This window comes from Phodopus roborovskii, unplaced genomic scaffold, assembly GCF_943737965.1.
Source record: "Phodopus roborovskii unplaced genomic scaffold, PHOROB, whole genome shotgun sequence".
Classification (NCBI taxonomy): Eukaryota; Metazoa; Chordata; class Mammalia; order Rodentia; family Cricetidae; genus Phodopus; species Phodopus roborovskii.
Window position 1 is genome coordinate 10,390,294 of NW_026125059.1, and position 70,405 is coordinate 10,460,698.

The 70,405-nt window shown below is 44.7% G+C and overlaps 3 protein-coding genes across 9 annotated transcripts; 2 read left to right on the forward strand and 1 right to left on the reverse strand.

The window, feature by feature from the left end:
- Positions 1–6,424: 6,424 nt before the first annotated feature.
- On the reverse strand, positions 6,425–8,588 carry Mocs3 (molybdenum cofactor synthesis 3). Its single transcript, XM_051185735.1, has one exon. It carries the CDS (start codon positions 8,523–8,525, stop codon positions 7,149–7,151), a length of 1,377 nt encoding a protein of 458 aa, XP_051041692.1. The 5' UTR covers positions 8,526–8,588; the 3' UTR covers positions 6,425–7,148.
- Positions 8,589–8,777: 189 nt separating this feature from the next.
- Positions 8,778–30,366, forward strand: Dpm1 (dolichyl-phosphate mannosyltransferase subunit 1, catalytic). 2 transcript variants are annotated; one of them, XM_051185745.1, is made up of 9 exons: positions 8,778–8,968; positions 12,146–12,245; positions 19,430–19,463; positions 22,602–22,678; positions 22,865–22,890; positions 25,042–25,137; positions 28,430–28,498; positions 29,309–29,423; positions 30,203–30,366. In XM_051185745.1, the coding sequence occupies exons 1-9, from the start codon at positions 8,808–8,810 to the stop codon at positions 30,305–30,307; spliced, it is 783 nt and encodes a 260-aa protein (XP_051041702.1). In that variant the 5' UTR covers positions 8,778–8,807; the 3' UTR covers positions 30,308–30,366. The 2 variants fall into 2 exon arrangements, with proteins under 2 accessions (XP_051041702.1, XP_051041707.1); XM_051185750.1 differs by lacking the exon at positions 28,430–28,498.
- A 3,304-nt stretch (positions 30,367–33,670) lies between these two features.
- Adnp (activity dependent neuroprotector homeobox) lies at positions 33,671–58,664 on the forward strand. 6 transcript variants are annotated; one of them, XM_051185757.1, is made up of 7 exons: positions 33,673–33,861; positions 35,699–35,873; positions 40,350–40,564; positions 41,628–41,696; positions 50,160–50,272; positions 51,810–51,902; positions 54,510–58,664. In XM_051185757.1, exons 5-7 carry the CDS (start codon positions 50,165–50,167, stop codon positions 57,615–57,617), a joined length of 3,309 nt encoding a protein of 1,102 aa, XP_051041714.1. In that variant the 5' UTR covers positions 33,673–33,861; positions 35,699–35,873; positions 40,350–40,564; positions 41,628–41,696; positions 50,160–50,164; the 3' UTR covers positions 57,618–58,664. The 6 variants fall into 6 exon arrangements, with proteins under 6 accessions (XP_051041739.1, XP_051041732.1, XP_051041714.1 ...); XM_051185763.1 differs by lacking the exon at positions 40,350–40,564; XM_051185782.1 differs by lacking the exons at positions 40,350–40,564; positions 41,628–41,696 and having other exon boundaries at positions 33,671–33,861.
- Positions 58,665–70,405: the final 11,741 nt, after the last annotated feature.

A 70,405-nucleotide genomic window follows, 5' to 3' on the forward strand; every position in this document is an offset into this window, starting at 1 on the left:
CCCAGGGAATCTGATGTCTCCTGTGGGTGATCCTTCCATACGCTGTGAGGATGTGATGCTCTTGTTGGTTAAATCAAAAAGCTGATTTGGCCTATAGCCAGGCAGAATAAAGTTAGGTTGGGAAGCCAAAGGGGATACAGGGAGAAAAGGGGCGGAATCAAGAGGACACGAGCCAGCCACCCAAAAAGCAAGATTCCAGAAAACCACTAAAGCTATGGCCACATGGCAACACATAGATTAATAGAAATGGGTTACTTTAAATGTAAGAGCTAGTTAGTGATAAGTCTGAGCTATAGGCCAAATATTAAGCCTCTGAGTAATTATTTAAAAACAGCTGCAGAATGGGACAGGCCAAAGGACCCCCAGTTACAGATGCCCTCTTCTGATCTCCACTGGCACCCACTACACATACGCACATGCACACATACATGTAGGCAAAACACTCATGTAAAACAGATCTTTAAAGAAAAAAGGTTAACTGTTTTTCCTTAAGTTGCTTCTTCAGGCATTTGTTCACATACAGGCAGACAGTCAGATGCCACATGGATCCCATGTGGGCAGGAGGAAGCAGCCAGGGGAGGAAGCAGCCAGGGGAGGAAGCAGTGGAGAGCACATCCATCCACTTCATCTGAGTCCTGGTGATGCTAAAGGTCCCTCCACAACGAACTGGCTATACCTGCTGCAGGAGGCACACTCTGACAGCCTATCACCATGGAGTGGAACCACTTAGATCCAGCTACCAGCTAGAGTCTGGAGCTCAGGGATGCCGCAGCATCTCTGCATCCTAAGAAGTAAGGGATACACAGCACGGCTCATGTAACCTGTGTGCCTTGAATAAGGGGACATGAGTTTCTTTGTCCTAGAGGCCACAGCTTCCAGGGGACACTGCTGCCAGGGTTTGCTGTGGGGCCAGTGTCTCCCATTCTCTGCAGGGCAGTTTCTTTAGGGACATTGCAACCAAGTTCCCTCCCTCAAGCTCCAGAAATGGTCGAAACATTTTTAAAGGCCCTAATGTTTTGTTTTGTTTTATTTTTGCTTTTTTGAGACAGAGCCTCTCTACATAGTCCTGACTGTCCTGAAACTCACTATGTGGACCAAGATGGCCTTGATTTCAAGGATCAATCTGCCTCTGGCTTTTGAGTTCTGGGATTAAAGTTGTGCACCCCCATCTCCCCATTCCCACCTCTGCCTGCCCGGGAAGACCTTCATATTTAAAACTTTGCCCCAAATAGAAACTTCTGAACCACTGTTTGCTGAGGAAGGAATACACAACTATCACATCACATCCCATCTTTGATTTATTACATGGTCATCCTTTGTCTGGGGATTTCCCATGATCACTGTCTCACTGCAAGGGCACAGTTAAGTAGCCACAGTGTGGGTCCTACAGCTTGAAAGCCCAAAAGCTTGGTTCTGTTCCAACTGGTCTTACATTTTCAAGGTATCTTGTGTGCATAGATTTTGGACACAGACTGGGTGCTTCCTGGCAAAGCTGGTGTAGTTAATTGAAATGAAATGGTCCCCAAAGGCACTATTAGAAAATGTGGCTTTATTGGAGGAAGTATGTCACCGTGAGGGTAGGCTATGAGGACTCTTATGCTCAAGCTACTCCTGGTGAGACAGTCTACTTCCTGTTGCCTGCATATCAACATGTAGCTACCTCACCAGCATCATGTCTGCCTGCATGCTGTCATGCTCCCCTCCATGATAATAATGGATGGAACCTCTGAACTGTGAGTCACCACAATTAAATATGTTCCTTTATAAGAGTTGCCATGGTCATAGTGTCTCTTCACAGCATTAGAATAGCTAAGGCAGCTGGGGACAGTGTTACTTTCTTTTGTTGTCATTTTGTGTGTTCTCATGTTCATGAGTGTGTGTGCATCAGTGTATATGTATGTGTGTGTGCATGTGCACTCACACACACAAACCAGAAAACAACCACAAGTGTCAATCCTCAAGAGACATCAACATTTTTTTATTTTTTCTTTTTTCTTTTTTTTTTTTGGAGACTGGCCTGGATTTTGCCAAGTAGACTAGGTTGGTTGCTGGGTGACCTCAGGGATCTGCCTCCCTGCACAAACACACACTACGACACCTGATTTTTTTTTTTAACCTGCATTCTGGGAATTGAACTCTGGTCCTTGTGCAAGACAGGCACTTCAGCAATTGAGCCATCTCCCCAGCTCCATGTTTTGGGTTTTTGAGACAATCTGACTATTTTTAGGCACAGGCTGGCCTGGGATTTGCAGCCATACCCTGCCTTGGTGGGTCACAGGTGTGGGCCCCATACCTGACTTTCTGCTGTTTTCTTTAACAATGCTAACTGTGGGTCTGGGTTCTACAAGGAGCAGGTTGTGATAGCGTGGTTTTGCTCAGGCTCCTGCACAGGGCTGGAGGAAGCTCCCTCTGACAGTATGATGGGCAGGGAGCTAGCACTGTTCATGCGTGTGTTTCCATTCTTTTACTCTAGAGATCCCGGGGACTTGGTTGCCCTTTAGATGCCGACACTGTTGTTCAGGAGAGCCAGCCTGGGCTGCTGCTGTGAGATTTCCTCCTCTGCCTGATACCATGACCCCACACAACTGGAGCCAAACAGGATACTCAAATTAGGGAAGATGAATCTGGACTCTGGTTGCTATTACCTTAGAACTCACAGGGACAAGGCCATTTGAACTCAGCCTTTTTTCCTTTGGGAATTCAGTGCTCTTGCACATTCAGTCACAAGGCAGCTTTGGACATGAACTTGACCCAGGGGCTATAATAAAGACTTCCTATTGGAACCTGGATCTACTGTTGGATTTTCCTATCGTGGTTTATTCATCTCATTCCCAAACCTCTAAAGAGCAACTGAACAACAAAGCTCAATGTAAACTGAGGGGGAAAACATAATAGGCAATTAATTTTCAAAACAGAAAACTGAGTAGCCTTTGTCTTAATTTGATGAATACGTGTTTCTCCAGCCCAAGGCTGAGACAGTCACTTCACGAGGTACAAGGGACACCAGCAAAGTCCAACATGGTGGACAAACATGGTGGGCAGTTCATCCAGCTGCTCCTTAGGCAGAGGCAGCGGAAATCTTGCAAGTTTGAGGTGGAGCCTGAATTACATTGTGAGTTCCAGACCAGCCTGAGCTACATAATATGACATTGTTTCAAAAAAGTCAAGAGGTCTAGGGAGGTGGCTCTGTGGGCAGAGTGCCTGTTGCACAAGCTCTAGGACTTGAGTTCAGATCCACAGCAACCTTGTAAAAAGCTGGATGTGTATCTATAACCCCAGAGTTGAGAAGGTGGAGATCTGCAGATTCCCACTGCTCACTAGCCAGTCAATCCAATCGAATCAGGGAGGGGGAGAAGACGGAGAGGGAGAGGGAGAGGGAGAGGGAGAGGGAGAGGGAGAGGGAGAGGGAGAGGGAGAGGGAGAGGGAGAGGGAGAGAGAGAGAGAGGTTTTGCCTGAAGAGGTAAGAATGGAGAGTGGGAGAGGGCTCCTTGAATGGAACTCTGGCCTCCATGGAATTCTGGCCTCCACGCACAGACAACGGATAAACAACACACAAATAAGAAGCCTGGAGTGGTTACACAGGCCCTTAATCCCAACACTTGGAAAGCAAAGGCAGGCCAGTCTGTGAGTTCCAGGCCAGCCTAGTCTATATACTGAAACACTGTCTCAAAATCAATAGCCAAAACAAAATGATTACAAAAAGGAAACATTGCAGATACTGGGGTTCAGGAGGACCAGTCTGAGTCACTATTACCCCCACCCCCCAGAAATTTTATAGCCAAACCCAAGGGTTGAGAACCAAAGGGCAAGAAGGCATCTTCTAGGACCCATATTCCGTACTTATCCCATTCCCCTTATTGATACAGCACAGCCCAGAGTCACCTGAGAAGAAAGCCTCAGCTGGGGAACTGCCATGATCGGATCACCCTGTATGCACTCTCCTGGGAATTGTCTTCATTGTTAATTGATGTAGGAGGGCCAAGGCCACTGTGGGCGGCACCATTTCCTAGGCAGAGTGTCCTGGGCTGTATGAGAAAGCCAGATGAGCACAGCAAGGAGCATCCCTCATGGTTTCTGTTGTCCTTCGCTAGCTGTGGAGTAAGTTCTTGGCCAGAGGTAATTCTGTACGGAATGGCAAGCAGACCTGCCTTTGGGTTCCTGCCTTGACTTCAGCAGAGAAGGTGCCACAGGGTACTTCCCAATGGTCTCCCACCTGGACTGCCTGTCAGACTCACTGGAACTCAGTGGAGACAACTGTCCACGAATCGGGCGAAGGCCTAGAGATTGAAATAAAGAGACAAGACAGCGAGCGGGTCATTCGTTCAATGGCAATATCGGAACGCCGAATGCCGAATGTCATTTATTGAGGGGACTGAACGGGCTTAAATACTGACTTACAGCACAGTGGAAAATTACAGGAATTTTAGGCTTAGCTCCTCCCCACAAGGTGTGTGTTGTCACAAAGTGTGTGTTATCAAAATGGGAAGAGTACCAACAACAGGTTTAGGGCAAGGAGTTCCAGCCAACAGCTTCAGACTTGCTCAAGGTGCCTTGGGGATCCATGCAGGGTCCTACAGACAACCATCATTTTGTTTACATTTATTTTTTTATTTGTTTTAGGATTTATTTATGTATTTTATGTGTATGGGTATTCTGTCTACACACCAGAAGGTGGCATTGGATCCCACAGGACTACAGTTATAGACAGTTGTGAGCTGCCATGTAGGTTCTGGGAATTGAGCCCAGGACCTCTTGAAGAACAGCCATCTCTCCAGCCTCTTTGTTTCTTTACTTGTGTTTGTGTGTGTGAGCGCGTGCACATGAATGCGTTCTCATGCCACTGTGCGTGTGTAGAGGTCTGAGGACAACATGTGAGAGTCAGTTCTTTCCTTCGTTCTGTCTTGTGGGTCCCAGAGATTGAACTCAGGTTGCCAGGCTTGGTGACAGGCACCTGTACTTGCTGAGTCGTCTATCTCACCAGCCCTAAATGTAATCTTTGAGGCACGTTATTTGTGTACATCTGTGTTGTCTATCAGAAATGTAAATGTAACAAGGGATCCTGCAGTGTCTCTAGCAACCCTGACAGGAGGGAATTGTACAGTAAACCCACTCCTGATGCTCTCTGGTCACTGGCTGAATGCTGCCCAGTGGCAGGACTTGAAAAGCCCCAGTCTCTGGCCTCTACAGTCAAGGTGGAGACCGCTACTGGAGAAATACCCTGGTTTCTCAAGACCTCACCCCACCTCCCAAGCCGTCCGGTGAGGTGGGCTGATGTTGCCTTCCTCACCAGTGAGAGGAGAGGGTTCTACCCTCAGAGGCGGCATCCTCCCCCGAAGGCCTACGTGGTGGGAAGGCACAGCGCTGTAGCGAGGCTGGCCAAGCTTAGGTGGGTACCAACTCCAACACACCTTATAAAGGGGAAACTCTCACCAGGGTTGTCTGACATGGGGGCACATGCCTGTCACTGCATTTCAAAGCTAGCCTGGACAGCAATTGAGTCCTTGGCTCCAAAAGTAAATAAAGGGCTAGGAAACAAAGACATACAGGTGCATGGGACCTGGGAGTAGACACGATGGATGTACCTGCTCCAGCCCACCGTGCTGTTCAGTGGACATGGTTGGTGTGGTGCAGCTGGAAGTTAAGTGTGGCCTAGCTGACTCTGGCCTGAAGAGGACTTGGTGTCTCGACAGAAGAAGGTGGTAGGTAGTGAAGCACACCTTCAATTCTAGCACTGAGGCGGCAGTGACAGGTGGATCTCTGAGTTCCAGGCCAGCCTGGTCTAAAGAGTAAGTTCCAGGACAGTCAGGGCTACACATTGAATTTCTATCTAAAAAAACAAAACAAAACAAAACAAAAAGAAAGAAACAGAAGCCTGAGCCCCTGAGAAATGGCTTACCATTGACTGCTCTTTCAGGGGAATCAGGTTCAATTCCCAACACCCCTTTGGCAGTCACATACCAAATGCATCAACTTTGCTATACATACTGGAAGCAGGGTAGGCTCCCTACCAGCTCAAACTGTTTGATGGTGTTGGAGATGAAGCCCAAGCTCTTCTACCTGCTACCACTGACCCACCACACTCTATACTTTTTATGTTGAGATAATTCTCCAATCAGTTGCACAGGATGACCTTGGACTCACTCTGTAGTTCAGACTTGTGATCCCCTTGCCTCAGCCTCTAGAGTAGCTGGGAAGATTAACCTGCACCAACAGGCCTGGTGAACTGTTTACCTTGTAAACAAACATAAAAACACCTACAAAAAAGATTGAATCAAAACAGAAAGACAAAGGGATAGGAGCAAAAGGCTAGGACTTGGACTAGAAGATTTCAAAACAGGACAACCCCAGTGCAGTTAGGAAATGACTCATGTGTATGGCATTAAGGTGGACACAGAAGATAAGTACAAGAAAAATGTCAGCAACTTTGAGGGAAGCTGATGATCCACAGGCAGTGTCCTTTATTTTGCTGTCAAGATTGCACTGACAATCACAACAGGTTCTAGAATGACCACTTTCCAGATAATGAAAACACTCTGCAGTTATGCATTTCTAAGGTTTATATCCTATCATGTTAAGTAGAAATAAGCCTCAAATAATATCTTTTTTAAAAATATTTTAGAACTTCATTAGTGTTTTCCCTGCGTGTATGTCTGTGTCTGGTGCTGGAGGCAGGGAGACATCTGCCCTCGTGGAACTGTCGTCAGACAGTTATGACCCAACACAGGAGTAATGAAAGTCAGATGGGGGAGGGGAGCGGTGCTACCGCATTTCTCCAACCACCCAGACAACACCTTAATTAAGAATGTGCTGAACGCAAGTGCGCCAACTGTGAATAGTTAGACTAAGATGTAGTAAAACTGCATCTTAATTCCGGGTATGAAATGGATGGTCCAGGGGCCATTTTGATTGAAACAGATGAGAAACAATGGTCCTGTCACTTCCAAGTCACATGTTGAAGGTACTATACAAGTGCCCAAAACACAAGGCAGCTCTCAGAAACAATTTTATCCTATTATCTCAAAAAGCTCCTTGCCAAAAAAAAAAAAAAAAAAAAGAGTCCATTTGTCAGAGAGTACGGGCCCAGGCTCTTCCTACATTATTGAAAAGGTGCAAATAAATGGATCCACGCAGATCACATGCTGTCCCCTCAGTACTGTGGAAATGCCCCATCAATTTTGGCGGCCCAGGCCATGAGTCCCCCTACAATATCCTGGACAGTTAAAGAGTCTAGCTCTGGCACTGTCGTTAAGGACTGCAGGACCCTCACGGCTTTTTGGGAGTCATTCCCCAGTTTGCAAATCACATACACAGAGAGCGCAGCCCCTTCCTGTGAATCCCGCTTCCCTTCCCGGAGGGCATCCCCTAAGAGCTTCAGGCTGTCGGCATCCCTGCGTTCCAACTTATTCAAAGGGATGTGGAGGGCATGCGGCAGACGACAGATGTCCACCTCCACTTGAGGCCGGACGTCCAGCAGCACATGGGGCGCTCCGCAGTCCAGAAGCCGCTTGTAATCGGTCACAGAGATCCGCTCCTCGGGGCTCAGGAGCTTCAGGGCACGGCACTTGTCGGTGGCCGACGAGCCGCAGAAGGCCTCATAGTCCTGCAGGCGGGTGACGGTGGGCTGCTGGCCGCACACGACGCAGTCGGGCCGGCGGCGCCGCAGGCGGATCCTGCGGAAGTGGCCCCCCAGGCCGTCGAAGAGCAGCAGGCTGCCGCTGTAGGACGTCCCGAGCCCCGCGGCGATCTTGAGCACCTCGAGGGCCTGCACGCAGCCCACCACGCCGGGCACCACTCCGAGCACGCCGCCGTCGGCGCAGTTGGTCACCGTCTCCGCCGGGGGCGGCCGCGGGAACACGCAGCGGTAGCACGGCCCGCCGTCGTAGTTGTAGACGGTCATCTGGCCCTCGAAGCGCAGCGCACTGGCGGACACCAGCGGCCGGCCTGCCAGCACGCACGCGTCGTTCACCAGGTAGCGCGTGGGCACGTTGTCCGAGCAGTCGGCCACCACGTCGTAGCCGCGGACCAGGTCGAGCGCCCAAGCCTCGCTGAGCGCGCGCGCGTACGGCACGTACTCCACGGCCGAGTTGAGGCGGCGCAGCGCGGCGGCCGCCGACCACGCCTTGGCGCGGCCGGCCAGGGCCTCGTCGTGCAGCACCTGCCGGGCGAGGTTGCTCGTCTCCACCACGTCGTGGTCCACCAGCCCCAGACGGCCCACGCCGGCCGCCGCCAGGTACTGCGCCAGCGGGCAGCCCAGCCCGCCGCAGCCCACCACCAGCACCGAAGCGGCTGCCAGGCGCAGCTGACCGCGCACGCCCAGCTCCGGCAGCAGCAGCTGGCGGCTGTAGCGTAGGATCTCGTCCCGCGACAGCGCGGCCTTGGGGAGCAGCGGCGACAGCGACACGGGACGCTCGGGCTCGGGCTCAGACGCCAGGGCCGCAGTCAGCCTGCGCTTCAGCGAAGCCAGCTCTTCCTCACGCCGGGCGATTTCATCCCGTAAAGCCGCTACGTCCTCCCGGGCAGCCATGACAGCCTCTTGCGGACATATCCGGGGAGTGACTTCCGCTTCCGGTTGCCCGTCTCTTAGCGACAAGGAAGCTAAGACGCCTCCTAGAGCTTGAGGAGATGAAACGAACGGGTGTTTCCCCAGGAGCCCTTCACGGTGGATTTGAAAGAGTCCCAGAATCTGAGTATTCCCAGGGAGCCACACTGAGGCCTAGGGGAGCCGAGACTCCGTCAGGCTCCGGAATTTGGTACGACCCACGCCGGGTGACGTAGTTCCGCTTCCGGCGTCTCGCGCAGAGCTGTCATGGCCTTTACGGGGGCGAGTCGCGGCCGTGCTGCGTCTCATCGGCCGCCGCAGGGCCGCTCCTCGCGACAGGACAAGTACTCGGTACTTTTGCCCACCTACAACGAGCGCGAGAACCTGCCGCTCATCGTGTGGCTGCTGGTGAAGAGCTTCTCCGAGAGGTAGAAGAAGCTCCTGGCGCGGGCGCCGGAGCCGGCCGCGGGCTGCGTGTCGGCGGTTGGCAGCGCGAGCAGACCCACCGAGGCCTGGCCTCCGCTCCCGCCCGAGCCTGCTCGAGGCTTTCCCCGGCGAGGAAAGCCATGGCGGACCGACCGCCCCGCGTCTGCCTCCCTTGCTCTCTCTCTCTCGTGCCTGCTCAGGTCTCTGTCGAGATCTGTGTTTATCTAATGGCAGCTCGCTCCGGCCCACGCCCTCGCCCCCCACGCCTTTCTCCTGTAAGGGCTAACTCCACTCTTAGTTGGGGCGCGAGGCTGAAAGCCTGACCTCATCCCTCTCCAGGCGGTGACGGTCTGCCGCCTGAGCCGGGAGTCCCGAGCCAGCGCTCACGCCACCACGCCAGGGCCGAGCGCTTATGTAAGCTTGGTGTTTGCGCTGTCAGGGAACTGCTGATGTGAGCAGGCAAGGGAGAGAGCACCTTCGCCGAGCATTGTTTGTTCGTGTGTTGTGTTCAGAAACGCGGGGCCTTGCTCAGTGCTAGGCAGAGTTCTACTGAGCCCCATTCCTGGCCCTTAGGGACGGGAATTTTGGCGCTGGAGTGTTACGCATTTTTTTTTTTTAAGTCTTATAGTAAACTAAAATGCCTCGTGAGATCAGTACCGAGTCAGTTATTTCACGACCAGACGAGTGTCATCATGCCGTAGTAATCTTGGGCGATCTTTTCCCATCAGCATACACAAACGTGTTTTTGCAGGTTATGTAGGATGCCATAGCAGAGCGCTGTTTACTTAGGTCAGTCTTGTCAGAGAACACAGATTGTCTCCAGTAGAGCTCTTTGTTTAGCTCGATGGGTTTTGCTTTTCAAATGAAAACAACGCTGTGACCATGTTTTGGTTTTGTTTTGTTTTAAAGATTTATTTATTTATTATGTATACAGTGTTCTGCCTGCATGTCAGAAGAGGGCACTGAATTTTGTTACAGATGGTTGTGAGACACCATGTGGTGCTGGAAATTGAACTCAGGACCTCTGGAATCAGTGCTCTTAACCTCTGAGCCATCTCTCCAGACGCTGTGCCCGTGTTTTTATAGTGGTCAGGAAAAGTACTTAATGCCAAGATCCGTGATGCAAGGGATGCAGAGGCAGAGGGATTGTAGCAAGTTCAATTTCAGCCAGGGCTACATTAACATCTCCTGCCTCAGAAAAACAAAGCAAAATACTTGATACATTGTTTCTCTTTATGTGAAGCTCAAGTTCACAATACTGACTGGTGAGGGCCATATATGAGCCTTGTGTGTTTGAGACAAGGTCTCAGAACTATGTAGCCCTGACTGGCAGGGAACTCAGATCTGCCTACCTGGGCCTCCCAGAATGCTGGGATGAAAGGTATATGCCACCACTCGGCCAGGATTGCTGGGTTTGTTGTCTGTTTGGAGTTGCTATTGTTTGGTTGTGTTTTTGTTGTTGGTTTTGGTTTGGTTTGGTTTGGTTTTTCAAGACAGGGTTTCTCATTGTATCCCTGGCTGTCCTGGAACTCATTCTGTAGACCAGGCTGGCCTCAAACTTGGAGATCCACCGGCCACTGCATCCCCAGTGCTGGGATTAAAGACCTGCCACCACCCACTGGCCAGGTTTGGAATTGCTGTTTTGATTATACTGCAGAATAAAAGTCAGTTTGTATATAGTGGTTCTTCCATGTGTGATGCATATCTTTTTCATTAGATTTTATCTTTTAAATTGATTCTGCTTGCTTTTTTCCAGATTAGAGAATTTACACTGATGTTATGTTTTTGTTTTTTGCTCTGTTTAATTCATGAATCCAACACCCTTACCTCCCCTCTCCATTGCCCTGCTCCCTCTCATTACATTGTAACAAAGGCTGTCCTGGAATACCTCAGCCTCTAAAGTTCTCCCCCCCCCTCTCTGTGTGTGGGTGTGGGTGTGGGTTTGGGGTTGGTTGTGCTAGGGGGGTGGAACTCTGCTAATGAGCTGCATTCTGAAGTCAAAATGAAGTTTAATAGGAATAGCTACAGCTTAAATGTAGTTTGGTTGTTTAGACTACCTGACCCTCTAGTGAGATGGTTTATTTGAAACCAGAAAGGAAGGAATTTTGATTAAGAATTATTTCACTTTGTGACATACCTTTTTCAAAATGAATATCTTTTGTGTTTTTGACAAATTAAATACCTATCCTAGAAGAACACTGGGGAACTAGCTGGTCAGGGTCCCTACCCTTTTGTGTATGTTGTGGAGGCAAGGTATGTGCACCCACAGGCTAGCTGAGAACATCTGCCTGCCTTCCTCTTTCACTCCACTTGGAATTTTTTGAAACAGGGTCTCTCTCAGCCTAGGCCTTCTATTATGTGGGGGGTTTCAACCCCACCCCCACCCCCAGTGTTGGAGTTACAGGAATGACTAGTCATACCCATTCTTTTGGCTGCTGGGGATCCAAATTCAGGTCCTGTTGCTTGCATAACAAGTGCTGTTACCCACTAAGCCATCTCCCCAGTCCCCATTGTACCTATTCTTGACTAGTAGGTTGGGTTTTGTTTCTTTCCTGCAAAGTTTGCCAGGGCTAACTTTCACAACCTTTTGAGTCCTGCTCAAATTCCTAGGCACCTAATTAGGGTCAAGAAGACGGTGTTCCTTACTTTTCCTTCCCCTTCATATCTTATAAAAGGGGGGTAGGGCATGATGATTATGTGTGCACCAGACAACTAATTTATCCACCAGACAACTAATGCTGAATGGTTTTTAGAATAGAAACTATTGTGTGAATACAATGGAAAATAATTTTAAGAGTGAAATAACCAGTCAGTGGTGGCTCATACCCAGTATTCTGGAGACAGAGGCAGGCAGATCTCTTGAGTTCCAGGCCAGTATGGTCCAAGATAGCTAGGGCTACACGGAGAAATCCTATCTTGAAAAAAATCTGAATAAATAAATATAAAAGTGAAATTAAGTCAGATAAATTCCAGATTATTCAGATGTGCTCTTGTCATCTAAGGTATTATTTTACTTTGTTTATTTTTAAATAAGATCTCTGGTATTAGAGGCTATCTGTGAAAGTCACTGTAGCTGAGAATGGCCTTGAAATATCCTGATCCTCCTAGCTTTGAACTTGTTACTAAAAAATTTAAGAGGTTCTCACCCAACATGAATATAAATTTAAATTTTATTTTAGTGCGATCAACTATGAAATTATAATCATAGATGATGGAAGCCCAGATGGGACAAGAGAAGTTGCAGAACAATTGGAAAAGATCTACGGACCAGACAGAATTGTAAGTCACAAACTTTTCTTTCTCTGGGGGAGTGGGGAAGGGTGATAAGGAACAAAGTCTGGAAAGACGAGAGGCAGCAAACCCTTTTGGGGTCAAAATTATGTATCTGATATGTGGGCCTGTGATAATTTTACAGCAAAAGAGCAGGCTTGACCTCTGGCTTTATGATGGATTTTCTTAAAATATTGAAATGTGGTGATGGGTATGTTATAGAGCTGACTGGGAAAGACATCTTGAGTCTCTGTCTTGTTCACTCCCTTCTCTGGGCCAGCATGTACTTGGTACACAGTGCTGCCTGCAACTCTGAGCTTGTGGGTAGGAAAGGTGACTGTTAGCTGACAAACAGGAGTGACTTCAGAGCTTGAGGCAGTTACAGTTCTTCCTGTAGAGTAGGGAAAGTAACCTGTAAATACTTATTAAATCCCAAAATCCCAAACTTGACATTCTAACTGCACCATAAAGACTATCCTGTAGGAGTGACTTGGGCAGGTACACAGGCAATTTTATACTGGCTTCATGAATTTGACATTTTTGAAGCAGAGTCAGAGCTTATTAGAAGATATTCTTAATATAATTATTAGATGTTCTTCGGTTAATTTGTAGGAGATATTCTTAGCATAGATTTTAAGCATGAGGGTGAGAGGGGTGTCTGGGCTGGGGAAACTCTTGCTGTCCTATAAGAACCTCAGTTCAGATCTCAGTACCTACACCAGGCAACTCACAGGTGCCTATAACCCCAGCACACAAACCCACATCAAAGAAAAATGCAACATAGCTGTGGCTTCACTGACAGTTGCTATGGGGTTTTTGTTTGTTTTGTTCTGCTTTTCTTTTTATTGGTTGGGTTTTAAATCTTTCAGGATGTTTGTGAATTCTGCTTTGGATAACTGGAACCAAAAGCACATGGTTGAATACAGATTTAACTCTAGACCATGTTCTGGTGTTAGCTGTGCATTTGTCATTTGTGTTTGCAGTTCATTGCAGTCCAGGTTTCTTGGTTTGCACACATTGCTGGATGATTTGCTGAGGGAACTTGTCCTGTTCATTGTAGATGTTTAGTGGCATCTCTGTTCTCTACCCACAAGATGCCAGTAGCAGCTTCCCTCTCTTCTTGGCAAGTTGAAATGCACTGGATATTGTTACATGTTCCCTTAGGGACAACATTGTCCCTTTTCCAGATAGAGAACCATTGTCAGAGAAGCAGAAGTCTCTGAAGACTCTCTGGATACTTGCCGTTCAAGAAATGGTTGTTCATCACCATAAGAAAACTAGATCTTCTTCCCTTTGGTGCTGGGGAATTGAAGCTAGGGCCTTGCACATGCTAGGCAGATGCTCTGTTCTACCACTGACCTGTGTCCCCACCTGTCTTTTGTAAAGGAAGATGGAAAGAGAGTCCACGAGAGCCCAAAATAAAGGGATATCAAATATTTATTGAGGAGTCACTCACAAATGACAAATAAGATAGAGAACCACCAAGGTCTTTGGCCCAGGGGTGCTAGAAGCTGCAGTCAGTCTCTGCTCACCACTCCAAGGTTGGGGGTGGGAAAGAAGAGAGAATATTTCTTCTCTCTCCTATCAGTCCACACATAGCACCTAAGATCACACTTTAATGGGCCAGTATCCCAAAGACTGTTTTTGTCTAAATAAGAGGGTTCTAAACCTAATACAAAACTACATGCAATAAGAACAAATATCAAATATTGTCCAAGAGAAAGAAAAGGTTAAAAAAATACACAAAATTAGAACTACAACCATCAAGAACAGCAACAAGCTAGAAACATACACTAAATGTCCAGGCTATATATAGGTAATTGGCAAATAATAGAGATTATTCCAGCAGCTGTCCTATCCTGAGGAGTCTTAAGTCTCGTATCCAGAATGTCTTAGCTAAGATATGAGAGGATAGTAGCTGTGACTATCTAGTTTTCAACCCATCAAAGACCTGAGAAAGAAAGTAATATCACCTGAGTAAGCAGGACGTATAAGCAGACAACTTTCAAAAGGTGCAAGAAATGATAGAAACAGCTGGCTACCTGGACAGTCATCCAAAGTCTCATAGTAATGTTGGGGCAACCAACTTTGACTAAGGCCTAGAATTATCTGCCAGACCATTTTCAGAAGCAAGAAGATTCGAAAGACTGTCTTAGCCTGTCTTGGCAAAATTCAGCAGTCGCTTTTACTTGTATCCAGCTTGTCCAATTTGGACAGCATGCCTACTGCCTGCAGTCAAAGCAAAGGCCGTTCTTTGCCCAACAGACCAGTTTTGCCAAGAAGAAGACAAATTCCAGATGGAGTGTCTCTGATACCCAACATTCTCTTGGGAAAATGGCTCAGTGCTGCCAGGAGCAGTGGTGTCTCGTGTCAACAGAATTCTTGTTGTGAGACGTTTTCCCATTAGCCTGGTCCCAAATAACACATAGAGACGCTGTGTTAGTTATAAAGCTGTTGGCCTGTTACTAGCATTTCTTATTGGCTAGCTCTGTCTTAAATATTAACCCATTTCTCTTAATCTAAGTGTTTCCACATGGTCTTATCTTACCGGAGAGAGGGCCCAGACTTCTCTCAAGTACCCACATCTTGACTCTCCTCTACTACATCTCCCAGAATCCTCCTTGTCTCCTAGTCCCATCTATCTTGCTTTCCTATTGGCCAACAGGGCTTTGTTCATTAACCAATAAGAGAGTCATACTTACAGAATGCCATCTCCCATCTCCTCTTTTCTGTTTTAACTTTAACATAGTAAAATATATAACAAAACAGTTATCAAATAAGAACTATTTTTAGCAATATTTAGTCCATTAACATTTAGCAAGATTTAAATAAAATATTCTATCATCTATCCTATCTTTGTGAGTCTAAAGTCTTATATGTAACTTATCTTTAATCCTAACTAAGGAAAACTATAACCATAACTATCTGTCTTCAACTCCCTCAAAGACCACAGAAGGATAGTATATAAACTCTAGAAATGACAGAGACAACTCACTGCCTGGTCAGTCACCTGAAGTTCTTCTGTAATGTTCCATCTTCAGCCTATAGGCCATAGTGTGTCTGGCAGACTCCTCAGCAAAGCAGGAAACTTTAACCTATCCACCTGTATTGGCAGTTTGTCAGTCACTTTTCTCTGTGTCCTGCAGAGTGTCTGGCAGACTCTTCCATGAAGCAGGAACCCTGTATCTTGTATCAGCAGTCACTTTTCTGTGGGTCCTGCAGGTCCAGTTTATACAGCATAAAGTCAAACAGTCCAGACAAGAACAGTATCTTGCCCAAAAGGTCTTGCTATATTGGAAACAAATTCCGTAACAAGTTAGTTTGATGTCCATCTTCCTTTCTGATGCAGGTGGTGTTGCCAGGAGCAGTTATGTCTCACTGTCAAGAGAAACCCTAAACCATTTTAAATGACATATTCTGTAGGTCTTTGAAAGGTTTTAAGAGTGCCTATCCATTTGAAATATATCTAGAAAACCTAACTAACTTAACTATAAGTTTTGACTACTATAGGTAACTATGTATAATCTGTACTAAATTATACATTACATTTTTAAATACACTATATAAACACAATACCTAAACAAGAAGAGAAATATACATATCACAGAATTGACCTTAAATTGTATCAATAAATGAAAATCCATTCCAAAACAAAGTATTCATATCTATATCATAATCCCCTTTTTACCTTTAAAAAAAAGATTGGTTGTAGTCATTAACCATTTGTAACCAACCCCATTTAAATGAAAACACATTTATAAACAATGTTTGGGAATTTGGGCATCATTCTTTCCAAACTGCTTCCTACTGTTAGGGGACGCTGTGATGGGAATCCTAAGAAGACTCAGAAATCCTGGCTGTGGTAGTCTGTAAGGCTGCCTTGTTCCAGCTATTTTGAATGTTGGATCACCTGTGACACTGTTTCAGGGTGTCTTGCTTTATCAAACAATGTTAGTCTGGAAGCAATCCATAGCTTTTCATTTTCCGTGGAAACAAAAATAGAAATTCTTTTCCCCAGTAACCTGTCCTTAGACTTAAATTTGGAAGTCAGAGCATTTTTAAAATATATAAATTGTATTAATCCAGCAGCATTTCTTTTAACAGTTGTTGCTATTTCCTCAGCAGTCAAACCAATACAACGGCAACACAATAGCATGCAGTATCCAGACTCTCTCTCTCTGTGCTTTCCAGCTTCATGTGGCTTTTTTATTACTCTACTTCTACTTCTATTTATTCTTTTTCTTTCTTTTTTTAGATATAAAGCTGTTGGCCTGTTACTAGCGTTTCTTATTGGCTAGCTCAGTCTTAAATATTAACCCATTCCTATTAATCTAAGTGCTTCCATGTGGTCTTATCTTACCGGAGAGAGGATTCAGACATCTTCTCTCAAGTACCTACAAATTCTAAATTATTAAAACATTAAATGCCATATTCTGTAGGTCTTTGAAGTGTTTGAAGATGAATTATCTATGCTGAGTACATATTTGTGCATCTAGAGAACCTGACTTACATAGTAAGTGTGACAAGCATGATGACTATTACCTATATCGCTTACAGACTAAAGCTTCACATAAAAAATAAGCAGTCTTTAAACTATATACAACATGAGGGCAATGATTTTGAAATTGTAAATATGTATCTATAAATAGCTTGATCAGAGATAGAACTGTATCACTATACAAAATGACAAAAATATTCTTAAATTGTATCAATAACAGAATATCTTAAGCATATTTAGAAACATACAGATATATATAGTATGACAAAATTAATTTTACATTATTGTGCAAAAACATTGTAAACAAAAAGGAACACATACAATATGACAAATGTAATTTCAAGTTTGTGTAATATATAAATTATCTTAGACATGAATACAAAAATAATTTTATATATGTATCAATATATAAGAATCTAAATCAATGTAAATTTTCTGTAACTAATAGTTGCTAAAATAGTTTACAAATACACTAATCTACCTATTAACCCATCCATTCCCCCTTTTCTTTTCCAAAGGAGATTCCTGAGTCTAAACTTCATTATTCTACTCCTAACCCTATTACAATTATAACCAACCCTTAATAGGTGACAATTACTCATAATCCTGGGGGGGTGGATGACAAAAGAATCATCCAATACAACTGTTGGGAAAGGGGGTGCTGTTTTCTAGAATTACTTCCCACTGTCTTGTGGATGATGGTTTCCCTATGTGATCTTGTAAAACAATGATTAAGTCTCAAGAAGACTACTGTGACATTTGTAGCTGCTCTCTGAGTAGCCTGTAAGGCTTACCGGAAGTCCTGGCTAGAGTGTTGTAAGATGGTGCACTGTTTCAGCTGGAGTTGTCTAGAGCAGTTTTAGTCCAAAACTGATGCTTGAGCGGTGTTGCAGCTCGATGGCATCATTACGAACCAGGTGGAACCAAGGTTGTGGGTCCCCCGTCTTCTTTCTGGATACTTCAGAGATTGCTTTTAGGAAAAACTATTATTTACTATGGAAAACATAAACATTATTAACATCAAAATGGAAAGTTTAAATTTTAATAGATATACCTCCAAAGAAAGCTACTGATAAAGACGAAAAAGTATGGGGAGAAGTAAAAGTTTTGGTGAGAAAACAAGGTTATGACAATTAAAATCCCTAAATTTTTGGTTTTCTTCTGTCCCACAGATGGCTCTTCTGATGTGGGAAAGAAACTGAATTTTTCTTTTAACAACATACTTGGATTTAGAAAAGGAGAGAGCCACAGTCCAACTCCAAAGCCAGCTTTGATTTTTAAGTGAGTCGAGACTACCACTGTATTGAGAAGTAGAGAGGGCGCTGCAGAGAGACTGAGAAAGCTCAGAGTGCTGGAGGAAAACATGCCTTGTCTTGACAAATACACTAATGAGGGAGAAAGATATGAAAGGGGGCAGGACATTGGAGCTTTTCTGAGGTAGTCAGAAAAGTGGGAAGAGCTGCACTCACGTGGCAGATACATGAGCAAGCAAAACCTTAAAAAAGTAAATGGAATGTGTTAGTGGAGCAGCACAGAGCAAGGTCATTGTCATTCAAGGAAGCATGACTAAGCTGGCAGAGGATAGTGGTGACAGCAGTGTTTAAAGTTTGGGAAGATGAATAAATGATACCAAAGCTTTGGAAAGCGTAGGATTATTTGTTAAAGGCTCAGTTTCTCTAAAAAAAAAAGAATCAACGAGTGCTCATTAGAAATGGTAGATGTGGCTGAGTGAGGTGGTGCGTGCCTTTAATCCTAGCACTTAGGAAGTAGAGGCCAGCCTCATCTATATAGTGAGTTCCCGGACAGCCAAGCAGAGATACACAGTGAGACCTTGTGTCCACAGACACAACCGCAAATAAGTATGGTAGATGTGAAGATGATTCTGCTTCATACAAGAGTGGAATCAGCAGAGGGGGAAATGTAAAATTTTACCTGTAGAAAATGGTTTTTCCTGTTGCAGGGGCCCTGGGTTTGATTCCTAGCACCCACATGGTTGCTCACAACCATTTCTAACTCTTGTTCCAAGGACTCCAACAGCTCCATCTGGTTTCCATGGGCACCTGGCAGGCACATGGTACATAAAATACAATTTAAAAGTCTAGAAAATTTTGGATGTGGTGGCGCATGCACTTGAGAGACAGAGGCAGGCCGATCTCTGTGAGTTCAAGGCCAGCCTGGTCTACTAATGAGTTACACAGAGAAACCCTATCTCAAAAAAAGAAAAAGGAAGGGAGAAAGAAAGAGAGAAAAAAAACAAAGAGTTTTGTTGAACTGTCTAAAGTAATGGCTGATGTCTTTGCTTTGTTGTTGGAGTTAGGTATCCTGAAGTCTGGGCTGGCTTAAACTAGCTGAGCTTGAGCTCCTGATTCTTATCCCTACCTCTCAAACACTGGTGTTGTTGGAGTCACACCACACTTTATATAGTGGTGAGGAGGGGAGCCTGTTCTTCACACATATTAGGCTACACCTCCAACCCCCAAACACCTTTTTGGCTTTGAAGAAAAAGGAAATACTCTGCTTCAAGGTCTAGTAAATTCAACTAATCTTTTTAAATGAGTTTGCATTTATAGTAACAAACTTAAGAAATGATCCCTGAAAGTAATCTTGAGTATGCATTTGTAGGAGTAAAATAAAAGTTAAACTATTTTTGTCTTTTTTTGTGTGTGTGTTGACATGCTTTTTCTTTTTCTTGCAGCTCTTAAGACCACGGGAGAAAAAGCTGGGCCTCGGTAAGTAGGGGCACCAGCCCTTCCCTGTTACCTGCCTTAGTCATATTTTCCATTTTGTTTTCCCAGTTTGGAAAAAGGCCCTAGTACAGTCAGCTGTGATGTGTCCTTTAGTGATCTTTAGTGATCTTCATGACTCCCTGATGGTTTCACTTGAGTTGCCTGTATCAGTAAGGACCCACTCAGCCAAACATAAACCACTGTAATTCTGTCCAAATGGGATATTTAATATAGGGATTCTAGTTAACAAGGAAACAATTGTTCAAATTATAAAGCTGAGCTACTAGGAGAGATGGCTGGTTACTGAGGAGCTGGAGTGGGGTGGGGAGGTAGATTATGGTAGGGCCCAGAAATCTGGCCTGTTTAGAGGGAGTAGAGGGTAGGGGAGGGCAGAGGTGGCCAACAGTGAAGCTTTGGAAGCTGGTCAGTTGATGCTGGTAGATGCCATGCAGAGAGGGTTACTTAGATGTGGTCAGTGTCATGTCTCTCCCCGCCACACTCTTCACGTGCCACCCAAAACTGTCTGGAGCACAAGTGACAAGAGCTTGGTTCCCTATAATGTAGCCTAGATAAAGGAAGAGCCAAGGATTGAGTCTGAGGGTGCACATTTTGGACCAGTATATACTCTGCAAATTGCAGACTTTAAATGGGAAGACTAAAGGGTGATTATTTAGAACATTCTAGAGCAGTGGTTCTCAACCTTCCTAATGCTTTAATACAGTTCATGTGTGGTAACCTCCAAACATAAAATTATTTCGTTGCTACTTCATAACTAATTTTTCTGTTATGAATTGTAATATAAATATCTAATATGCAGGTTACCTGATATTCAACCCCTGTTGAAAGGGTCATTTGATCCCCAAAGGGGTCGAGACCCACACATGGGTTGAGAACTGCTGTTCTAGGTATTTCAAATGAGCCCAGTGATTCTGAGATGAGACTTGAAATGCCTTCATTTCATAGTTCTTAACAGATGGAAGCTGTTATCCTGAAGCTGGGGAGATGGTTCAGCCTTTAAAGTACTTGCACATGCACAAGGGCCAGAGTTCAGATCTCTAGAAATGCTGGGTGTATGTAGTGGCTCACCAGTGATTCAGCCCAGAAGGAGGAGTGAGACTAGCCAGATCAGTGAGCTCTGGGTTTGGTTGAGAGACCCTTGCTTAATAAATGAAGTGAAAGAAGGATTGGGCATGACTTCCAACCCTGAACCTCCACATGCATACCCCAGTCCTGCAAAGAGGAAAAGCATACATGCATACCTCAAACACACATGGGAAAGGGAAAAGAAAAGGTTTCTGTCGTGAACAATGAGCTTGCTAGAAGCATCTAATGCTTGAACTTCAAAGTCCACAGGATTCTTTGAGGTTGAAATGATCTGGAAAATGCCACCCCCCCCCCAAAAAAAAAAAAGCCACAAAGAGTTAAACCCTGAAAATATCAGTCAGTCAGTTGAAGCTGTTAGGAAAGCTCAGCACTCTAAGTGAAATGTTTGTGATGGTTTGTTTTTAAAACTTGTTTCTGCTTTCATTGATCGATAGTAACTATCCACACTGTGACACTAGCTTCTGTGCATTGTACAAGAATCAGATCAAGGGGCTTGGCATTTCTGTTGCCTCAAACACATTGAAAAGCTTCCCTAGCCAGGTCTAGTGGTGCATGCCTTTAATCTCAGCACTCAGGAAGAAGATGCAGGTGGATCTATGAGTTTGAGGCCAACCTGGTGTGCATAACAAATTCCAGGCTAGCCAGAGCTAGCTTCATAGTGAAGCCCTGTCTCAAAAACAAAACAAAGTAACAACAAATTTAAAGCCTCTCATTTTGAAATGTTCAGCCATTGCAACCTGACTGCTCTGGATTGTGATGGTGCTCAGATTAGAGAGTACAGGTCCTCCTGACACAGCTAATCAGCCAAGCCCAGAATGGGAGCTTCTGTGCACAGACCCAGCAAAATAAGATAGCTGGGCCCCTGGCCACATACTCCATGGGGCCTACTGTAACTGGCAAATTGCAGTTGACTTTCAGTAGAAAGCTCCTTTGAAACCTGACTGGAGTGCAGGGAAGCAGGAGGGAAACTGGCTGGGAAATGAAACGAGCCAGAAGGTAATGCCTGGGGCACCGTGGAAGTGGACTGAGTAGGGAGTGAAAGAGGGTTGGGATGCACAGCCAGTACACCTTGTACCGCAGTGGGAGTCCCTGGAGAGGATGGGTAGCATACCTGGTGCCATTTCCTGTGCAGTAGCTTGTTAGAAGGCCAGGAATTGTGTGTGTGTGTGGGGGGGGGGGTGATACTTGGAATGTATTTGAGGTTTCTGAATAGATACAGTGGCAGTGACTAGAATGCTGATGTGTAAAGATGGAGCTCTGAGAAACTGGCTCTGTTTTAAGAAGATACTAAAGAGCTAACATGAACTTTTGGTGGTTTTTTTGGGGGGCGTGGAGGATGGGGAAACATAAACATACAGTGATGTTTATATAATCTGAAACTTTTAAGTTTGGCATGATAGCTCTTAGCAGTTTGAGGCTGAGGCAAAAGGATCTCCTGGATCCAAGGTCAGCCTGAGCTACAGAGTGAAACCTGGACTTAAACCACCCTCCATCCCCCAAAAAGAAAAGAGATTTTTGTATTAGGCATTTTTTATTAATTTTAAATATAAGGATGGTTGGTTTGTTATTGTTTTTAATTAAGTTGTCATCAGAATGGAGGATGGGTAGCCAGCCACCTACCTTCTTGATTGTGTTTGTAATACATGGGAACTGTGCCACTGAATATGGAGAGTTACCAGCTGGGTCACTTAGAGGACAAATGTTTGCTTTTAGAATGCAAAGTGATTTTTTTCTCTGTTTAAATGCAGACCTAAAATTTTGGGTGGGCTTTTCGTTGTTGTTTTTTGCTTTTCAAATTTTACATATATGAGTGTTTTTCCTACATGTGTGTCTATACCATGTACGTGAAGTGTCTGCAGAGGCCAGAAAACGGTCGCACATAACCCGAAGCTGGAGTTACAGTGGTCATGCGCTGCCATATCAGTACTGGGACTAGAACCTGGGTCCCCTGGAAGAGCAATCAGTACTCTTAACCATTGAGCCAGATCTCAGCTTCTTGTTATTTTTGTTAATGAGTCTAACTACTTTCATTTTTAGGAACTGCCTATATTCATGGAATAAAACATGCCACAGGAAACTATGTCATCATTATGGATGCTGATCTCTCACACCATGTAAGTGGGTTCACCACTCTCCATTCTAGTCTGTTGACATGGTCTTTCTCTGTCATCTAGACTGATCTGGATCCCCATGTCATCCTATGAATGCTAAGATTACAAATATGCACCACCAGTTTGCCTTTGTTGATTAGGTGTTTATGGTATGTTGCTGACTTATTGTTTATTCTTTCCATATTTCAGCCCAAATTTATTCCTGAATTTATCAGGTAGGTACTGTTTCTAGTATTTCTTGGGGGTAGGGGGACGGATGCTGCCTTTTTTAAATTATTTATATTTTATGTATGAGTGCTCTACATATATACCTGCATAGCAGAACCAAGTCCTATTACAGATGGTTGTGAGCCACCATGTCATTGTGGGAAATTAACTCAGAAGAGCTCTTAACTGCTGAGTTAGTAGTATTTCTAATATTAGAAATTTAAAATTCAGTTTGTTCATTTAAGATATACATGCTACTTTAATTTTTCTGTCAAAATTTAACTGACATAGAGACTTGATACTCATAAATATGGGTCTATGACTACATGACTTACTATAGGAGCCATCAGTAGATAGTTGTGTTTTCTTTCAGAACATGGAAAAGATAAAGTCCTTGTTGTCTAGAATAAGGCTTGATGTGTTATAGTCATAGACCATAGATAATAGGATTTGGTCCAGGGGTTCCAGGACTCTACATATCATGACTCTATCCCAAGTCCATCCGGTTGTGACTGTGAAGGTGTCTGTCGCCATTACATCTGTCAGAGACGGGAGTGTGTGTGTGTGGGGGGGTGAACCTGTGAAATGGCAAGCTAGGCATGTGTGACAATACTGAAGGAAGCAAGCCACAGACAGAGCCTCTCTGGGAAGTGATTTTGGAAATACATCAAGCATCAAGATTCATGAGCTTTTTTGTAGCCACTGTAGTATATCCCATTATGAAGTCTGAGTGAACATGCTGATTATCTTCAGACAGTCTTATGCTGACATTACTGGTGTGAGTGTTGAGCTGAGGAGATCCTGCAGTGAAAACGGTCACTAGTCAGTCCTCGGCAGGGCTCTTATGTTGTGACAAACACCATGACCAAAAGCAATTTGGGGAAGAGAGAATTTGTTTTGGGATAGGGTTCCTTTTTCTCTGGACTCTAGCTTGTGTCCAGTTGAAAAAACCAACCAGTATAGTTGCAGACATCTGAGTTGAAACATTTTTGCCAGTGTTAGAAATGAATGGGCTTGCAGCACAAGCTTTTAATCCCAGCATTAAGAGAGGCAGAGGCAAACTGATCTTTGTGTGTTCAATGCCAGCCTAGTCATTGTAATGTTCCAGGACAGCCAGGGCTACATAGACCGTGTCTCAAAAAAAAGCAGGGGACAACTACTGGGTACAGTGGCAACATTGTTATCTCAGCATGACTGAAGCAGAGGCAGGGAGAGTGCTAGAAATTCAAGGCCAGCCTGAGCTATATAGTGAAATTACATTTTTATTGTTATTGATGCTATTATTGTTTGTCCAAGTCTAAGAATGGGGAAGGTTTCTATTGACTTATGTGCAGATATACTTAGATTATAAGGTAATAATTGCAATAAGGTAAAGCTGGAGAGGTAAGAGCACTGACTGCTCTTCCAGAGGACCTGCTTTCAATTCCCAGCAAGCACATGGTGGTTCACAACCATCTGTAATGACATGTGGTTCTCTCTTCTGGCCTGCAGGGATACATGTAGATAGAACACTGTAGGGGGGGTAGGAGAGGAGGGATGAAGGAGAGAAGAGAAGAGCGAGCAGTCTGGCCTTTCTTGAAGAAGGGGGCCTGGGCAGTGGAGAAGAGTTTGGGGTCAACACGTGGTATAGTCAGCAGGTAGAATCCCTGCACTCAGCTGGGCGGTGGCGCTACACGCCTTTAATTCCAGCACTAGGGAGGCAGAGGCAGCCGGATAGGCCAGGTCTACAGAGTGAGTTGCAGGACAGCCAAAGCTACACAGAGAGACCCTGTCCTGAAAAAGAAAAGGGAAAAAAGAAAGAATTTCTGGGCTCATGCTCCACTATGTAAGAAAAGTAAATACAGGGCCTTTGAGGGTACTGCAAACACGTGGTATACTGACATGCGGGCAGAAGACCCATACACATACAACTTTTTAAAATCTTAATAAAACTCGACAGGCAGGTGCTTTATACAGAGAAACTCTCAAAAAGCGTCCAAAAAAATGTAATAAAATGCAAGGTGAACTCAGGTTTTTAAGACTGATTTTGCAGTCAGATCATCTGTTTGGCTTCATGCTTTGCCTCTGCTTCCCTTAAAACTTAATTGTGTGGTTTACGAAGATGCCTGTTGAAAACCTAAGAGCTTTTTCTAATTAATTGAGTTATCTTTTTCCCACAGGAAACAAAAGGAGGGTGATTTTGATATTGTCTCTGGAACTCGCTACAAAGGGAACGGGGGTGTTTATGGCTGGGATTTGAAAAGGAAGATAATCAGGTACATGTGTGTATGTGTTCATGTTATGTGATTTCTTTACAGGGGAACTACTGGAAATAATGGAATTCTAGGATTAGATTACCACAGTCAGGGCCTTTGGGTTTATAGGATCAGGTTATAACTGCCAATAAAACTTCCCAGGTAGCGTCTTACCTACAGTTTTCCTTTGCCAAGAGTTCTACTTTGGCCATATGGAGGAAAATCAGCACAAATATTGGAACCCTTGACAGCATTGGTCTACATCAGCAGAGTCACTGTTTGGATTGTGGTTTTATTATATACAGTTTTGGAATAGTTTCTCAATATTGTGTTACCTTGTATATATATCTACCTTTTTAGAACTTTACTTCCCTCATCTTAGAGCTAGTATTGTAGCTTTCTGATACTGTCTGACAGCTCATCTCCACGTCGGGTAGGGTGCCATGGGCTGTGGCCGGTAGCCACCCCACTGCCTTCACCTGACCTTGCTCCAGCATCCAGCTTTCTCACACAAGGAAGGCTGAGCTCGCAGGTCACACACCAGGCAGTTAGTGCTGGGACATCTTAGTTCTGATGGCTGTGTGCGTGCGACAGACAGACAGACAGACAGACAGGAGCATGCACATCAAAGGCATTATTTAGGTGTTCTTCGGGCACCTTCCACCTTGTGCTTTGAGATAGGGTTTCTGCCTGGTTTTCAGTGAGGGTTCTCGGGGTCCCACTTGTGCCTTCGTGCATTTGAGGCTGGCACTCTGGTGCCTGAGCCATCTCCCTACCCCCCCCCCCCCGTGCTGCTAGGGCTCCTACGAGATCAGTGCTTTCCATGAACAAATAGTAGGGGAATAGTCCGGCTATTGGTGTGAAGACCCATAAGGAACTGAGATACAAAGTGTACCCCACTCGGTGTCAGGGCGATAGGAAGGAGAGAGTTGTCCCTATTGGTAATGTCACTGCCTTATCCCATTGTAGATTAAATTCACCTCAGTTAAGGAATCTGGGAATAGTCCTTTAAAACACATAAGAGATTTAATCTTCTGTGACATAAAGGCATTGGCTAAGTCATAGCTTTCAATCCTGCTAAACACTGGAATCTGAAGAGAAGTACACATAGTGACCCCTTGCCCTTCTCATGCCCATTGCAAACTACATGACTAAGATTGTCCAGAGGTCGGGGGGCGGGGGGGAGCCTCAGCTGAGGCTGAGAATGAGTTCTTAATCCCCAAAGGCATTTTGAACTTGGTCATTCATTCACCTTTTCATTCTAATTCAAGGTCAGCTTGAACCATACAAGGATTCCACACCATCCAGTTAAAAATCCATCATCACTGGGCAGTGTTATGCATGCCTGTTGTCTGCCATAAAGTAGGAGGATGACTTAAACACAGGCTTTTTGGACCATCTTGGGCAGCGTAACAAGATTCCATCCTAAATAAATATAAGATAAAAATAAAACTATTGTTTTGGGGCTGGGGATGATCACCTAATATGTAGGAAGCCCTGGAAGTCCCTAGTACATCCACATCAACTAGATGTAGCAACATTTTTTATAATCCAGTACGGTGGAAATAGGGTCTTTGAGACCTTGTAACAAAAAAAAAAAACAAATAAATAAACAAAGCCCAAACCAAAAATGATTTTACACAGTAGTACAGATACTTCTGTCCATCAGTACTCTACTGCTGTGAAGAGACACCGTGATTATAAAGGAAAGCATTTCACTAGGGGCGTAATCCCTGATCTCCATAGCAGGAAAGCACAGTGCTGCCACCTAGCTAAGAGCTTCCATCTGATCAGCAAGTTGGAGGCCGGGAGAACAAGACTGGGCCTGGCATGAGCTTTTGCAACCTCAAAGCCCCATGCCTAGTGACACCCTTCTCCAACAAGGCCACGCCTAATCTTCCTGAACAGTTCCATCAGCTAGGAACCTAGAATTCAAATATGTGTCTATGAGATCACTAGCTTTTAAAGCACCACAAAATCTGACTCTCTAAAACTCATGTTTTTGAGTGGGGTCCACTTACATCTTAGAATAGTATCATCACATTTAGATGTAACTGAAGTTTGGAAACAGCCAGTGTAACCCTGGCTGTTGTGGAACTCCGTAGAACAGGCTGGCCTCTAACTCACAGAGATCCTCCTGCTTCTGCATCCCTGGTGCTGGAATGAAAGGCACATGTCACCAATGCTCAGCAAGTTTGGGGACTTTGAAGAGTGATTCTCTACCTTCAGGTCATCCCAGAAAACCTTTCTGAACCTGTGTTGCTAAAATGGCTGCCATACAAAAGTCACTTTCTTCATGCCCTTGACACCCTTTGAAATACTAATATAGCAGTCTCAAACAACTTGTGACTGGTAATTGTGTGGGTTCTGTTAATCTAGAGCCATTGTTATGGACTGAGTGTGTTTCACAAATTCCGAGTTAAATGAGAAACCCCTACCCCGGTGTTTTGGAGTCTTTGGGAGGTGATTAGTTTGCAAGATAATGGGGTGAGCCCTTTGATGGGATTAGCATCCTTTGAGCGCCAACCCCCACCCTCATTCCTGCTTGTTTAGCTCCTTGCTTTTTAACTTCTTATGCTCTAAAACCAGGAGAATACATCTCCAGTTTAAGCCAGTGTACAGTATCATAGTACAGTGTGTGGTATCCAGACACCACATTCACCCCTACCCTGCTTTCATGCTGTGTTTCTTCAGACAGTCTGCTCTCCTTGCTGGCCAGGAGTTTGTGATCTTCCTCCTTTAGGCTCCTGAAAGCTACCATTGTAGATCTGTACCACCATGCTAGGTGTAAAGTCAGTCTCTGCTGGAATCTGAAAAAGAAACTTCTTATCAAACCTTATCTTTTTCTTCATGGCAAACTCATCAAATCCTTGCCCTTTTTCTTGCAAAGCATTTATGGTTTAAATGACTGATTTTTCTCCTTAGCTAAAGTTTGGGGGGGGGGGGAGGTGAGTGTGTGTGTATGTGTCTCATGTTGCCCAAGTAATCATTGCCACACCCTGTCCATTCAGTGCTTGTGTGTGTATGTGTCTGTTGGTGAGTACTCTTCCAATTCCCCAGCCCTTCTCTCTCTCAGCAAAGTTTAGCAGGGTAGTTACTTTCATAGCTGTTCCCTTCCACTTGGAAAGGGTCAAGATCCCTATTCTTTTGTGAAATTTGTCAGATCTCATTGCACTGCCTCTTTGTTCTGAAGAATTAACTTTTGTGTGTAAAATTGGTATCACATTTATTAATGGCTAGCAATTGTTGCATGGTTTGTTCTTCAGTGTGTTTCTAAAATTTATTAATAAGGAAAATCTAATTAATTTGGCAGCCGTGGGGCCAATTTTATAACTCAGATTTTGCTGAGACCGGGAGCATCGGACTTAACAGGAAGCTTCAGGTAGTGTTTCTTTTATATCTGGAACTTTTCCTTGATTCCTTCTGTTAAGAGGCCAGGTGGTGGTGGTGCATGGCTTTAATCCCAACACTGGAGAGGCAGAGACAGGAGGATCTCTGTGAGTTCGAGGCCAGCCTTGGTCTACAGAGCAAGTGAGTTCAGGACAGGCTCTAAAGATAGATTAGATTCCCCACACATCTTCTCCATCTTACTTTATAAACGGAGTGTACCATATACTTGAATGGCAAGGTATGCTTTCCTACCACAGTACTTGTGACCTGGATTCTTCACAGAAGTCCGCAAGATGGCCTCTATCCAGTGATGCCTAGTCCTAGTCTAACCTAGCTCGCCCATAGTATAACAGTTGTTCCTGGGTGACCTGACTGTCCTCAGGACCTTGGCCTCTATTGGCAAGCAGATGCCTATTAACTGCCGGGCTGCTTGTCACCTTGGTATGTGTCATTATTTCAGCTGTCAGTTCAGCCATTCTAGCATGCCCAGTTCAAAGACTGATGTTAAAGCAGTTTCCAAACCAAAAGTACCTGTTTGTCTATCAGGGAGCTAATTTACCATATTTTTCATAGTTTCCAATAGTATAAATCTCAAGAAGTCATTGAGAACTCATTTTCAAAAGTATTCCAAGCTCTTAGCAGGTACTTCTTGTCCTAGACATATGATCAGAAGTTCTGAGAACTTGTCTATATACCAGAGACTACTGAGTTTTAGATTACAGATACCTGTGAGTTCTGGAAGTGCAGGATCTATGTGACAGGCACATGTCCAGATGGTCATAAATACTCTGTTTTCTTACAGGTTGTACCGAAAAGAAGTTCTGCAGAAATTAATAGAAAAATGTGTCTCCAAAGGCTATGTCTTTCAGATGGAGATGATTGTTCGAGCGAGACAGTTGAATTACACCATTGGTGAGGTGAGTGACTCTCGCTAAGTTCTTTGTGCTACTCCCCAGAAATGGAGATTTAACAAAAGCACAACTTTCCTAACTGCTGAGTTAGCAGGGTCTTCGACTTTTGGTTATTTGGAGTGTCCATATACTACATGGTGAACATTGAGATGACTGTATTTGACCTACTGTGATTTATGCCAAGCTGTGTTTCCTTGTATATAATGAAGTTTCTGGTGCCTTGGAATTCTGTCTTCTGAACTTTGCAATATGAGCTCCTTGGCTGCTGTTCTTAGTAAATGTTCAGGGTTAGAGTACACAGGCTGGAGGTAGGGTTTCAGGGTGCATGGTGGTGTTTGGAGATGACCCCACATCTAATATCAAACCCTTACTCGTGGCAAGAAAATACCCCCTGCTAGAATGCCTCTCCCTTGTGAACATTAGGAAATTTGTAATTTAACTCCACCATGATTATTAAATGGAACAAACTAAAGAGAGAAAAAGAATGAAAAGCCGTTTAACTTTTAAAGTGTGGTTCTTCTGGAAATAGAACCTGAAATTTGAATGGATTAACATAATAATTGGGGTCAGTACATATCACGCAGTTATAGATTTGAGTCAAATGACATATTTTTTATAACAAATATGCTAAAGGACAGTTATGTGAAGAACCGTGACTGTCAATCTACACGAAAGACTGGTGCTGCAAGTTGAGGCTCTGCTCTTGTATTAGGAATGCTGTAGCCCTACCTTGCTGTCGTCACTGTTTGAAGACTGACTTTAATGCGTATGTATTTCTTAACCAGGTTCCAATATCATTTGTGGATCGAGTTTATGGTGAATCCAAGTTGGGAGGAAATGAAATAGTCTCTTTCCTGAAAGGATTATTGACTCTCTTTGCTACTACATAAAAGAAATTACTCATTTATACTTACAATGTTCATTTCAATTAAAAGTAAGAGAAATCTGGGTCACTGATTTTTATCAATGCTCTCTTAATACATGAGCCAAAGGTAAGGTGCATTTCATACTGATCATTTCTTTGGAGAAACTCCATTTTATATTTCAAACTAAAATTTAAACTTATTGGTTTAATGAGCAATGTTCTCGATTTTCATGTACATTGTGCTGTATTAAGACCTATAAATAAATGTATATAGGTTTGTGTAAAATGTTGCTGCTTTTATTAGATATGTTGGTGCGGAGTTTCTTGTGAGAAAGAATATGAAATACTCCATAAAACTAGGTTGTTAGTTCTTTATACCTAGATGTTAGACAGGGAAAGTTAGTTACATTTACAAAACACAGTTCATGTGTGAACTGAAAAAGAAATAAAATCTCATATTTCTGAACCTAGGTAAAGTAGTGCTCTCTGCACACATGCTTAGAGCACTAGCCGGTGAGAATGCTTGTCCACTGACAGCAAACTGGGCAAAGTGTACATTGTGAGGTGGAAAAGAGCTTGGCAGTGGCTGGCTCATAGCTGCTGTTTTGTTTTTTCCTTTTGAGCACTAACTTCTGTTGGAAAGAACAGTATTTCATCTCAAAATACTTGTTTTTACATTATTCCCATACCTCAACAAACTTGCCACCATGACAAAAATGTATGTACTATTTTTCTCCAGAAAAATGTCCTACTTGTTAAAATGAGTAAGTTGTTCCATGCAGCTGGGGCAAATATACTCCATGTCATCTAACTCTTCAAAGTCAGTACATTTATTTGTATGTGTAGCATAGCTTTCAGGTCATGTAGCATGTTTTAGGTTTTGAGTAATTACATGATCTAGTTGCCTGTCCTATGTGAGAAAAAAGGGGCAGCACCTGCCTCTAAGTCATTTGATAATCACATTTAGCAAACACAGTCCAAGCGTCATAGAGCCCAAGCTGCCTTCCACCTTCCTCTGTAGTAGGCTGGTGTTGACTTGCTAGTCCTCTTGCCCTCACCTCTCAAGTAGTGAGACTATAGGTGTGTGCCATCACTTAGACACACACAATCTGGGCATCTGTTTCCTTACCTTACTTTGGCTGCTAAAGAAATTGAAAGTCTTAAATTTTGTTTCCATCTTTCTGGTTGATCGTCGCAGGAGTAAGCATTGATTAATGCCTTCACTCCCAAGTAGTCCCATAGCTGGACCCATAATGAGCCATTGCTCTGTTCCCCTTTGCCAAAACCTGTTGAGTGTCAATGGGGAAGTGACTTCTTCATCCTTAATAACTGGAAATTTTATTAGTGTCCAATTAAAAGTTAAGCCAAAACCATAGGATTATGATATTCTCGAGTTTTTGTTTTTTGAGTGCTGAGGAATCTGTCTGTTCTCTTGAAACCCAGCATTAAGTTTTCAGTGTCAGGTACATGGAGCAGAAGTTAAGTAGCCACTGTAGAAGTCCTCACGCCTCACTGGAGCAGAGAGCCTTGGTATTTAGCTTCACAATCGCTCTGGCACTGCTGGACTTTCGCTGGCTATGTTTGAGCAGTGCAACATTTAGAAGTCACTTAGAGGAGAATGCTGCCTAATTTTTTTTTAGCCCCTCCACCTGAATCCAGTACTTTGTGCTTCAAAGTAAATGGAGTAATGAAATCCAGATATCCTTCACACTGCTGTTATCACTGTATGGAATCTGATTGCCTAAGGAAAACTAGAGATAAATTTGCTTTGCCTATTCCATATTCCCATTGCCTGTCTACATTGTGCAGGTTCCATATCTTGAGTGCTTTGATGAAAGGCCTTGCCCTGCCCCTTTTAAACAACTTGTGCCTCGGTTTCCATTGAGGCATTGATTACACTTTTAAATACACAGTACCTGAAGAAAACAATGGTGTCAGGTGAAGGTTTGTTCAACTCCTAACAAACCCTTAGACACTGAGCTGTATATAGTTCATAAGATTCTTTCAAACTTGTAACTTAAGTGTAGAGATCACCTATTTTTTAAGTGGGTGTGGCCAGTATTTCACAACTTCACTTGCTACTTTTCCATATGCTCTAGGGTAACTATTCATTTAAAGTTAACCCAAGGATGTTGATGTTGAAGTGGTGTGGTTGGAGCTGATCCAGATTGACAAAGCCAACAGCCATGTATTGTCATATGCCCAAACTGTAGGAGCACGGTGACTACAGAGGGTGAGCACCAGAGCTTTTCATCCTTCGGCTTCGCCGGTCTGATGGCCTCAACTCTACAAATCCCACTTTTTCTTTTTTAAGTCAAGGAGAAATGGCCATCCGATGACTTGGAAGAATATCTTGAGTCCAAGAAACAGCAAAACTGTAAAGCTGAGCCCTTGTTCATCTATTATCCCTCACCAATCCACCGGAAGAGCTGACATGGCCCCAGAGCTGTGTCATCTCCAGAGAATGTGTGAAGCACGAGGCCATCACACCTCATTTAGGCTGAAGGCACCAGGCTCGGCCCTTCGCCTTGCTGCTCAGCCTGTGAGAGCACGCTCTGTGAGCACGTGGAGCTTCGGGGCCCCGCGCACCCTCCCTCCAGATGTAGTCCAGGCCCAGAAGGGCCCGCGCAGGGATCCCCAGCACAGCCACCTGACTGATTGTCGGAGCGTGCTGCGGCCCGCTGCTTGTGCCTCCGCCGGCGGCGCTGCGGCCAGAGGAAGGCACCCAGGAGCGCACTGCGGCCATTATCCACGGCGCCTCCTAGTGGGTCAATTGCAAATCCTGCGAGTTCTCGCGAGAGCTCCCCCTCAGTGGGGATTATATAATCTCCCCAGGCGAGGATGGGGTGCTGAAGTCACCTTCCCGCAGGAGACGTGAGGGCCCTCGCGCGGAGGGCGGGAGAGCGGTCCCCGGAGGGTCCCCACGCGGGGGCCCCGGCCCCCCGCCCCCCCACGTTCAGCTGGACAATGAGTCCTCTTATGCTAATGAGGCGCTTGCGTCACTTCCGCTCTTTCTCGGCCGCCATTTTGGCTAGGGCAGGTTCGGGGACTCGCTCTGAGGCGCTTGTATTGTCTGCTGAGGGGAGACGCGGGACCAGCCCCCTCCCCCGCCCGCCGCCGCCGCCGCCGGCCCGGTGTACCCGCCGCCGCCGCCGGGACCCATGAGCTGAGCGCCCGCCCCCCGGCCGCCGCCATCTTGGCCCCCTCCCCCTGCGCGCCGCGCTCGGGGGGATCTGGCGTCTCCTCAGGCACAGCTCCCTCTCTCGGTCCCCGCCGCCGAGGAGCCGCGCGGCCGCCGCCGCCGCCGCCGCCCGCCCGCCCGCGACGGTGAAGCCGCGGCCCCACGCCCGCCGCCGCCCTCCGCCCCTCCTTTGTCTGCACCGCCCGCGCCGCCGCCCGCCGCTCTGCTGCGCCCGCCGCGCCCCCCGGCAGCAGCCGCGGCCGCGGCTCGAGCCGGAGCCGGAGCCCGAGCGCGACGAGGCCCCGGGCGCGTCCTCGCCGCCATCGCCGTGCCGCCGCCCGCTCGCCGCCGGGCCTCGCAGCACGCCGGCCCCGCGCACGCCTCGAGGCCGAGCCAAGGTAAGCGCGGCCCTGCCCTGCCGGCCCCGGGCCCGGCGCGGGCGCGGTCATTGTGCTCCGCGCGCTCACACTGCTCTGCACCGGCCTCTGCCCTCCTGCAGCCCGACCCCCTTCTCCGCCCCAGAGGCCCCCGGCCACCCAGGGCTTCGGCGGCTGGCGGCGTCTCCCCGCAGCCACCCCGCCCCCAGTGGTGCCCCGCTCTCTCGTCCCCCAAACTCGTCCCCTCCTGCCCCTGCCCCCCACACGCGCACGCCCCCGGTCCCCGGAACCAGCCTTCTGCCAGGTCTGCCCACCCTAGGCTTGGGGGGAGGGGAAGGAAGGACGGGGGGGCGGGGAGTGCATGGCACGGAGTGAAAGTCTTTGCCGCCCCAACAACATGCCAGCTTCCCTCCCATCCTAACAACCGCAGCCCTCGCCAGCCCTGCTCGCAGTCTCGGCTGACTGCTCAGCACCCACCTCTTGAGAGCTTTCTGCTCCTCAACTTTGCACTCAGAAAATGGAAATCCAGAAAGCCGCTAAAAGATTTGTGTCGAATGCAATGAATGGGGAGTAGTTCTCTGAGTACCCTCTTATTCGCCTCTTCTTTCCTCTGGGCCGCCTGTCCTCGGCCTTCCCCCCCACCCACCCCACCCCACAACTTGGATGCCTGTCTGGTAGAAAAGGCGCGATTGCTTCTTTTCCTCTTGTGTCCAAGATCAGGCTCTGAAGTCTAACACCCATTTTAAGCCTCACTCCCTGCCACACACCCCAAGTGTCTTCTCAGTGTTCTGCAGTCACCAACCAGTTCCTCTGGACAGTTCTTGTCATAACCCCATTTCACAGACAAAGGCTTAGGAGGGGGAAAGAACCAAACTGTTTCCTGTGTTAGCCATTTTAACGCTGTCCAACCCCAAACGCCCAGTTCCCATCCCTGATGCTTCTTGTGCCTGTGTCTTGACCCTTCAGAATGTGGGGGGGGGGAGGTGTCTCTTGGATAGCTTTGTGCAGTTTCTTTATAAATCTGCATTGTTGCTTCTGGTTTATGGCCATGAAGAAAATACCAGCCCCCACCCAAAATGCACCGCAGCCAAGTCGGTTAAAGGCAATCAGTGTTGGAGTCAGTAGGGGGCGCATTCTCTGCACTGGGTAAGGCTGCAGAGGGGGGAAGGGCCCCAGAACTAGAACAGGATGTGCTTAACAGCGCCTTCTACAGACCATTCGAAAATGGGCCCAGCAAGACTTGCACTTAGTTGAGCTGACAGCAACATGGCCAAGGATTAAGTGAGCCTGCAGAGAGATTTAAGAAAGCCTCCTCAATGTTTGGAAAGTTTTCACTTGTTCCAAACTGTTCACCCTCAGACTTTGGTGGCTGATAGTCAACTTCATGCACATCCTTAGGTCATAGGTTTGCTTTCTCAAGAATCCTTTCACCTTCAGGTTTGGATGTGTCAACGTCTCTTTCCTAGGCCAGGTGGTAAAGGGGGTTGTTTGAAGCCTGAAGGTAATGGACTTGGATCAGTCCAGGTCTCTATAGCTCTTTTGAGAGTGAAAAATCATTCGTGAGAGGTTTCTGTGGGGTGGTGATTTTTTCATAGCCTTGAGAGATGGGTGTCATGATTTGCAAGGCTTTGTTGGTAAACACCAGATCCTTAGTGAGTTCTTCATTGTCAAACTTAATAGAGTTGATTGCAAATTTTTGTTGCCTTTCAACTTCAGTCTTCCATCAGTATGTCGGTAGCCAACCAATTGCCTTTGCAAGTGTTGACGCCAGTGTTGGTGTGCACCCGCTTTCTTAAGAGTGTATGGACTTCTGTAGATTTTACTCCTGTAGATTTTACTCCTGTTGTTATTTCCATAGGTGTGAGATGCACAGTACGAAACCTAGGCCCCAGCTTTTGCACCGTGATGCACAGGGTTGCACTTTTTGTACTGAGCTGATAGGTGGCCTAGTGGTTAATCCCTGTACTGCCATTTTGAGGATCTGGACTCCGTTCCCTGCCTTGCTCTTTGGACTACATTGTCAATTCACACCGGTGGGTATATCATTTTGGAGGGTGGGTGCTGCAGCGTCAGGGAAGCCAGATACTTCCTCCTTGGTCACCACCAAAACCTACACTTACAAAATTTCAGCTTAGCCACATTCCTCAAGGAACCAGTTAGAGTTGTGACTCTTTAAGAGAAAATCTTAAAGTTGATGGTGGTGTTACAATCACCTGGATTCTGCACTATTGGGTGTACAGTTTTAAATAGTTAGACTCAAGACTTGCTAAGCTTCTAAAAGCCTTAATTACTTGGTTAAAGGGGGCTGGGAGGAATGGATCGTTGATAGAGATCAAGACTAGCCTAGTAGGAGTTCCTGGATTGGATCTGAAGGTGCCTTGCCATGCACTTGTTCTTGCTTGGGAAGATTGACAATGGGTGTTGATACCTGTGGATACTTTATCCTACTATTACAAATGTCTTACATAGACAAGCCAAGATAGATGCCAAATGGATGTATATGATACGTAGTTAACCATTTAGTGCTTGAAGATGACTTTTTTTCTTTGTTAGATAGTTGCTACCAGGTAACTTATGTGAAAAGGAGGTACCTTGGTTGCCGGTATTGCTCTAAGAGACTGCATTGGATTCACATTTTGTGTGTTTATATATCTTTAGTATTTACAGAATCCAGTATTAAAAAAAAAAAGAATTGTTAGTGATCTTGAAGTGCTGTATTAGTATTTGTTAGACTTGTGTTTTGTCCTGTAATGTCCTGTTTGATTTTTTTTTTTTTTTTTTTTTTTTTTTTTTTTGAGATTATTTTTTATGTATATTTGGGTTTTGCCTCTATGTCTGTGGGGATGCCAGGTCCCCTACTGCTGGAGTTACAGACAATTTTGAACTGCATGTGGGTGCTGGGAAGTGAACCTGGGGCCTTAAGTTTGAGTATATGTTTGAGGTTTGCAAGTGTGATTTTGTTCATTCTAATAAGTGAAATACAGTGTTAGCTAGTATCCTTGTGGTCATTTTTCCTTCAGGGAACCGTGTGAGAATGTGTGCACTCTTCAGTTTGAACAGTTAACTGGGTTTGACACAAAAAGGGGGTGGATAGGCACAGTTGCCTTTGAAAGCAAAAAATAAATACATAAATAAATAAATAACATGTGGGTATTTTGTGTACATGTGTGGGTATGCATTGCGTCATGCAGTGCCCATGGAGAGCGCAGCAGATCTCCTGGAATTGAGTTACTGATGGTTGTGAGCTGCCATGTGGGTGCTGGGAACCGAACTTGGTCCTCTGCAAGAGCAGCAGTGCACTTAACAGCTTAGCTGTCACTAGCCCAGTGAAAGCTAAGATTATAGTCTACAAACTAAAGATTCTTTAACAGTCACAGTTAACGAGAGTAGGGAAATGTGAGTATTCTGTTTATCTTTCTTATTTTGATTTGTTGAAAGTTCCCCAACTACTGTCATAGATTTTACTAGACATTAAAAATAACCAGATCTTAAATCTTGGTTCTCAAGACCTTACATAGTAAATACAGTCAATAGGGTTGTTAAAGTTGTTGGTTAGTTTTATAAAAACCTACATGGACTAATTTTTTTGCTTAGACTTTTTTCTTAAACTAGAATCAGAAAGAATTCTGAATAACATTTTAACTTGACAGTGTTGAATGGGTTTTGTTTTAAAAATAATTGACCAATAAGCTTAATTACTAAAAGTACAAATATACACAGTATACCACAAAAGAAATTATTTCCTTGCAGCAAATCTCTTAAATATCTGTTAAAAGGGTATTCAGTCTTTAGAAAACAAAAATACTCAGAATTATACTGGCTGGTTTAAGTGCTATCTTTTTGATGTTTTTTGCTTTATTATAGTTGAAGCCCTAACATTTTGAGCTCATTTAGTTGGGTGTATATGGATGTGTTCATACCCACCTAAAAAAACAGGATTTTTTTAAAGAGTTGAGATGATTGTCACACACTCAGTTTAAATAAAATATCTAAGTTTTAGAAATGATGTTTATGGTAATTCTTAACATTAAAGAAAAACTGAAAGTTTAATTTTTTTATAAGTGTCATAAAATCCTCTTGTACTTTTGAAAAGTAAAATACTTTTCAATAAGAGTTTAATTTTCATTGGCCTGCCCAGAAGACCTGTAGGGGGAAGGCAGCTCCCTAATGCAGGTAATTTTAGTGAGACTGAAAGAACTTGACATTTTGTTGCTATTATATAAACTTGGAAAGCTTTTCCCTGGGTTTTGAGATTTGTGATGGTGCCCCTGCAGATAGTGTCCTGTCCCTTGTTAAAGTTTGTAGCACTTTTCATGTCGTTATGCAAATGTGGTTTATGAAACTAGTATAAGCTAATGCTAGCTAACCAAATAGATACTTCAGGAAGATTATGTATTGACTTCTTAGAAAATTGGTGTTTTCTATCTTGATTGCGGGAACCCCATCTAAGAAGTAGTCATCCATGTCTTGCCCTGCCCAGGCCTTTTTTTTTTTTCTTGTCCTGTTGTTCAGATAGAGGGTTGGTTTTTGTTACTTTGTTTTTGCACATCTTAGTGCTCCTCCCACCTGCCCTTTTCATGACCTACCTGCCTTTCTGTCTTCCAATTTAGTGAGACTATTCTGTGCTGCTGTAAAGAAATAGTCTAAAATATATTAGCCTGCTTCCTAAAATTAGGGGTGGCTGCATCAACTTGATTGTGCAGAGGATGTGTGGGGTACGAGGGGGTAGTCTTAGACTGAATGCCAGCCACAGTCAGGAGTACTATACCATTCAGGTTCCTTCATCTCCTTCTAAAACAGTCCGTAGAACAATCCTGGAACTCCAGAAGAGGATCGGCAATGTTCCAGAAATGTGTTTGGGAGATAAGAGGAGTGCATAAGACTTTGCATATAGCTTTTGAAAGGAAGGCAGATCCCTACACATCTTCATACTTTATCCTTTGGCTAGGGTATAGGTTTGTAATTGACTCCCGGTAGGGAGTTCTGTGTCTCTTCTCATGTGACTTAGCTGGTAGCCTTTGATAAGGATAGGAACCCATTGCTTGATTTCCACGTAAAAAGAGGGCTGGAGAGATGGTTCTGTGGTTGTGGGTATGTCCTGTAGAGAACCGGAGTTCCCAGCACCCATGTCATGTGAATCAAGACCGCCTGTAACTCCAGCTCCATAGTATCCAACAATACTTTCTTCTGGCCTCCTGGCCTCCACAGGCACATGCCCTCACCCTGACATGAGTACACAATTAAAAATAGGTCCAAAAGAGAGTAAAATGCTGATGTTTTGTCAGTTTGGCTTTCTAGTGTTTTAAAAACCATTCTTTCAGTGGTATCTTTGTTTTTTAAATAATCGAGGCACCACTATGTGCAGTAGTATGGTGAGCCACAGGAGTGTTTTGCCTGTAATTGTCTGAACCATGTATGTGCCTGATACCTGTGGAGGTTAAGAGGGTGTTGGATCCCCTGAAACTGGAGTTATAGGTGGTTGTGAACTCAACTTGGGCCCTGAACAAGCCAGTAGTGCTCCTTGACTGCTGAGCCATCTTTCCAGCCAGTACTTGGGACACTGGATGCTTCTGTGAGCTGTTCACTGCTGTCTGCTTACACCTGTGGTCCTTCGTGGGTTCTGATGAAGCTGGTCAGAGCCCAGTGAGAGAGTGGGTGGGTTGTGCGTGTTGCAGTAGCCGTCTAGAGTTACCTGTCCTGGGTCTGAAAAGAGAACTCGAGCAGGTTCTATTGCTTCTCCCAGAGCTTTAGGTTGTCTGGTTCCTGTTCTCCCTCTGCTGAGCATCTTAGCTTTTGTTCTCATTCCCAACTCTGCCGAGCTTCCTGTAGGAGTCTGTAATGTTCTCTCTAGTGGGAGCTGGTGACTAGAGAGCTTTGTGATTGGTCTCTTTTGAAACAATATACCAGGAAGAACTTAGATGTGGTGCTATGGCAGCTTCTATTTAAATTTTAAATTGCAGTTGTGAATTCTGAGTTAGTAGAGTTCTTACTCCTGGAAAGGTGAATTATGTTCCATTGCAAGGGAAGTACCCCAAATCATTAAAAACAGCAGGCACAAAAGCCAAATGAAATGCCTTTGATTGAGCCAGTGAGTGGTGAATCCCTAGCACTGCAGAATGCCTGTGTAGTAGTACTCTCAGCTCCCAGGAAGTAGGGGCAGGAGGATAGGAAGTTATTGGTCTTCCTCAGCTACCTGGGAAGTTAAAGGCCAGCCTGAGATACACAAAATCCTGTCTTGAAAACTTGCTTTTGTTAAACCTGACTGTGAGGGGTGATTCAGAAAAACTGCTTGGTAATTGTGTTATTTAAGAGTGGTGCAGAAAATAATTTCTCATTGCTGTGGAAAGTTATTCCTGAGTGGTTTTTGATAGATAAATTAGAGTATTAAAACAACTTAGTCACACAGCATTGAGACAGATAATACGAAGATGATTTGCTTTCGTGATTATAAATGAACATTTGTTGTGCATGGGCCGACTGAGTATTCGAACTGCTTTTTTTTTTTTCAGGTTCCTCTTAAACCAGGTTGTCCACTATACTATACTGACAAGGAAGTGCCTCTAAGCCTGTGGAGCTCTTCACAAGCAGCTGACCACTCTTGATGTGTCCCTGCCTTGTACAATCATATTTACAATGAGATGGATTGGGGTGCCTTCCCTATCATACACTAAGTCTAGATGCAGCTCTTACATGTGTCCTCATCCCTATTTTCTTTTTAAAGATGGTATTACTATCTTTTTTGAATAAAATAGCTCTTAAATTAATGAGGGTCTAAGAACAGACTTCTAGTTTCTCAGCTTTCACCTTGTTCCTTGGAGATGGGGATGGGAATGTGTTTTTGTTTTGTTTTTTGAGACAGGGTTTTTCTGTGTAACAGCCATAGATGTCCTGGAACTCCATGTATAGCCTAGGATGACCTCAAACTCACAGAGATCTGCTGCCTCTGCCTCCCAAGTCCTGGGATTAAAGGCATGTGCCACCACTGCCCAGCAAGAAAATGAATCTTAAAGTTACTCCTTTAGGTATGAGGTGTGTGTAAAAGTACCATTAGATAAATACTTAAGTAACACTGAATGTAAAGACTACAATGTGCTAACTTGAATGGTTTGGCTAAGTATACCTAAATTATTGCACAAAAATACTAGTGTGTCTGTGAGTACAGATGTATTTTATACTGTATATTGAAAGAGATGTTACTCTGGCTAGCTACCACAGCTGATTCTCAGGAATAAGATAGCCTAAACTTTCTACAAGGTTATTAGAATTTGCAAAGTATCTGATTTGGTTTCAGGAAATAATGAGAGTTGCTTTGGCATTGACCTGGCTTAATCCTGACACTTGAACAGTGAGATCCATGTGTGTTTTTCTTTTGATACAGAGTCTCACTGTGTATTCCTAGCTGGTCTCAAACTCATAGAGATCCACTTGCCTTTCTCCCAACTGATGAACTGAAGGTGTGCACCACCATACCTGGACAAAGGTTTAGATTTATTTTAATGTATTTCTGTATATGTCTATGTGAGTATATACTACGTGTCTGGATACCTATATAGAGTTCAGAAAAGCACATCTGATCCCATAAGTGCTAGGAACCAAACCTGAGTCCTGATAGAGCTGGCTATCTCTCCAGCCCTGTCATATCACATCAGGAAATAGGCTTCTAGGGGCTAAGTAACATTTTTTAGCATCACAGAGCTAGTATATGGCAGAGCAAGGGATTCAACACAGCTCTGTTTAGCTTCTGGGTAGATTATCAGTCACTCACTGCATTTTACCATCTCTTCTAGCAAATAGCAGCTTTACTGACAACCCTACCTCTCAAGAAGTTTGACATTGAAGTCTATATATCAAACCAGGTATGTTTTGGTCTGTTAACACGCCTGTCTTATCGAAAGACAAAGGTTTTGACTCAAAACAAGTGTGCCTTTAATCTCAGCAGAGTTGGGGGCCAGTCTGGCCTACAGAGCAAGTTCTAACTAAGCCAACCAGATACATAGAATGTCTCCAAAAAAAAAAAATGTTTTGTCTTTTCTTTTTGGCTATAAATTGCACACTTGAAACAAAACGGTTCTGTTCCCTTCCTTTGCTACACCCTCACTGTCTTTAACTCACACTTAAGGCACTTGTGGCTTCACAGACCTTTCAGACAAGAGTGAGTGGGTTTAGAATGGTCTTAACAATATCTTGAGTGGTTCTCAAATTAGCTAATTCTGCTATCAAACAGACAACCAGACTAAAACTCTACTAACGTGCCTTTAAAATGCCACTTCTTGGGTGTCAGGAATATAACTTTAGTGTGGTAGTCCTTTCTTGGGTTGTTTAGGTTTAAACCTATGTTAGTGTGTTGGTGTGTGTGACTTGTCTTTCTATACCTGTAGACAGGGCACTAGACTTGTAGCTTCACATTCAAGGCCCCTATTTTATTATCATCCTGCTTTTTCAACTTTACAAGGTGGCCATTGAAATTCTGTGCAGGAATTACTAGGACTTAGCTTCTCCGCTTCGGGCACCATGGCCATGCTCCCTAGCTTAAAGCTACACCCTATCAGCAGCTACTACTGAAGATGTTTCTGGCATGCTTCCCCCCCCCTTTTTTTTTTTTTGCTGTGGGTATCTTGTCTGTGAGCCTTAGTTAGGCCAAGCCTTGTTCATTTGATCTGTTTCTTGAGCTCCTGCTCTGTAGCAGCCACTGATATAGACGGCCCGGGTGCCAAAGATGTCCTTTTTAATGGGTGCGTTTGTCTTGAATTAAGGAGATGGTGTCTTTTATCTTAAGGCAGCTAGCAGTTCTCAACCTGTGGGTTTCAACCCCATGGGAGTCACATATCAGATGTTTATATTACTTCATAACAGTAGCAAACTTACAGTTATGAAGTAGCAATAAAAATCTGAATGTTTGGGATCACTGGTAATCATTTAAAATGAAAGCTGCTAAAACAGTGTCATTGTAATTTTGATAGTTGGTGATGTGAGGAGCAGGCTGCTTATCGTTAGGTAATTTTATCTTTGGGTAGCTTCTTGGTATCCTAAAGTGCTATGCAGCAGCTGTCAAATTATCTTCCTTTGAGAATGCTCCCATTTCAAAATTTTCCCTAAGATGTCCCTTCTTTTGAAGTTAAACTCTTGAAACTCCTAGAAAGAAATGGAAAGGGGAGTTTAAATTAAACACATGGCATTTTTCTGAAGGTCGGGTCTGTGTAAATTCACATGCTGAATTTTGCCAAATGAAAGCACGGTTGAACTTACAATCTGTCATCTCAGACTGCATTTAGACCTTCGTTGTTAATAATATACTGCACTGCTCTTGGGTTCTAGAAGTGTAGCCTATTTGCCAAATAAGCTGTCTGGTATTTGGGGAGGGGGGTTTGTTGGTTGTTTTGTTTTTGTTTTGTTTTTTTTTTGTTTTGTTTTGTTTTGTTTTTTTAAGTACTTAAAAGTTTTAGGGCTGCCCAGACAGGTTCAATTTGCTGTGTTACCACAAAGTAACTCACTAACAGTGAGTTTACAGTGGCTCTGTAAATGTGCCAAGATTGTCCTTCTAGACTGCATCCAGAACTTGCTCTAGAGACTCATCCTAGTTCAGAAAATCTTAACAGATGTGCAGTAATCACCATTTTGACTAAGAGCCATTGGTGATAAATTTCCCTGGTTTTGAACACCGGCTGCTATTTAAAATTATCTCCCTGGTCTACAGGCTGAATACACAGGTAAACCCTGTCTTTAAAAAAAAAAAATTCTCCTTCAGGCTTACAGTGTTGCACAAACTTCTAATCCCAGCACGTAGTAAGCAAAGGAAGGTGGATCTCTGTACGTAGGAGGCCAGCCAGGGCTATGCATACATATGTTGTTGTTGTTGTTGACCTTGAATTGTTTTGTTTTTACTGTTTATGAGTGCATGACAGAAGATCCCATTATACATGGTTTTGAACTAGCCAGTGGTTAGTGGAAGTTGAACTCAAGACTTCTGGAAGAGTAGCTATTGCTCTTCTCAACTGCTGAGTTATCTCTCCAGCCCTGTTTTGTTTTTTTAATGTGTGTTTATATGTGCATCACATGCATGCAATAATGGCCAGGGACTTCATGAGAGGTTATCAGGTTGAATATGTAAGCCACTCTGTGAGTGCTGGAAACTGAGCCTTGTCTTCTGCAAGAGCAGCAGGTATACTTATTTAACTGTTGACCCGTCTCTCTGAACCTATATTATTTCTTATCTTTGAGACCAGGTCTGATATAATTCAGGATGACCTTGTACAACTGATGCTCTTGCCTTCACTTTTCCAAAGGCTGGAATTATAGGCATGTTCCCCGTGCTAGCTTATAAAAGGGAAAACATTACTGGGGTGTAACTCTGGTGTAACACTTAATCTTCACAATAACCTGGGTTTAGTCTTTAACAACACAAAAAAGAAACTCTAATTACGTGCATAAATCTGGAAGATACTATCTTGTGTTTCCGTGCCTTTGAGTGATTGAAGACTTTACCTTCTACTTTGTGGTTTGGTTAGCTTGGTGACAGCTTTCCCAGCTATAGCATACAGTTGAGTAGTTTAGAGTGGTTGGAATGACACTACTGGGACAGTGGGCAGAGCACCTTCCTCCTCCAGAAAGAAGCGTGGTGCCTTTCAGCAGTCCCCTCCTGTTATCCCACCTCTCAGGCTGTCCTGCTCCACCTGAAGAGTCACTTCTACAACATACTTCATAGAAACAAGGTCAGATAACTGTGGCCTTTTATGACTGGCTTGATTTGCCTAACTCGTTTCAGAAGTCATCTGTGCTAGGGGCATGCATAGTGCTTTGTTTGAGCAAAGGAGCCTGGTGGTTGTTAAGAACAGCCTAACATCCTGCTAAAATTGGACAAAAGCAGTATCAAAGCCTTTACCTTCCCCAAGTAGCTTTCAGAAGAACACAGTAACCGTGAGTACAATGTACGCATCTGTAATCCCAGGACTTGAGAAGCAGAGGCAGGGGGCTCGGGAAGTGCAAGGTCTACTCTGCTACAGCATCAGCCTTGCCTGGCTACATGAAAATTTTATTTCCTCCAAAAATTTTAACAGTGGGAAGGTGGTAGAAGACATTTGGTTTTTGAAAAGCTGTTGTGTGCTTGAGGGAACAGGTATAATGCTCAGTGGTAGAGTTCTTGCCCATCGTGAATTTCAGCCAGCACTGAAGAAAAGTGAGGAATACCATCTTCTGCTTGTGAAACAGTAGCATTATGAATTGAAGGGTTATTCAGTACTCTCAAGGTGGCTCATTCCTGAGGTCCACGTGGTAAAGAATTCTTTTTTTTTTTTTTTTCCTCCCCTTGTTTTTAGGAAGCTGTCCATTTCTACACACACACACACACACACACACACACACACACACACACTGACAATTTACCTAGGATATCTTGTCTTTTTCCCCTTCCTAGGCGAATCTTTGGGTCCTCTTTGCCTAGGAAGAACTAACTCTTAAAAGTTGTTCTCTGGGTCGGGCCGTGGTGGCACATGCCTTTGATCCCAGCACTTGGGAGGCAGAGGCAGGTGGATCTCTGTGAGTTAGAGCCTAGCCTGGTCTACAAGAGCTAGTTCCAGGAGAGCTTCCAAAGCCACAGAGAGATTGTCTTGAAAAAAAAAAACAAAAAGAGGGGGGAAAAAGTTGTTATCTGACGTGCCCTATGTACACAAGTTTAACTTTTGTTTTTAATGAAACCTGGGTGGTTACTTAATGGCCATTGGCCTCCTAGCTGTGCCTTGTCCTCAGCTCTGTCGTTGTTCTCTTTTGGATGTCATGCAGTCATCTGGCTGACCTTAGATACTTGCAGATTCTTGACCTCTTTGTGTGTACCACAGGCTTGACTGAACTCCTTGGTTCAGGACCATTTCACCTGTGGCAGTGATGCTCTGGCACAGCGCCCCAGGTGTGGTATTCTCTCTTCTAGCTACCCATAGATGTGTGAAGGGCCTTTCACCAAACATAACTATTGGAGGAGCATTAATTTAAAAATAATGTCTAGAGTTAGTGTTGCCTTTCTGTCTCCTACGTTTGTCACGTTCAGAGTAACCAGTTCAAACATGGACAACCAGGGAGATTGACAAACTGTAGAGGAATTACTTGAAGATCACTGAGGGAGATAACAAAGGGATGGCAAAAAGAATTGATCAGTTAGTTGGGAGAAGGAGAAAGGGAAATGTCTTTAATTTGGAAGTTTGATGTCTAACGGTGGTTCTGAAAACAGTACATTTTCTGTCATCGTTTGTTTATTTGGAGTGCTGTGGTACATGTATGGAGATTGGAGAGTTGACTACAGGAGTCACTTCTGTCTTTTCCATCAAGTGGGTCCCAATGATTGAACACAATTCACCATGCTGGCTAGACCTAGACCTAGATTTTTCTTGTTTTAATTTTAATTTATGTTTGTAGGTGTTTTGCCTTCAAGTCTGCACTGTGTTGTGCCTGGTGCTCTCAGGAACTCAAAGAGGACATCAGATCCCCTAGAACCTGGTTACAGACAGTTGTGAACTGCTTTGTGGGTGCAGGGAGTCCCACCTGGGTCCTCTTGAAAAGCAGCCAGTGCTCTTAACCTCTGAGCCATCTCTATAGCCCCTGGGTGTCCAGAATCAGCCACTGTGCTGGTTGAGATAGAGGAAAGGGAAGGATGTGAGAACATCCCTCTGTGGGAACTCCTGAAGGGTTCTGCGCATGCTGACAGAAGAAAGGGTGAGCTGCTTCCTGATGCAGTAGTATGTAGGTGATCACTTCCAGACTGAAAGGAACCTTTTTGATAGGGTGGCTTGCTGAATGAAAGGTTCTAGCAAGGCTTTGTAGGGTTTATTTGGGGGGGAAAAAAAGTACATGCCTTTAACCTAGCACTGGAGAGGCAGGGGCAGATGGGTCTTGAGTTCAAAGATAGCCAGGGATATGAAGAAAACCTATACAAGATAACTACAATATATACAGGTACTTTAATTTAAACATAGGATCCATGATTGGCTTAAAGAAATAAGATATGGGAGGGAGCTGGAGAGATGGCTCAGTGATCAAGAGCACTGAGTGTTCTTCAGAGGACCTGGGTTCAATTCTCAGCACCCACACAGTGGCTCACACCATCTGTAACTATAGTCTCTTGGGATCCAGTGTCCTCTTCCAGTATGCAAATGTACATGCAGATAAAACACCCATTATACATAAGTGCATATTTTTTTAAGTGCATATTGAAACAAGATGACTCTAAGGACACACTGCTGCATCCTCTAGGTGGCTTCAATGTAACCTGGGCACACTGATTTGAGGATTTTTCTTGCTGTGCTCAGACAAAATGTTTTCGGTTGGCTGTGAAGGTTTCTTCCTTTCTGTTTGTTTTACATGGTGTGGGGGTCTGTGTGTATAAGTGTTTGTAATCAATGCAGGGAATCAAACCCATGGCTTCCTGAACATTAGGCAGTACTTTACTGTAGAGTTGCCAGCCCTTGACTGTGTTCTGTTGTTTCGTTTTTGTTGTTTGATCTTCTGTAGTCCTAAAAAATAAGGGTTATTGTTGCCCATCCTGACTTGTAGCTCTGCAGGGACACTGTCTTAGACAAACCCCACTGGTGCTTCAAGTTCCACCGTTGTTTGATCTAAACTGTCACTGTTATTGTTGAGTCCTTCTCTGTCTTTCTAAGAATCTACTCAGCCTCTGAATAAATCCAACTTGAGATAGTAGCTGTGATTTCTCTCTCCATTCATAGGTTCTACTCAGGATCTACTACTGATACTGGTCTTTGTTCCTGTACAGGGTTGATCTACAGCTGGGTTTTCTTTGCAACCATTAGACTCTTGGTTTCTAATAAAACACAAAAGTAGGAGTTTGGCCTGGGTTAAACTGTGATGCTCCTGCTCTCCTCTTTAAGTGTGGGTGACATTGAGAAAGGGGTATGACTCAATTCATTCAACATGAATTCATTAAATCATCCTCAAAAGTTAATTGTGAGCTAGGAGTGGTAGCACATGCCTTTAGTCTAGTGCCCAGGAAGCAGGGATAGGATCTGTAAGCTGAAGGTCAGCCTAGCCTGTACAATGAAGCTCTATTAGTTAATACATGGCTGTGACTAAGACACCTGCCTTGAGCATTCCCAAAATTTCTTTATCAGCAACATTTTCTGACCAACTAAACTAACTGGCCTGCCCCAAAAATTATTTTAGAATTTTTTAGCAGTTGATCTTACATAGTATTTTAGTTTTAGTTTTCAAGGCCAGGGACTTTTGTGGAATTACAGAATGTTTTTGACTTCTAATCTCATTTTTCCTTTTGACTAATTCACTTCTGTGTCCCACTGCTTGTTAATTCTGCCAAGACTTTCCGTGACAACAGAGCTTAAGCACATTTGCTCATGTGTCTGGAAGGGGCTGTGGATACAGTGGGGAGAGTGCTGCTCTCCAGCACACAAGACAGCCATGTTCTGAACACATGTACAGCTTGTGTACTGCAGAATGAAACATGTTTCTCACCTGAGTCCTGATCAATGGCACATGATACTGCAGCAGCAGTACTCCAGCTGAGGCTGGACAACAAAGCTTTGTGTAAAAACTTGCTGCCTGAGGGCCTACTTAGTGTGCTCCCAGCACCAGGACCTGCAAAGTTTAGGTGTGAAGTGATTGATGAACAGTGCTTATCAAGTTGCCCTTTTTGTGCTGTGTATGACAGGTTCTCCCTGGCAAGACCTGTTAGACACTACCAGCTAAACAAAAGGCTGGGCAAAGGGGTGATAACCAAAGGATGCGTCAGGAGAATACGGTTTGTCGGGGAGGGTTGTTTTTTCTGTGTTTTCAAAATATCTCCTTGTTGAGGTTTCTAGTTCAAAGGGTTTGAGGCTTGGGGTCCTTCTTAACAACTTTTTAAGCAAAAAATCAGATGGGTGACATTAATGAATTCTGGAACCAACTACTGATTTAAACTTTTTTGTCAAGGTGGCACTATGCAGGCCTTTGCTTCATTTAAGGTGTAGGTGGCCTCTACCCACAAGACCCTCCTGTCTCATCCATCTGAGGGCTGGAATTACAGCTGTGTTACCACCTAGCCCAGCCTAACCCTTAGGTACTTAACAGGTTGTGGCCTGTGGAAAAAACCTTTGAGTCCTTTTTTGTGTCGTGTAGTAATTCGAACATGGACTAGTATTTTATTGAAACGTTGCTTAGCTTGGTATGAGGCTCAAGAGTGCGAAGGAGAAATAAATGGTAACTGGTGTCCTTTCTGGGAAAGGAACCACTCACTGTAGGCCCCGGTCTTGAGCTCATGGGAGTTCACATGGAGAATGATAAGGATAGAGAATGCTGGTTTTTAGTGAATGTTTTAACATCAGGAGACCCAGCTAAACTTTGATACTTCTTAATAGGGTGTTCTAGAACTTCCACCGGACAGGAACATCCGCAGATTCGGGCTTGCAGCCAATAAAAGTTGACTGTCCAAGTGAGAAAACTGACTTTAACCGATGGTGCTTTGGAGTTGGTTTTTTGCTAGCTTTGGTCTTAGCGCTACTATATTCTGTGAAATTATGTTGGATTTAGATTATTAAAACAATTAAGGTCACATTCAGAGCCTTAACAAAAATCTTACCTCAAATTGTATTACAGTTTTCCTAAATAAACAAAAGTACTTTTGTTTTTAAGAAACTTGGAAAATGGATCTGCATTTCTTTATGCTTCTGCCTTTGATATATTTGGGACAGTCAAGCAGCTTTTTTATTCCTTTAACATGCTCACACTCAACAGGCATTTTGTTTTTTAAAAAGATCCCAGAAAGCCTACAGCAGTTACCATGTGTTCTGAGGCCACAAGCATGACTTTCCCCATCTAAGTATCTATTCTGTGGCCTTTGTGAGTTTTTTGCCCAGATGTGTTGCCGCCTAAGGAGAAGGTCACACATCACTTGGGACTTCAATTTGAGGAGACAGAAACAGTCATTGAATGTCATGTTGCTTCTGTGACAATATTATTGCCATGACATTTCAATAGCAAACTCTTACCCTCAGTGCTCAAAGCTGGGTGGTGCTTTGAAGTTATGAATGCTTTTCTAGGTGTGTAGGTCCAACCTCACAATTGACACTGTTCCATTCTCCAACTTCAAATTCATCTCTTGAAGGGTTTTTAAGCCTAATCATACTGATGTGCCTAGATTCGTGGTATAAAAATGTCCTCTAACAAAATAGGGAAGGCCAACAAGCACTCACCTTTGCCTGCCTGCTTTAAGTGTTCCATCTTCTCACCTGTAGGAGCCAGGGTTTGGGATCCTGTCAGTGAAATTAGTAGCTTTGACAAGTTGTTCATGTTTTGACTTTGACTTAAATTTTTTTTTCCAATAGAAACTATGTTCCAACTTCCTGTCAACAATCTTGGCAGTTTAAGAAAAGCCCGGAAAACTGTGAAAAAAATACTTAGTGACATTGGGTTGGAATACTGTAAAGAACATATAGAAGTAAGTAGCATGCCATTTTTAAATTTTAATGTGACTCGGCTTCTGATCCGTTACTGTGTCCATGGGCAAGATGGTTTGCTGTTAGGTGTGACAGTGAATTTTAACTGCACCTTTAGCTTCACCAAAACCTTCTCATTTAGTAGTGCTTACTGCCTTTTCCTGAAAGTGTGTTCATCTTTGCATCCTGAGGCAAAAACACAGTTGCAACATGGAGACTATACACAGACAGTGCATGAGGTACTTTAAAATTGTGTATGAACTTTGTCCTTGAATTAACCTTCAAGGACTCTAGGAATTCTTGCCTCCAGTCTATGAAATAGGAATTGGGGAAGCAGTGATTTCAGGCTCATAGTTAGGGAGGATGCAGTAGGGACTGCAGAGCCTGTTTTTAGTTCTCATGGGCCTGGGTGTTCCATTGACCTGACTGTTGAGGCATGGTTGTCTGGGTGTTTGTCTTCTCTTTCCTTAGGATTTGAGTATTTGTCAGCCTTATAACCCATCAAAGACTTATCTTGCCCTTATGTAGCAGTTTGGCCTTTCCAGGCTGGACCCTAGCTTTTATTCAGCTTTCCAAGACCCTTGGAATAAATAGAGGCGTCTCCTCCTTGTCTAGATCTCCTTGCTCCAGATCTTACAGTTATTTGGACAATACCTCCAACCAAAGCATCGAAAGCAATTTCCCCCAAGGAGTTTAGGTTCCTACTGGCCGAGCTAAAGTGGCCTTGTTTTGTCGTTTATCCCACTGCCTAGCACAGTGTTTGGAACAAGTGCTAAGGACACAGGTCATGGGTCGAATTGATGGACATTTCATTCATGATCCCAGTTCTCTTCTCCTGAATCCCACTCAGAGCAGTCAAGGATGTATCCTGGAAACCGAAGCTTCTCTAAAGTGGGCTTCTAGTGCTTTGTTCCCAGGGTGGAGATAACTTTTAAGATTCACATAGATTTGTACTTGGGGGTTGGTGAGACCCTTCTAAATAAGTATGCAAATAGTCAGGTGTCTTTCCTATCCTGTACTGGGTTTGCTCCTCCCACTAGAGCTAATAGGTACTCTAAAGTTTGCACATACTTTCCACCTACAGCTGTGAACCATTCACTCTACTTTCTTCTTAGTCATAGAGGGGGGGACACTACAATTTCACGTTAGATTATAAATTGAACGGCATGTTGCTTACTTTCTTCCTGGGTTTAAAAATCTGAATTTTCTTCTAGATCCACCCTTCCTTCTGTTTGTTTGTTTATGCTGCCAAGCTAGACTCTTACTCCTCCAGGGCTATTAGCACGTGCCCCTCCTCCACGCAGGGTTGTGACTGGTGAGTTATGTGTTTAAAGAAGCTGCTGTGGGACTGGAGCAATTTCTCTGGAAGCGTGGTCATGTGCCTTTTGCATTTGCTGATCCCCTGTACCACTGCATTAGTTGTCAGTGGTTAACCCTCCTGTGCCCTCCACACTGGTTAAAGAGGTAGAATGTAGGTGTCAGGACAGGCTGGGCTTGATACCACTGTGTTTTTGTAAATTTCTTTTACTGTTTTTCTAGGATTTTAAACAGTTTGAACCTAATGACTTTTATTTGAAAAACACTACATGGGAGGATGTAGGACTGTGGGACCCTTCACTTACAAAAAATCAGGTAAGTCTGGCAGGATATGTCCCAGAATGTCCATTTCCCACTGAACCTTTCATAGGGACAGCTGTCAGCTGTGTCATGGCAATGGCCTGATGTGGAAAGTGTACACACATCTCCTTTTCCTGAGTGCTAGGAAACCTGAGACATTGGCTGTTACTGGACTAAAAGTTCAAGTTGAAAGAATGAACAGAATTTTCAAGTTGGAACTAACGCTGCAATTTAGTAGTTGGGGCATTCCCTGGCCTCCATAAAACCCTGGGTTTGGTCTCCAGTACCACATAAACCAGACATGGTGTTGTGGCACACACCTCTAATTACAGTACTTGAGAGGTAGATGCAGGATCAAAAGGTCAAGGGCATTCTGTATATTCTGTAAATATTCTATATAACGAGTTTGAGGCCATTCTGGGCAAATGAGTTTCTATACCCAAAAAAAAAATGAAATAATCAAGTTGGGGAACCTGTGGTATATATGTATCATTCCACAGTGCCACAGCTCCATTTCTAAGGAGCACTCTTCATTATTATGGATGCAGCCACAACCTGCCGTCCAATATGTTGCTGCCCTTGCTTTCTAGACAAAAGTCATAATCCACAACTTTTCCTTGTAGCTAACTTCTGGCTGTCCTGGAACTCACTCGGTAAACCAGACTGGCCTCCAATTCAGATGTCTACCAGCCTCTGCCTCCTGAGTGCTGGGAATAAAAGGCATGCAGTGCCACCTCCCCAGTTACCACTCAATCTTCTATTTACACTTCTTTATCCCCACTAATAACACCAAATCTTTATGGGAGGGTGTGGTGCGTGACCCCTAGAATGGCAGTGACAGGTCAGTTTTTTGTACCTTTGCATTCAGAAGGATAGTTATTTATACTCATGTATCCTTATAGTGAAGATGTGATAATAGGGCCAGGCAGTAGTGACACCTTCAATCCCAACACTCAGGAGACAGAGCCATCTGTTCTCTGTGCTTGACCTGGTGTACAGAGGGAGTTCCAGGACAGCTAGAGCTGTTATATCCTGTTTCCAAAAAACAGTGATACTAATGCCTGCCTCAATGAGATGATGGGACAGACTTAGAAGACTTCCTAGGGGAGGCTTTACCCTCCCTGAGGAGCAGATGTGGGGGAGTGGGAGGGGAAACTGGGACTGAAATGTAAAAAAATTAATAAATTTTTTAAAATGAGATGATTTTGTGAATGGTACTTCCCTCCCTTTCTAATTCTGTACTTTTGAACTCTACTTAATGTGCTAGGAAGTTCTGAGCAGCATTCTTACAAGAGAGAAGGCCTTCGTAGAGAAGATTTGGTTTTGAGGTCAGGCTCTCTAATCTTGGGTATACTGGAAAAGTCCGCCTGTCTCTGCCTCCCCAGCACTGGGATTAAAGGCAGACACCAATACACCACCTCAGGAGCTTTGAGGGAACGCAGAGAACTCAAAACAGGACAAACCTGAGAAAAGATGACTGCCTATCATGTTTATATTTACCTACTTGAGATCATAATTCTGAAAGCTGGTCTCTAGTGTGCTGTGTAGTACACCATGGCTTCTGAACCCTTAGCCCTGTCTGTAAGACAGTTTCAGGTAACTTTGGGTTTCCAAGGCAGGATTTCTCTGTGTATCTTTGAAGAGAGCCTGTCCTGGCACTCTGGTTTGTAGACCAGGCTGTTGTCAAACTCAGATAGATCTGCCTACCTTTGCCACCTGAGTGCTAGGATTAAAATCATATACCACCATGCCTGGGTGGGTTTTCATTGGCTTTTTTTTTTTTTTTTTTTTTTTTTTTTTTTAAGGAAAAATTATTTTTTGATGTGTGTTTTGCTTGAATGTGTATTTGTGTGCTGTGTAAATGCTTGGTGCCCTCAGAGGAGAGAAGAGAGCACCAGATAAACTGGGACTGTGTTGTGGATGGTCATGAGCTGCCTTGTGGGTGCTTGGAATCAAACCCAGCACCTCTGTGAAAGCAACTCATGCTCTTAATGGCTGAACTGCCTCTCCAACCCTCACTGGCCTTTTGAAGCTACTCTGTCAGAGAAGTAGAAGAATGAGGACAATATTCCAGTCTGGAACCTTTTGACCTGCAGTAGAGGCTAAATACACAGTACTTTAAATTAGAGAAGTTTTTGGGCTTTTTCTTTTTTTATTGTTGCATGGTGGCAAAGGAAAAAAAGTACTCCTTTGTTGCTTATGAAGGCATATGGGGTCTATGAGTTCCCATGTCTGAAGCCTGAGCAGATTACTGGTACACAAAATAAGGAGTTTGCATGGTTCTGATTATTTTTATGGATAAAATGTTTTTCTTAAAACCTTTTTTTTGTGGGGCCTTTGACATCTCTGAAACCACCCAGCAAATATGACTAGCCATTTTTTAAAGGATTAGCAAGAACTTAGCACCTAGTTTACATGGGGACAAAAATAAAGATATTTGATTGAAAATGCGTTTGAGTTTCTCTTTTAGTTTCCCAGTAGGAGAAACCTCCAAAACTCATTGCCTTGCAGAATTTCTGGGAATGACTGCTGGGGGAGGGGTGCCTACATCTGTAACTACCTGCCTCAGGTGGCCTTCTCATTCGGTTTCTGTTTTGTTTTGTTTCATTTATTTTTTTTTAGGACTATCGGACAAAACCTTTTTGCTGCAGTGCTTGTCCGTTTTCCTCAAAATTCTTCTCTGCCTACAAGAGTCATTTCCGGAATGTCCATAGTGAAGACTTTGAAAATAGGATTCTCCTTAATTGCCCTTACTGTACCTTCAATGCAGATAAAAAGACTTTGGAAACACACATTAAAATATTTCATGCTCCAAACTCCAGCGCACCGAGTAGCAGCCTCAGCACTTTCAAAGATAAAAACAAAAATGATGGCCTTAAACCTAAGCAGGCTGACAATGTAGAGCAAGCCGTGTATTACTGCAAGAAGTGCACTTACCGAGACCCTCTTTATGAGATCGTCAGGAAGCACATCTACAGGGAACATTTTCAGCACGTGGCAGCACCGTACATAGCAAAGGCAGGAGAAAAATCACTCAATGGTGCAGTCCCCTTGGGCACAAGTGCTCGAGAAGAGTGTAACATCCACTGCAAGCGATGCCTTTTCATGCCTAAGTCCTATGAGGCTTTGGTACAGCATGTCATTGAGGACCATGAGCGCATAGGCTATCAGGTCACGGCCATGATTGGGCACACAAATGTTGTAGTGCCCCGAGCCAAACCCTTGATGCTGATTGCCCCCAAGCCTCAAGAGAAAAAGGGCATGGGACTCCCACCAAGAATCAGTTCCCTTGCTTCTGGAAATGTCCGGTCTTTGCCATCACAGCAGATGGTGAATCGATTGTCAATACCAAAGCCTAACTTAAACTCAGCAGGAGTCAATATGATGTCCAATGTTCACCTGCAGCAAAACAACTATGGAGTCAAATCTGTAGGCCAGAGCTATGGTGTTGGCCAGTCAGTGAGGCTGGGTCTAGGTGGCAATGCTCCAGTTTCCATCCCTCAGCAGTCTCAGTCTGTGAAACAGTTACTTCCAAGTGGAAATGGGAGGTCCTATGGGCTAGGTGCTGAGCAGAGGCCCCCAGCAGCGGCCAGGTACTCCTTGCAGACTGCCAACACCTCTATACCCCCAGGCCAAGTGAAGTCTCCATCTGTGTCTCAGTCACAGGCATCTAGAGTATTGGGTCAGTCTGGTTCTAAACCTCCACCAGCAGCCACGGGCCCTCCTCCAAGCAACCATTGTGCCACTCAGAAGTGGAAAATATGTACAATCTGTAATGAGCTTTTTCCTGAGAATGTCTATAGTGTTCACTTTGAAAAGGAACATAAAGCTGAGAAAGTCCCAGCAGTAGCTAACTACATTATGAAAATACACAATTTTACTAGCAAATGCCTCTACTGTAATCGCTATTTGCCCACAGATACCCTGCTCAACCATATGTTAATTCATGGCCTGTCTTGTCCATATTGCCGATCAACCTTCAATGATGTGGAAAAGATGGCAGCACACATGCGAATGGTTCACATTGATGAAGAGATGGGGCCTAAAACGGATTCTACTTTGAGCTTTGATTTGACGTTGCAACAGGGGAGTCACACCAACATCCATCTCCTAGTGACCACATACAACCTGAGGGATGCCCCAGCTGAATCCGTTGCTTACCATGCCCAAAATAATGCCCCAGTTCCTCCAAAGCCACAACCAAAAGTTCAGGAAAAAGCAGATGTCCCTGTTAAAAGTTCACCTCAAGCTGCAGTGCCCTATAAAAAAGATGTTGGGAAAACCCTTTGTCCTCTTTGCTTTTCAATCCTAAAAGGACCCATATCGGATGCACTTGCACATCATTTACGAGAAAGACACCAAGTTATTCAGACAGTTCATCCTGTTGAGAAAAAGCTAACTTACAAATGTATCCATTGCCTTGGTGTGTATACTAGCAACATGACAGCCTCAACCATCACCCTTCATCTAGTCCACTGCAGAGGTGTTGGGAAAACCCAGAATGGCCAGGACAAGACAAACGCACCTTCTCGCCTCAATCAGTCTCCAGGCCTCGCCCCTGTGAAGCGCACCTATGAGCAGGTGGAGTTTCCTCTGCTAAAAAAGCGAAAGCTGGAGGATGATAGTGACTCCCCCAGCTGCATTGAAGAGAAACCTGAAGAACCTGTTGTTTTAGCTTTAGACCCCAAGGGTCATGAAGATGATTCTTACGAAGCTAGGAAAAGCTTTCTCACAAAGTACTTCAACAAACAGCCCTATCCCACCAGGAGAGAAATTGAGAAGTTAGCCGCCAGTCTATGGCTATGGAAGAGTGACATTGCTTCCCATTTCAGTAACAAGAGGAAGAAGTGTGTCCGTGATTGCGAGAAGTACAAGCCTGGTGTGCTGCTAGGCTTTAACATGAAAGAACTAAATAAAGTCAAGCATGAGATGGATTTTGATGCTGAGTGGCTATTTGAAAATCATGATGAGAAGGACTCAAGAGTCAATGCTAGTAAGACTGTTGACAAAAAGCTTAACCTTGGGAAGGAAGATGACAGCTTCTCAGATAGTTTCGAGCATTTAGAAGAAGAATCCAATGGAAGTGGCAGCCCTTTTGACCCTGTCTTTGAAGTTGAGCCTAAAATTCCTAGTGATAATCCAGAGGAGCATGTACCGAAGGTAATTCCTGAGGATGCTTTGGATTCTGAGAAGCTAGACCAAAAAGAGGAGGAGGATAGTTCAAAATATGAAACGATCCATTTGACTGAGGAACCAACCAAACTAGTGCATGATGCCTCCGACAGTGAGGTAGACCAAGATGATGTAGTTGAGTGGAAAGATGGTGCTTCGCCATCTATGAGTGGCCCTGGTTCCCAACAGATATCAGACTTTGAGGATAACACATGTGAAATGAAAACAGGAACCTGGTCTGACGAGTCTTCCCAGAGTGAAGATGCAAGGAGCAGTAAGCCAGCTTCCAAAAAAAAGGCTATGGTGCAAGATGACACAGAGCAATTGAAGTGGAAGAATAGTTCCTATGGAAAGGTTGAAGGGTTTTGGTCGAAGGACCAATCACAGTGGGAAAATGCATCTGAGAATGCAGAGCGCTTACCAAACCCACAGATTGAGTGGCAGAATAGCACAATTGACAGTGAGGATGGGGAGCAGTTTGACAGCATGACTGATGGAGTTGCTGATCCCATGCATGGCCCCTTAACTGGAGTAAAACTGAGCAGCCAGCAAGCCTGAGGGCCTGGCGTACCACAGCACTTGGGCCGTGTTGCATCCTGAACCTCTATTCTGACTGCAAAGGTGTCTTCTAACTGGCAATGCCTTGCAAGGACTGGTCAGTCAACAGGCTATTGGGGACATGTGACCACTACAGTCCCAGTAGTTATTTCTAAGTCTATGACATGTAATTGGTTGATCTTGCTTCAGACCCTTCTCTGGTAGATTCAGTAATGAAGTGTGAAAAAACCAGTAAACTGGTGGCTCATGAACGCACACAGGGAAAAGCAGTTCCTTACTTGCCTTTTCAGCATTTCTTTCCCTCGGTAAGATGTTTGGTTGGATGTCTGGGAAAGCCTTACCCTGGTTCACAGAGTAGTGCGGGGCGGGCATACATGCTACCAGTCAGGTGTGTCTACTAGACTTGGGAACATGGACCTTTTTTCATGTATTCATTCTGAATAGTTGAAATGTATATTTGTACAGTCTTTTAGACCTCAAGTGATGCTTATGACACTGTTACTGTGTGCCCGTCATAGATTGGTTTTTAGTGTTGCCCTTGCTGTGTGATAAATGCTATATCTAGTTTACCTAGCAGAAGCTTGACCCTGCGATAGTACGGACCTTTGGACAGACTTAGTTTTTGCACATAACCTTGTACAATCTTGCAACAGAGGCCAGCAACATAAGATATATATCTGGACTCTCCTGTATTATAGAATTTTTTTCTTGTTCTGAGTATCCTTGACATTACAGTTGTCAAAACTGATATTTCAGATCTCTTTCTGAGACCTTTTAAGCTAAAGTAACATGCAAGAATTGATTTTACAGCTACTAATTTTTGACACCTTTTAGATCTGTAAGAGTGTTGTGTCAGAGCAGCAAACACAGCTGAGTGCTGCACTTGGGATATTTAGTTTCCTCTTTAGTTGAACACCGCCGGGTGTATTCATTTATACCATCTAATATATGACACAATGTTGTAGTATGTATGATTTTGTGGTCTTTATTTCCCTTTGTATTCATTTTAAGCATCTAAATAAATTGCTGTATTGTGCTTAATGTAAATATTTGCTTTTGTTATACCTTATCAATCCTGTGTGTCCATTACATCTTTTGCTGTTTGATGCCACAGCACCCTGAGCAGAGATAGAGTCGACGCTTACAAAGAAAACTTGTGGGAAACGGTAATCTGTCATTTGCCTAAAGCATGCTTTCTCTCCAGGTACCACCTACAAATTTTTTTTTATGCGTGTATGTTTCCATTTTGCTGCAAAAGTAAACATCCTTGAGGTTTTTGGTTTCCCTTTTGATAAGGAGCAGAGCTTGGATCTGTATATAAATGTCATGTTGACAGATAATAGATATGTTGGCCCCCAATGGTCTTTCTTCCCACTTAATGTATGGCAACAGTTGTACCAGACAGGCAGCTGCTTTGTCTCTGGAGTCCCCTGACCATTTTGCTCTGAAGAGCATGAATTTGGGGCCACTTGGCACTGAAGGAGCTGGTAGATTGACTGCACAGGGATTTCCCAGAACAGGCTAGACACAATGCAGTAAGGAGGCAGAGGTGGCATAGCTCTTAGGATGGAACATACTGGGGTAAGTCAGCCCCCTCTGAGCAACATTGCCTTGGAGAAATCAGAAGTGGCTACCTCACAGGACTCCTGAGCCTCTTAGCAAGAAAGCTGTTTCCTGACCTGAAAACAGTAAAGGAAATGTACCTTTCCTAAATCATTCTTGCCATGAAACATTATGAATGTGTGCAGCTATGGTTCAGGGAAGGTTATTGCCATAGCTACATGCTACAGGCACCCAATCAGAAACACCAGCTGATATTTAAGCCACCTCCCACTTGTGGGAATTTGGCCTAAGATCTGCCTAGACCACTAATGAGACTGTTGCAGGTAGCTACCGTGGAAGTGAGGTAGGGCTCATGGCCCTTCCTAGACATCTGAGGGAGTCCCTGGTGCTGCCTTGCCAAGTGGATGGATGGGTATGAGACCTCCAGCACCAAAAAGGCTTTAGCTGCTGCAGTGGAAATGGGTCCCCAAATGGAAATAGTGCTAAAGCTCTGAGAGTCTCAATAAAAGCCATTTTGAAAGAACCCCTTTGCTTCTATTTGCTTTTGGCTGAATCTTACGGTTACTCAACCATAACTTGTACTTTCAAAACTGCCTGGAACTCTAAGCATAAACACTCTATAGTTTTGGTTGGTTAGTTTTTTGGTAAGAAATCTTAATCCCAGAGGTCATTGCACGTTTTGCACTTGAAAATTTCGTGTACTATAAGTTCTAGTTCATAATTCCAGTGCACAGCTGTTTCTCTCCCATCATTATCATGGGATGCATAAAAGATTCATCCAATTCTCTAAAATACAGGAAGAGTCAAAGTCCCTTGCTTGCCTAAGTGTGTGTGTCCATTTGATCTCTGCTTGCTGCTGGCATAGTGAGGCCAAGTATTTAAAGATGGGAACTCAACAGCTGAATCATTGCACTCATCAAGTGATCTCTCCCACACACGAGTTCCTTCTCTGCCTCTACCTCACTGACAGGATGGGACCCAAAAATCTCCAAGTGGCTCTCTCTGCTCTTCACCTGAGATGATGAGGAATCTTTTCTTAACGGAAAGGCAGTTGACGGAACTTAACAGGATCATTTTGAACAATGGTTGTTTCTACCCGTTGCCACTGTTCTTAATCCTGCTGTTAGAGCTAGTACCAACTGGAAACTTGGTTCGATACAGCATTGGTGTGAAAGATCTGGAAAATCCCAAAGACAACAAAGGGTGAAGACTGCCTGTGATAACGTTCCAGGATGACTGCAAGCAATTGGCTCTAAGTCTAAAATGGCATCTCTCCATACCTCCAGGGAAGCTGGCTTCAAATGATGCCCAGTTCTACCCTGAAGACTTGGCTAGTAAGCATCTGGCCACTTCCCATCAGCTGGAACTTGAACCCAAGACTCAAGTTGACGATAGTGTGACTTCAGGCCTCTGTTAAGGATGACTGGAAGTAAAGGTGGTCAAGATACTCCCCCTGGAAATTGAGGTTGCACTTGCATAGTTCTTCGAGTGAAGGCGTGGGAAGGGAAGGCTACATCACAGCACGATTCTTGCATTTGGATATGATCTTCATTTGACCTCCCTCTTCAAGTGCACCATCCAACCTTCAGGCGTTTAGGTCTTAGGAGCAAAGAAATGTACACCCCAATAGAGTGGTTTAGAGTGGTTACCTTTTGGGAGCTAATAAAGTGCTGGAAATAAAAGGGCCTTTCCAATGTGCTGGCTGCTGAGGCCAATATCCAAGCAGTATCCTTGGGGCAGCCATCTCCAAGCAGAGAAAGATGCTACTTGGAGCCAGGGTAGTGCAGCCTCCAAGATGTACCTGCTGCTCTGGGCTGCACATCCAACTGGAGGCTGGCATCATTAATCACTTCCTGGAGAAGCTCCACCCTAGCTGGCCTCCATTGGGGGGGGTCCCTAAAAACTAGGTAGTTTTGAGAAGCATCCCCTCTGAAAGGCAGTCTCACATTGCTACTCCCTGATAGAAGGAGAAAGCCCTGCAAGGGATTGAGTCCCAGGTCCCAGGAGCTGAAGGTAAGGTTCAGAATCTTTGAGGGGTGGGGAATCTCAAGTCCTGTTCACCACACCCTGAAGTTCTGGTCTTGCCTAAAGATCTGTTGCATGAGAAAGGTTTCCTTGGCTGTGACTGGACTGGGAAGATATGTCTAAACCTTCACATTGAACTTGCTGCCTCCTGTTTGAAGCCACATCCCTTTTTCTGGTGTGGGGACAAGGATTAAACCTAGGATTCACTCAGTTGTTCCCAACCCCTGTGACTGTTTTGGAGAAAGGCATTTTACCTTGCCTTGTAACTTGAGAATAACCTTCAACTTTGCTAGCCAGAACCTAAGTGCAAGATGACAAGTGGCACCGATCACCTTGCAGATTTGTGTGGGTCTGGGAATGGAACCCAAGATTACTGCATGCTAGGCAAGTACTGTGCTTGCTGCACCATCTCCCAAGACTGTGCTATTGCCAGCTTTTGCTGTGTGCAGAGTGCTTCTGTTATGCTGGAGCACACCTGTAGACAGAGCACTTAGGAGGGCAGACACTTGGGGGGGGGGGTATAAAGGAATATCAGAGTAGGTTTTTGGGCTTATAGTCCCACTGAGATTTCCCCTACCCCACCCCCTTGATTCTGGAAGGGTGAGAGGCTCTAAAGAGACTTACCAGCTGAACTCATTGCCTTGGGTGGTAGGTGGCACCAGAGATGAATTGCCAGCCCTTTCCCAGGAAAGTTGGCTTCCTTAGCACTGGTGACCCGTGTGGCCTCATGCACATCATGGTTCTTGAGGTCAGAAAATGACTGTTCAGTTCTTTTCCTGGATTCCAGGGATCAAACTCAGGTCACTAGGCATACTCAGCAAGTGCCTTTACCCATAGCCATCTTTCTGACCCCTAAATCTCTGAGCTAACCAGGACCCTCTGCAAAGAAATTCTCAAGGAGATAGTGGTTGGTTGCCAGGGCTGCTAAGTAATGCCATCAACAGCTCAGGGTCTTTAAGCACCACACCATTGTTCCACGCAGACACCTGCTTTTGAAGTGCATTCCATGCACTTCCCTAGGAAGTCCCTCCAGTATTGAGCAAAATACCTGAATTGACCCATTGCCTGGTGGGGTGGGTTAACCTAGAACCACTACCACCAGCACAGTGGACAGAACATCCTGGTTGCCATCTTTTAAGTCCCTTCCCAGGAACTGAGGTATAATCTACTGACACAAATCAGAAACAAGTTTATGGCAGCTCCCTGTGGTCTCAAAAGATAGAGGTGATAGGGTTACTAACAGTCTTTGATCATCCCTCTCCAGCTGGAAGTGGATATGCTGGACAGCCTTATGGGTGCTCTGGGTACCTCCAGGCAGCCTGTGGGATTGGTTGGGGAATAAGGACCTGGGCAAACAGGTGCCAGCCAGACTGCCAGCAACTGGGATTGTAGAGAACCTCTGTTACAGATCCCACCCCAAAGGCTGCCCAAGTGTCTATTAAACAGTCTCCCTGGAGTCAAGCTCCTTGGTGCTAAGGATACCAAATCCAGCACCCACTGGGGCTAGGCCTGTGTAGAAAATCTGAAGACAGTTGTTCTAAATACACATAGCCAGGGCTATGGATATGGTTCAGCCTGTAAGAGTGCTCACTGCTCTTCAGAGAACTGGACTACAGTTCCTAGCACCCACTCCCTACCATGCTTAAAAAATAAATAGTTGCCACAAGCTTGGGGTGTATATACTCTTTATTTTTTAATAATATGAATGTATGTGCCATGCATGCAGGTGCCCATGGAGATCAGGAAGTCAGGAGAGCCTCGGTTCCCCAGAGCTGGAGTTAAAGGCAATTGTGAGCTGCCAGGTGTGGGTGCCGGGAAGGGACTCTGGTCCTCTGGAAGAACAAGCTTCAGCTGCTGAGCCTTCTCTCCAGCCCCATAGATAGCTAGATAACCATTTCTATGTGAGGGAGTGGCAGATTCTTTGTTTTCAGTTTTCCAAGATAGGGTTTCTCTGTTGCCCTGCCCGCCTTAGTACTCACTGTATAGATGGACTGCCTCTGCCTCCCAAGTACTGGGATTAAAGGCTTGCACCACTGCTGAAGGCAGATACTTTTGAATAGGAATTTTTGATTAGGAAAGTGAAACAGGTTTTTGAATAGGAAAGCACAAGATACCAAAAAGAAGAAAGCAATGAAAAGGACTCATGGAACAGAACCTCTAAGTTTTTATGCTGAGAGCATCACATTACCACACACACCCCTGTTCCCTATTCTTCCTTTTCATATCTTGGAAATATTTTTTGCATCAGCTCATAAGGAACTCCTGACCCATCTTCTCCACTGTTTGGTGCCCCCACCCTGTGAACCAGCCAGGGCAGAAGCATTCCCCTCAAGGAACACTTGGAGCTTGGAATGTGGCTCAGCTGGCAGAGTACTTGCTGAGCATCCAGTGAATGGAGTGTGCTGGTGCAAGCCTGTCATCCTAGGAGCCGAGGAGCAGAAGGATCAGGAGGTCAAGGCCCTCTTTTGCTATATAGTGAGTCTGAGGCCAGCCTGGGCTACAAAAAAAAAAAAAAAAAAAAAAAAAAAAACTTGGGTTCTGTCTTTGCCTTTGCTTTTCAGTGCACAATGGATAACCTTTTTATTTAGGTTGGTTAAGTTCTAAAGACAAATCCAGGGACTTGTACAGACTAGTGAATGCTCTTCAACTGCCTTTTGTTTTCCTGAGACAGTTTACTGTGTAGCTCCTGTTGTCCTTTGTTTCTGTTTTATTTAAGGTCTTACTGTGCAGCTGAGGCTTTGAAATCGGAATCCTTCCTCAGCCTGTCAAGTAGCTGGGATCAGGTATGAGCCACCATACTCAGCTGGGTTTTCTTTGTAATGTCCTTTCTTTGTAATGTCTGTGAGCTGGGTTCCTAGAGGTGGAATTCCATAGTCCTCATTCTGGCAGATATTGCCAGTTGCTCAAAAGAATGATGTCCAACATCATGGAACAGGATGTGACTGACCAAAATTTCATAAGCAGTGCCATGGAGCTATTTAATCTTCTCAGCCTGAAATGTCAAACATCAAAGCTATTGATAGAAATTATAGGCAAGAGCCTGGCCACTGAACCAAAATTCTGGCCCGTTGTAGTGATTTCAGGCAGGCAGGTAGTTCAAGACCAGCCAGGACTGCACAGTGAGATCCAACCTAAAACAAAAACAGGACTAAGAAGATGGAAAAGAGCTTCCAAATGTGAAGCTGGGAATTGTAGCACACACATCCCTAGCCCTAGGGCTCCTATGGTAAGATGGGAAGTGGAAGCAGGAAAACCCAGTTCATGGCCGGCATCCATAGTGGCAAAGGGCAGCAATGGAAAAAGCCCCTGTTTTAGACAGATGGTGACGACTGATACCCACAGTTGTCCTCTGACCTCCAGACATGCTCCACGGCTCATGCACACCCACACTCACACAGAGTAACAAAAAGGATCAAAATGGAGATTTTTTTTTAGTCATGTGGTTAAGTCCCTTAGTGTCTATACTTTCATGGAATGCCTGCTTACATCCTTTGCCCATTTTCCTAATCTTTTAATTGTAGATGCTGTTTACATGTTAAATTATCCCTTTGTAACATGATTAGTGTTGAGTTTGCTTAACATTTTGTAGGGGTCAAAGACATGGCTCAATCAGGTAAAGGTGCTTACCACCAGACCTGACCATCTAAGTTCAATCCCAGAGCCTGTCTGGTAGGAGGAGAGTACTGCCTCACACAAGCTATCCTCTTACTCCATACTCAAGCTATGGCACACAACCACACAATATATTAATAGTAAATGAATGTAAAAATAAAGATTTATTTTTTAAAACTATATCAAGTGTGATGTGTAGCAGTTTCTTCCCAGATTGGAACATTTTGTCCAGCAAACAGCTCAATAGCTTCAGGAAGGTCCTGAAGCTGACTGGGTTCAGTAGCCCTTCCCTCCCAGGAGTGAGCAATAAATACTGCTGAGGGTCGCGCTCAGACAAGCCAAGCTACAAAGAAGACTCTCAGAGGCCAGCCCGCTGCCTGACAGAGGGCCAGACCAACTAGGGCACCTGGAAAGGACACTCCAGTCTGCTGAGACGCCAGCAAGCTGTGCAGCGTGCTCCAGGTTCCCCTTTTCATGAGTTGTCACCCACGCTGGGTGGACACATGATGATGTGGCTGTCTTTGTGTCATTTCTGCTCCTGTAAGTAACCCCTGTTAGTCCTAATAAAACTCATTGGTTCAACAATCAGGCATTGGTTCATCTGTTACTTTGGTCTGTGAAGGGCTCCCTTGCTGGGATGAGTGTGTGTGTGTGTGTGTGTGTGTGTGTGTGTGTGTGTGTGTGTGTGTATGTGTGTCCAGGAAAAGTGTGTAGCAATGCAGCATTGGATCCCCTGGAGCTACAGGACATGGGTGCTCACAAACTAAGATCCTCTATAAGAGCAGTGGGAAGTGGGAACTGACTGCTGAGCCATCTCCTGATTATTTTATTTTATTTATTTTAGTTTTTTGAGGCGTAACAGCCCTAGCTGTCCTGGAACTTGCTCTGTAGATCAGGCTGGCCTGGAACTCAAAGATATCCACCTACCTCTGCCTCTTGAGAGCTGGGATTTTTTTTTTTTTTTTTTTTTTTTTTTTTTTGAGACAGACTCACTATGTAGCCCTGACTAGCTTAGAATTTAGTGTGTGTAGATCAAGCTGGTCTCAAACTCAGGGTCCCATCTGCCAGACTCCTAATGGCCAGAGTCAGCACTATTTCAGTAAGTTTCAGTAAGTTTGTTTACTATTTTTAAAAAATTTTTTAAGCTGGTCAGTGATACATACCTTTAATCCTAACACTTGGAAGGCAGAGGCAGGGGTATCTCTGAGTTCAATGCCAGCCTGGTCTACAGAACAACTTTCAGGGCAGCCAGAGCTACACAGAGAAACCTTGTCTTAAAAAATTTTTTTTTTACATTTTTTATATGTCTGAGTGTTTTGCCTTCGTGTATTTCTGTGCACCATCTGTGTGCCTGGTACCCACGTAGGTCAGAAGAGGGTGTTGGAATTCCCGAAACTGGAGTTGCAAATAATTATGAGCAACCATGAGACTACTGGGAATTGAACCCAGGTCTTCTGCATGCAAGAACAACAGCTGAGGGCTGAAGAGATGGCTCAAAAGTTCAGAATACATGGCTGTTCTTCCAGAGGTTCTGAGTTCAATTCCCAGCAACCACTTGGTGGCTCACAGCCATCTATAATGGGATCAAATTCCATCTTTTGGTGTGCATGAAGACAAAGCACTTATGTATATAAAATACATGAATAAACTTTAAAAAATAAAAAAATAGAACAATAGTGGAGCCCCCCCCCCCACAACATTTGCTACTTTAAAGAGTACAATTAAGACTCAGCAGGGTGGCACTTGTCCTTAATCCCAGATCTCATGAGAAATAGGCAGGTGGATCTCTGAGTTCCAGGTCAGCCTGGTCTACACAGGGAGTTCCAGACCAGCCAGAGCTGCATAGTAAGAACCTATCTCCAAAACAGTAACAGCAACAGAATAGTACAATTAAGAACCAAAGTTTCTCCCCAGAGCTCAGGGAACATCTTGGAAACTGGGGCAGAGCTGTGACATGCTGTCCTCTGAACATGGCAGTACCTCTGCACACAGAACCTCCCTGCATTGACCTTGAGATGCTAGAATCCAAGGTCTTTCCATACATGTGCTTGGCTGCAGGCCAGGCATTTTCTTAGTCATTGATGAGAGAGAGCCCAGCACATTGTAGATGATGCCCCCACCCCCATCCTGTAAGAAAGCAGGCTGAGCAAGCCACAGGAACAAGCCAACCCCTCCATGGCCTCTGCATCAGCCCCTGCCTCCAGGTTCCTGTCCTGCTGGGTCCCTGTTTTCCTCCAGTGACTAGTATCTGGAAGTGTAAGCCAAACAAATCCTTTCCTCCTCAATTTGTTTTTTGGCCACCATGTTTCATCATATCAATTATAACCCTAACACACTTTCCTACGGCCACCTCACCAGTTTCATTATTCCATCCTCTGGATGTGTGTGCATGTATACATGCATACGGTGTGTTAAGAATGCACATGCAGGGAGGCGGATGGGGAGATGTCTCAGAAGTTAAGAGCACTGGCTGTTCTTCCAAAGGACCTGAAATCAATTCTTAGTACCAACTTGGCAGCTCACAACTGTCTGTAACTCCTGTTCAGGGGATCCAACACCTCACACAGACATGCATACAGGCAAGATACCATTATACATAAAATACAAAAATAATTTTTGAAAAAAAAATGGAGACATGGCTCAGTGGTTAGGAGCACTGGCTGCTCTTCCAGAAGACCTGGGTTCAGTTCCCAGCACTCACATGTAGGCTCTCAAGTGTCTGGGGAGCTGACATCCTCACACAGACATACATGCAAGTGAAACAGGAATGCACATTTTTAAAACTGCACATGCAGGCTGAGTGGTGGTGGCACACATCTTTATTACCAGCACTTAGGAGGCAGAGACAGACATATATCTCTATGAGTTTGATACCAGCCTGGTCTACAAACTGAATTGTACTACAGCCATACAGAGAAATTCTATTGAAGAAAGGGGAGAGGGTGAGAAGATAGTAGTAGTAGTAGTAGTAGAAGAAGTACTGTGAGGGGCTACAGAGATCGCTCAGCAATTGAGAGCACTAACTGCTCTTCAGAGAAACTGGGTTCAGTTTTTATTTCCAGCACCCACAAATTGGCTCACAAATGTCTATAACTCCAGTTCCAGAGGACCCAGTGTCCTCTTCTGACCGCCTCTGGCACCAGGCACACAACGTGCTTAGACACACATGCGACAAAACAGCCACAGACAGAAAGGAAAACAAAGAATGCTGGGGAGGCAGATCAGCAGTTAAGAGTGCTGGCTGTTCCTCCAGATGACCAGGGTTCAATTCCCAGTACCCATATGAAGACTCATAACTGGAGCTCTAGTCTCACAGGATCTGGTGACACCTTTGGCCTTCATGGTCACCAAGCATGCACATAATGCACAGAACTATACACAGGCAAAACACTAACACACAAAGAAAAAAAGAAGCAACCAGGTGCAGTGGCAGACACCTTTAGTTCCAGCAGGAAGAGGCAGGAGGATCTCTAAAGTTTGAGGCCAGTCTGGTCTACATAGTAAGTTCCAGGCCAGCCAGAGCTACACAATAAGACCCTGTCTCATGACACTGCACACGTGTGAGCATTCTTACCTCTAAGAGGAATTCCAGATGTTAGCCCAGGTGGAAGCTTTGTAGGGGGACCTGGAGGGCAAGGATAAGAACAAGTCCCTCTGTAGGAGAAAGGCCAGCACCTACAGTACCTAGGGACAGGGACCTGTGAGGACCCAGCCTGCCCTGGCCAGGAAAAGTGGCCTCCAAGAAACACTAACACAGGAAAAAGGGAAATTTCACCTGCACAGTTGCCATCTGGGTCCTGAGGGAGTTCTTGACACCTTTATTGGGGTGATTCACAGGACAGGGTCAGGCCCTGGCAACCGGCAGAAAATGCCTTAGCAGGCTGGTTCAGGCAAGGCTCCTTTGTCGGTCTCATGGCTGCTTCATACGGAGAACCCAAAGCGAGCATGAAGGGAAGAGAACCCAGCAGCCTCCGTGCAGTCACCCCATCCCCTGGGGTGCTAACAGTCAGGGGACGGACTGTAGGGTTTGCCTCCCAGGCTCCCATAGGAGGACAGCTTTTCATCCTGTACATCACGGGCAGCCCATATGTCAGGGGTGCTGGCCCCTTGGCTCCTAGAATGACAAAAGCCAAGATGTCATGTCACAATAGGGATCCACTTGCTGCAGTGCCGGGAGTCACGCCACCAACCACCCCACATGCTCATGCTACTGTTTGCATTCCAGGCTGGGGCTGAATACCTGGGTGTATGTGTGAGCACAAGCATGTGTGTGCATGATGGACAGGTGCCTCTGCAGCACTGAGATGTGCACAATGATATCTTAGCATCTCTTCCCCGGGACCTGCCTGTGCTCATACTCTCACACGCCTTTCCAAATACCGGAACCCCTTAGGAAGTCCCACACAACCAGTTTCTGCCTTGTGCTGACTAACGTTGGGAAGGGAGATTTCCCACCAGGCATCTCTAGTCGGTGGCCTCCAGCAGAATATGAGTGCAAGGGCCAGGCCAGAGTCAGTGTCCCAGCTCCAGAGGACCCTTACAAGGTACATCTTGATACTTTTAGGGGCTGAAACAGGGTCTCCTTATCCTAGGCTAGTCTTGGACTCTCTAGCTTAAACTGGCTTTGAAATGCTGATCCTCCAGCATCTGCCTCCTGAGTGCTGGAAACAGGCCAGCACCACCAGCCACCACACCCGGATCCCCTGTTCCCTCTAGAAATGGTTCCACCAGCAGAGAGACAGGGTTCCAAAAGAAGAGGGAGTTGGACCTAATTCTGCTGGACCCCAGAAGCAGCGATGGGAGGCCCTGGCCTCTGGCGCCAGGATCCTGCTCAGGTGTAACGAGCTAGTTCGGCAAGCTGACACCTGGCTTTTCTCCTGGTGATGGGAAGAAACGCCATTGCTGGCTTCAGGAAGCCGGGAAAAAGAGGGACTGGGGGAGGAGAGCTTCATCGACACTCTGGAATTTGAGAGCTTCGAAGGGGGATCTCCCCAGAAATAATGTCACTGGCTTTCTTTTTCCAAAACGGTCCACCTTGGACACTAAGAAAGGCTGTGGAGGCTTGTGTAGCTCCTTTCCACCGGGAGTAGGGCCCCTGGCATCATCTTAGGGATCACAGTGGAGAGATCTCCATGCTAAGTGACTGGAGAACCACAGTGGAGCAGCCTAAAGCCTTCTCCATGCCCTCTTCGGGCCCCACACGGACCCTGCAGGGGATGCAGGCCGAGGACTGTCCTGGCCTGTGCATTTCCGCTTCTGCTTCTGGGGTGACATCCCAATTTCTCTCGGCCAAGATGGTCTTGCCCTACTCTCCAGCAGCAGCCCACAGCTACTGGGCCAGCTGAACACGTGACCCAATCGGGTCCAATGAGAAACCACCTAGGGTTCCTCAGGGGGTCACTGGGTTACTCCCTTCCCAGAGTTTTCAGAAGTGTCACCACCCAGGGCTTGTGCAGGAACGCAGCACCCAGGGACACGGAGTGGGGCCGTGGGCAAGACAGAGGCCGGGTACCGCTTTTGGAGTTCAAGACTCGGTTACACCCCACGCTGGAAGTTTCCCTGTTCCGGAGCCTCGGAATTTCTTCACT

What these genes read in the sequence shown, in the direction of transcription:
- Mocs3 (XM_051185735.1), bottom strand. Translation starts at nt 8,525, where the DNA reads ATGGCTGCCCGGGAGGACGTAGCGGCTTTACGGGATGAAATCGCCCGG.
- Dpm1 (XM_051185745.1), top strand. Translation starts at nt 8,808, where the DNA reads ATGGCCTTTACGGGGGCGAGTCGCGGCCGTGCTGCGTCTCATCGGCCG. An exon ending in ATGCTGATCTCTCACACCAT is followed by an intron (nt 22,679 to 22,864) that starts GTAAGTGGGTTC and finishes TCCATATTTCAG; the next exon opens with CCCAAATTTATTCCTGAATT. An exon ending in TTGAAAAGGAAGATAATCAG is followed by an intron (nt 25,138 to 28,429) that starts GTACATGTGTGT and finishes TTAATTTGGCAG; the next exon opens with CCGTGGGGCCAATTTTATAA.
- Adnp (XM_051185782.1), top strand. Translation starts at nt 50,165, where the DNA reads ATGTTCCAACTTCCTGTCAACAATCTTGGCAGTTTAAGAAAAGCCCGG. An exon ending in ACTGTAAAGAACATATAGAA is followed by an intron (nt 50,273 to 51,809) that starts GTAAGTAGCATG and finishes CTGTTTTTCTAG; the next exon opens with GATTTTAAACAGTTTGAACC. An exon ending in CTTCACTTACAAAAAATCAG is followed by an intron (nt 51,903 to 54,509) that starts GTAAGTCTGGCA and finishes ATTTTTTTTTAG; the next exon opens with GACTATCGGACAAAACCTTT.